General features: G+C 36.3%; 5 protein-coding genes and 2 non-coding genes across 17 annotated transcripts; 4 read left to right on the plus strand and 3 right to left on the minus strand.

Annotated features, from left to right (window-relative positions):
- Positions 1-1,128: 1,128 nt before the first annotated feature.
- On the plus strand, positions 1,129-6,537 carry MAG2 (RINT-1 / TIP-1 family). 5 transcript variants are annotated; one of them, XR_015223310.1, is made up of 6 exons: positions 1,129-1,561; positions 1,664-1,771; positions 3,828-3,931; positions 4,039-6,006; positions 6,218-6,314; positions 6,500-6,537. XR_015223310.1 is itself a non-coding variant. In XM_086633955.1 (4 exons), exons 1-4 carry the CDS (start codon positions 1,141-1,143, stop codon positions 5,920-5,922), a joined length of 2,517 nt encoding a protein of 838 aa, XP_086490081.1. In that variant the 5' UTR covers positions 1,129-1,140; the 3' UTR covers positions 5,923-6,105. The 5 variants fall into 5 exon arrangements, 2 of the variants coding, with proteins under 2 accessions (XP_086490081.1, XP_086490082.1); XR_015223309.1 differs by having other exon boundaries at positions 6,218-6,537; XR_015223311.1 differs by having other exon boundaries at positions 1,676-1,771; positions 6,218-6,537.
- A 10,487-nt stretch (positions 6,538-17,024) lies between these two features.
- LOC147543014 (uncharacterized) lies at positions 17,025-17,946 on the plus strand. The gene has a single exon (XM_086638381.1). The coding sequence runs from the start codon at positions 17,172-17,174 to the stop codon at positions 17,691-17,693; it is 522 nt and encodes a 173-aa protein (XP_086494507.1). The 5' UTR covers positions 17,025-17,171; the 3' UTR covers positions 17,694-17,946.
- A 10,159-nt stretch (positions 17,947-28,105) lies between these two features.
- LOC147543015 (small ribosomal subunit protein uS4y-like) lies at positions 28,106-30,537 on the minus strand. Its single transcript, XM_086634373.1, has 3 exons — positions 30,431-30,537; positions 29,704-30,085; positions 28,106-28,480 (listed from the first exon to the last, which is right to left on the minus strand). The coding sequence occupies exons 1-3, from the start codon at positions 30,456-30,458 to the stop codon at positions 28,297-28,299; spliced, it is 594 nt and encodes a 197-aa protein (XP_086490499.1). The 5' UTR covers positions 30,459-30,537; the 3' UTR covers positions 28,106-28,296.
- Positions 30,538-46,634: 16,097 nt separating this feature from the next.
- Positions 46,635-49,968, plus strand: LOC147543016 (AP2-like ethylene-responsive transcription factor BBM2). 7 transcript variants are annotated; one of them, XM_086636684.1, is made up of 9 exons: positions 46,636-46,851; positions 47,315-47,378; positions 47,476-47,953; positions 48,023-48,105; positions 48,654-48,748; positions 48,908-48,981; positions 49,064-49,111; positions 49,240-49,313; positions 49,433-49,968. In XM_086636684.1, the coding sequence occupies exons 3-9, from the start codon at positions 47,511-47,513 to the stop codon at positions 49,675-49,677; spliced, it is 1,062 nt and encodes a 353-aa protein (XP_086492810.1). In that variant the 5' UTR covers positions 46,636-46,851; positions 47,315-47,378; positions 47,476-47,510; the 3' UTR covers positions 49,678-49,968. The 7 variants fall into 7 exon arrangements, with proteins under 7 accessions (XP_086492807.1, XP_086492810.1, XP_086492808.1 ...); XM_086636683.1 differs by having other exon boundaries at positions 46,643-46,851; positions 47,287-47,378; XM_086636681.1 differs by having other exon boundaries at positions 46,635-46,851; positions 47,287-47,953.
- Positions 49,969-50,141: 173 nt separating this feature from the next.
- On the minus strand, positions 50,142-50,338 carry LOC147543017 (U2 spliceosomal RNA). The gene has a single exon (XR_015224471.1). It is a non-coding gene; the product is annotated as a U2 spliceosomal RNA (small nuclear RNA).
- Positions 50,339-50,778: 440 nt separating this feature from the next.
- Positions 50,779-50,938, minus strand: LOC147543018 (U1 spliceosomal RNA). Its single transcript, XR_015224448.1, has one exon. It is a non-coding gene; the product is annotated as a U1 spliceosomal RNA (small nuclear RNA).
- A 2,492-nt stretch (positions 50,939-53,430) lies between these two features.
- On the plus strand, positions 53,431-57,373 carry LOC147543019 (uncharacterized). Its single transcript, XM_086637911.1, has 2 exons — positions 53,431-57,093; positions 57,181-57,373. The coding sequence occupies exons 1-2, from the start codon at positions 56,262-56,264 to the stop codon at positions 57,195-57,197; spliced, it is 849 nt and encodes a 282-aa protein (XP_086494037.1). The 5' UTR covers positions 53,431-56,261; the 3' UTR covers positions 57,198-57,373.
- Positions 57,374-60,948: the final 3,575 nt, after the last annotated feature.

Genomic DNA, 60,948 nt, shown 5'->3' on the forward strand with positions numbered 1-60,948 from the left:
GACCCGTTCGACCGAGATAAAAAGTGCCCATGGACACCCGATGGTCATCACGGTCAGTGTCCGACCGGCCCGAAAGAATTGGCGGACGATCACGGTCAAAATTCTATGTCGAAGGACCGACCGCTAACCGACCGACTAATATAGACCGTCCAAATAACCGACCGGTACGAGTGACCGAATAGGTTGACCGACTAAACTGTTCTCACTTTTAGAAGCTGACCGTTGAATTTTATAGACATATGAATATATGATGGTCGTTGGCTATAGTCATACAGTCCTCTAGAAGACCAAACATTAGTACATGGCTTAATTATATCTTGTCAAATGATGATCAACTGTGTTTTTTCTTTTTTCTTTTTATTTTTGATTTCTTGGTTAAACATCTTCATTTGTAAGTAATTTTGTTTGTGGTAATAAAAATAAAGTTCTGAATTTAAGTAAATTTTATTGGAAAACCCGGACCGAGACCGTCCGGTGTCCGACTGGCCCGGTAAAATAAACGGTCTTGGACAGTCAATGGACAAAGAATTCTTGAGAGTGACCGTCCGAGTCCGCCTGAGTAAATAGGTGGTCACCAACGGTTTAGGTCCGAGTCGACCGGTTCGATGAAGTTAGAGTCCGGTACCGACCGGTCCGGACCGATTCCCACCCCTAGAGTAGACCGATTAAGGAATGACGTGTACGACATGACTCGTGACGTATTTCTACGGGGTTGTGTTGGGCCACTTTTTATGCGATAGTCACACAACCACCACACAAATTTCGTACATTCCTACATGTTACCATTTATCACCCAAAGCGAGCTTCGCACTTTATTATATATTAGATTTTTGTCTGAAAAATATTATTTGGTCTGAAATCTGAGGCTTGCCATATGCCAAAAGTTGATTTCGCCAACTTCTACTTTTGAGGGTATTTCTCCTCCATATGGCCCGATCAATAGGAGTCGACCACGCCTGCCATCAGCCTTTGGTTGGGGCTTGGCCCAAATCTTGGGTCAAGTAACATTTTTCATTAGTAAGTTTTATAGACCTTTGTGTTATTGCTAGAAGCGCTCCTTTTATCAACCCTTTTGGCTTCGTAAGGGTGTCTATAACAATAATATGGGGCGCTTATAGAACTACCCTTTTTATTTCATCAATGACCCGAGAGCGCGGTAATCGTATTTCAGAATTCAGGATCGGGAAATCCATCAGGAAACCCCATTTGCCTGACTTTCTCTCTCTAGGATTGAACTCCCGCTCTCTCCTCTGTGATGAATTGAAGATGAAATCACAAAATCATCTTCCTCAACTCTCAGAAATTCCTCCTCAATTACTCGCTTTTCTAGGTCACAAATTTCAGAAGAGAGAAGATTTGTTCAAAGCTTCGGATCTCGTCTCAGAATTGCAGAATCAATGCTTCACTTTGGATCAGAACCTCACTGACCTAAATCACTCACTCAAAAGAAGTATAATCAATTACTCTTCACATTCTGAACGATTAGGAGGTCTCTTTGATGTAATTAATTCCAAATTAACTGATCTTAGTTCTTCTACTTCCGTTTCTGGACATTCTAGAGGTAAATATTCATTAATTCTCTCTTTCTCTCTTTCTATGTGTGTGTATTTCATTTTTCACTTTCATGTTTTGATTAGAATGTTTTTACAAAATTTTGTTTTAGATGAAAATACAGGAGAAGATTTGGGAGGAGTGAAGCAAATTTTAGGGGAGGAGCTGCCGGCCCTGGCAAAAGAAGTGGCTAGGGTTGAGACTGTCCGCATTTATGCTGGTGAGTTTCAGAAATTAGCAGAATTTGTTAATAGATTTGATTATGGAGAAAGTTTTATTGTTAGGTTTTAATTCAGCTAGTCTCTTACACAGAACTATTACTAATAGTTTCCGATGCAAATTTGGCAATACTTTCTTTGCAAGCTGGTTTTCAATGAGACTTAGGCCCAGGTAACAGTAAGAACAATGATATGTTTGTTGGAATTTGGGACCTGAGCTACTTCGGCGCTGTTTGGTCATTATCCAAAAGCTTGATTTCAAAATTTATATTACTTAAGATAAGTTATGAACATAGTAAAACTTAATCCTTTCTTTGGTTACTTCTAGAAACATATGAAGGACCTCTAACATGTTCATAGAAGATATTTTGTATGTTAATTTAGGTTTTGAGAATGAAGTTTTCAATCCCTAACCAAGCAATACTTTCGGCATCATGCTTTGGATATTTTCTTTCTTGTTTATCTAGTCATTACTCGCGGCTGTAACGCTATGGGTGTAGCCATGCTGTCGACCATGTAACCCATGAGCATGCTAGTGACTGTTTCTAGATTAGTTGCTGCCACATCTTTACATCTAACCTGCGGTTCTATGCCATATAACGATGGTGTCCTGAATAAACTGTACTCTCTCTAGATTGATAGAGTTGAAGTATGGAGAAGTCAATTAGTCGACGAGAAACAAACTAAAGCTAAGTACTTTGACTCAAAATAAGAAACAAAACTAACTTGTATTTTACAATCAAACAATAAACATCTGTAGATATGGTATTATTGTGTAGGTAGATTATTCTATTGAAAAGTAACAAAGAGAATATTACAGAGAGAAAGAATGAATACAATTTGTAAAAGAAGCTTAGCACATTTGCAGAAAACGGTCGTGTGACTTCTCATGAATCATGATTAATATTTTTGTAACCAAATAGAATTCTGACCCATTTGAGAACAGTATCAATACCAAATATCAGTTTAGCGTATAGGAAAATTCCAATGGTTTGCATCCTCCTCTTAGGTCCCAGAGGTGAAGGGTTCGAGTCTTGGTGGAGGTGGAATATCCCCAAAATTTATCCCATGTAATTATAGGGCAACAAATTAAGTAAAGGTAGTTTAGATGGCCTTTAAGGCTGCTAAGGATGCCCTTTAAGGCTAAAAGCCTAAAAGTGTCAATTATGGTGGTGTGTGTACTCATCCAATCCTTATGTGTATTTCAATATAGTATCTTCGTGATGTAATCAATGTCATGTAATGAATGCAATGACTCTTGAAAAAAAAAAGGAGAAAAGCTAGTGTAGGAGAAAAAGAATGATATGATTTATGGGGAAATTTTTGAAGAATGGAGTAACTCAGTTAGATGGGAAATGAAGCATGTGAGTGAACAATTTCGATATTGGACCTCACTGCTCATACAACATACTAGTGAATCTTGCTTGCTATTGGCTTAAAACAACTTACTAAACACCTGTTTCAGCATCCCCCTCCCCATGCGTTACCACAGTTTTACCTAGAAATGATACAATCTTGGTAAGAGATAATTGTCTTCTTCCCTAAAGAAACTCAGGTTCTATTTCCTAATGTTATTTCTGAGGCGTAGGTTGCTTTTTGTACCAAATCTTTAGTATAGTTGTTCATGAGGCCATTCAACCGAGCACCTGTTCACTATATTTTTTGGAAATATTAAGGTACCTATTGAAACAACAAGTGCACCTAATTTTAAATAGCATTTTTATGGAGGTTATTGGACCAAAAGGTTGCATTAATGGGCCATTGTGTTAGATTTACTACTCCAAATTTATCTGTTGCATATGGTTCATGTCATCTACTCCAATTGGGTTAATGTTTCACATAGGATTATGAGACATATATTCTATCAAACACCCTCCTCACATAGATTTCGAACTAGTGCTCCATCAGTCCATGTCATCTGGTAGAGGTACTGTGTCATCGTCTGTGTCTATCGTTCAGAGTCTGATATCATGCACCTCCCTTCAAACTTTATTTTGGCATGAGTTTTCTGGGACATGAATATTTCTTATTGATGATTTGTCTATTTATGATTAACAGAGACAGCATTGAAACTAGATACTCTAGTGGGGGACATTGAAGATGCAGTGGCTTCTACTATGACAGGGAAACTAAAGAAGTTGCCGTCGGGGGCCAATTCAGAAGTGAGATGCTTTGAGTGATTAAGTATTAATTATTTTGCAAGCTCTACTTTCACACACAAAAGGGTTAGTCGTTAGATGTTTTCTCACTTTATCAACATTCACCGCAGGAAACTCGACTTCTTGCTATTAGGTCTCTTAAACTCACAGAGGACATACTAACTTCAATTGCAAAGTCACGGCCTCAGTGGATACGTCTCGTCTCAGCAGTTGACCACAGAGTAGATCGAGCCTTAGCAGTTTTGAGGCCACAGGCAATAGCAGATCACAGAATCCTTCTAGCCTCTCTTGGGTGGCCACCAACTCTTTCCAATTTCAATTCCAAAAATATAAATACAGGGAAATCAAGTGTGGCCATAAACCCCCTTTTCACAATGCAAGGTGATCTGAAAAACCAGTACTGCGAGAACTTTCTCGCTTTGTGCAGTCTGCAGGAATTACAGAGTCGGAGAAAATCACGGCAACTTGAGGGGCATTACCATCAAGTTGCCATGCGTCAACCACTTTGGGCTATTGAAGAGCTAGTCAATCCAATTTCATTGGCATCTGAACGACATTTCAAGAAGTGGGTAGAGAAGCCGGAATTTATTTTTGCTCTTGTATACAAGATAACAAGGGATTTTGTTGATTCCATGGACGAGCTGTTACAACCATTGGTTGATCAGGCAAGGGCTGTGGGTTATAGTTGCAGAGAAGAATGGATTTCTTCGATGGTGACCTCTTTGTTGATGTACTTGGCGAAAGAAATATTCCCTGTATATGTTGGTAAGCTGGAAGAGGAGAGTGTCAGTGGGGTACCATCACAGGCTCGAGTCTCATGGCTCAATCTTATTGATTTAATGATTTCTTTTGATAAGCGAGTTCATTCCCTGGTAGCAGACTCGGGAATCTTGAATTCGATAAGGGATGATGAGAGTTTTAGGAGGATCTCTTCTATGTCCATCTTTTGTGATCGTCCTGACTGGCTTGAGTTATGGGCCGAGATAGAGCTTGGTGACACATTTAGTAAATTGAAACCTGAGCTGGAGGACGACAGAAATTGGAAACTGAAAGTTCAGGGAGCTTTACTTGTGTCCGGGTCTGAGGGTTACAAATCTCCCGCAATTACTGGTGCTGTTCTTCGGCATTTATCAGCCATGGTCGAACGATGTAGGTCAGTACCAACTGTTGCTCTGAGAGCAGAATTTATTAGATTGGCAGGGGCACCCATTCTAAGGGAGTTTCTCGATTGCTTGCTTCACAAATGCCAAGAAGCGGAGGGGCTAACTGCCTTAGCAGATGATGATGCCCTAATCAAGGTCACAAATTCCATTAACACAGCTCGTTATAGTGAATCGGTTCTGAAGGATTGGTGTGAAGACTTGTTCTTTCTAGAGATGACATTAGATCAAGATAATGACGCGACCATGGGAGCTGATACAGGTGGAATTTTTTCTGACGAAATTGAAAAGTTTGAAGAGTTCCGAAAAGAATGGTCAGAAAAGATATCTACGGTTGTATTAAGAGGATTTGATGCAAGGTGTAGAGACTACATGAAGAACAAAAAACAATGGCAAGGAAAGGGAGAAGAAGGTTGGAACGTGTCTAAGTTATTTGTTGGAGCTCTAGATTATCTGCAAGCAAAGATATCAAAGATGGAAGAGGGTTTGAATGAGATTGATTTTGTTATTGTCTGGAGAAGTTTGGCATCTGGAGTTGATTCTTTGGTCTTCTCTGGTATATTGATGAGCAATTCCAAGTTCCATGATGGTGGGGTTGAAAGATTTGGGGGTGATTTGGAAGTCCTATTTGGGGTGTTTCGAGCTTGGTGTTTGAGACCCGAAGGCTTTTTCCCGAAGCTGAGTGAAGGATTGAAGCTGTTGAAAATGACAGAGGATCAGCTGAACGATGGAAGCAAAGGAGGAATAGAGAGATGGCTGAAAGAGAAAAATATAAGAAACTTGAGTGTATCAGAAGCGGATAAGATTGTGAGAAATAGAGTTTTTACGAGTTAGATTTCACCAATAAACCTTTTAGATAAGAATGCAGTAGTTGTTCTGAACATTCTTAACCAAGGCAGGTTCAGCGGTAAAAATGAGGTACTTAAGATACAGATCTTGTCGATCTTGATTTTCTCTGTAACTCTCTAAATTGATCTATATTGGTAAAAAGGAAATATAGATGTTAGTATTTTCTCATTTCATTCTCCTTATTACTCGAGTTCTGCTAATAAATTGATTTCTAGAATTATGATTTCATATCGATGAATGCCGACCTCTCTCTAACCTTGGACTGGATATTTTTCTGCAGGAAATAATCCTTCCCGAAGAAAGATATGGCTCAAGAATCGTCAAATGTATCTTCTTTGACATGGATGCTTATCTTATATGCTGGATCTTTAATTTTGGTAAATTTCATATATATATATTTTTTTTTATGAGAGAAATTTCATATATATTATAACATGGATGTTCCAAATTATTCGAGCTACTAAATGAGTCGTTTAGGTGGCCATTAGTAAATTATGGAGTTAGTGTTCATGAACATCATTCAAAAATTCAATTTAAACTCTTTGAATTTCTTTTGTTGCAGAACTTGTGAAAATTTTATAAATGGTAGACAATTCTGTACTGGTGATGTTCCTCTTCATCTTCAACAAAACTAAAGGGTTTCGACTTTCGACCTTAGGTGACCCTAGTGAGACCTTCTTCTACCCTTGGTTTCATTCAAACTCGGTAGCGTTTCAAACCCCTCTTATGTCTTTCATTCCATCTTCATCCTCATCCTCCAATTTTGTCTCGTCCATCTTTTCTCTTTTGAAATTTCGGGGCAACGACTTGATCCTAGTGGACTATATAGTTTCTCGGGAAATTTTATATACACTTACCATTTCTATCTGCCACGCTCATATCTTGTTTGACTTGAACAAAAGGTACTTCTGATGTGAGTGTATATTACGAAAATGGTTAGGGCATTTAAAATTTCCCTAACTTCACTACCTAATAAAATGCTAGGCCTATAATGATATCTCCTGATATTGTTGTTAAAGAAGCACAGACAAAGACACGAGGAAGAAACGAATATCAAGGAAGGATTCATCCGTTGAGAATTAGAAACATTAACAAGATATCACATGTTATAATGCTTATTAAGACTCAATTATCATTTCCTTTAAACTATTCGTTTTGCCTCGTATCAACTAAACAACTATTCAATGAAGCTGGCACTACGAGTCATCTATCTGAATTTGATTTATTTTAATGTTCGCTATGATCAACCCAACTTGGTTTTATTTAGTATTTAGTTGTATAAACTAATCGAAGATCGGATCTCAAAATCAAAATCGATCCGAACGGACAGATACTAATCTTGTATTTCTTTTGAATTTTTAAAGTTCAAGTTGTGGGTGTAATGTGAATTAAAGGTTCTTGATAAACCTAATTAAATTTGTGAAATCCTTTGGGAACCCTAAGTTGCTTTTCTTTTCTTTCTTTTGTTCAGTTGCAAGAATTGTTGAATAAAAAAGTACCCCCACCCCTTGTTTGCAATTAGGTTTATAATTCATATCATGAACATGAAACCAACCAATGAGGAGCCATGTGCATAGCAATTGGTCTATGATACTTTGTACTCAATTTTTGTTTGTTTTTCAAGTAAAACAACTATTTACCTTCACTTTTAATCTTTTACTTTTTTTAAACTTACGATTTCAATAATGAAGAAGTTAGCTCAGGTAGGTCATCTACTATCTCAAACATATCTTGTAAGTGATATTTTTCTCTGTCCTCAATCATTTCCAACCTTTATTGGTTAGGGACAAGAGGGTTTCCATCTACTTCTACAACTTTAAAACATGTGTAATTTACTAATTTAGGAGTGAAACTAACTGGCTTCTAGTAGTATTTACATTTTGTAGCAATATTTATAAAATGTACGTCTCAGGATTAACAATTTTCGAATGCTTTCCGATCATTACAACTTCATTTTAAAATGAAAATCCATTCGATTGTTACAGAAGTCATTTTTGTAAATGTCTTTACCAACCATCACATATAACAAAAAAAAAACTATTCATGCAATCCGGTTACAAAAATATACAACAAGATTTTTCTCTTGTAGATAGACTTATTTTGTAGTAATACAACAAAGATATAAACCTTACTCTTGTTTTTTGAAATACGATATAAACATTGCCTATATTTTGTTAAAATTATATGTATAAAGCCAAATCAAACATTTAGACTTGCTCGACATTATATTATATTTAAATAAATGAAAAGGTACTTTACATCTACATGAATGTGATTTTATTAGACCTATACCTAAATTCCCACATATCACATGGGTGGGTCTAAATGGTGGTTGTGATAAAAATTTGCACGAGAGTCTTGAATTTATTCCCCAATATGTAAGTCAATTGCAACAAAAAAAAAGTGGTTGATTTAATTCTCTTGTTTGCTTAGATGGGTGGATTCTTTCTTTACATTGATGCTCTTTAAAGAAATATCTTTTTACGAGGCTATTCGTTGTTGACCCAATTAAAAAGAGACGTTTGGCATAAACGATGTGGCATAGGTACACGGATAATACTTTTAGGTGTGACCTGGACCAAACAATCATTTTCATAGGTCAATTTGACTAAATTTAAAAGCAATTTTAAGTTACCATATGTGATCAATATCTTATGAATAAAGTAAACCTAAAATGCATATGTTATTAGGAAACTAATAATACCACTACAAAGCATAATTTATCAAAATCTAACCTAATTCCTCCTTTGAGAAGTGCATTTTTTGAGAGAGAAAGAGGGGTGGTGGTGGTGGTGGTCCATAAACAGGTCAGAGGCATAATGTCTAATGCCAGCTTGAGTTTTAGTGATGGAATTAGGATTGATATTCCCATTATGTTGAATAGGACACCTGATCAAAAGAAACAAAAGTTGATATCCTCTCTCTCTCTCTCTCTAGTTTGCATCATTTTATGTATTGTCTCCTTGCACCATCATCACCCAACACAATATGATAATATGATAAATTGTTTAATGAGGAGATCTAATCATCTCTCTTCCATTAACAAACACTGATGAACCCTTAACCTCACTACAAACATATTTCTTTTTATCCCCACTCCCTTAAATTTGAGCCCTCAAATTGCAAACATAATTATTTCTTATCAAGTTAACTTAAACATTAAAAAACTAATCACTAATGAAATTAGAACTCCATAATTTTATATTCTTAATCATAAGACTTTTTTTTGTGGTATTCTCGTGTGCTCTTTTAGATGTGATTGTCTGTGAACCAAAAACAAATATTGTTATTGGGTGACTTGGGTGACGTAGAACACGTACAAGAATTAGCCCATTCATATGTCGGATACTACTCAAAATAACTCTGAGCGAGGAAACCATCAACGAGTAGGCTTTACTTTTTTGCTACAAATAAATAACTAAATACAATGAATAATTTAAATTCAATTTTGAGTAGTTGAAACAAATTAAAATTTAGATTTCATACTTCAAATTAAAAAGTGTATGTGTCATTGTCTATTTTTGTGTGGGGTTGCTAATAAAATTGAAGATCACTTTAGATAAGAATATACATTTCAAATAGCAAACAACCCTTTCATTTTCCATTGAAGTTCTTCCATTATGCTCACAAAAGTACCTTGTCCAAATCTTATAAGATATGGCTTTTAGAGAGATATTTGATTGTAACTCCATTATAAACAGCTTACTTCCATTAACCTTAAAATATTGCTTAATTGCTTAACATTAACTTTTGGAACCTAATTATGTGTTGCTAGGTCAGATAATCATGTAGATTTGTAAATAATTACTTTAATAATGAAGCATCTAATCACAGGGCATCAAAGAAGCTAATCGGTCAAGTACTCTCAAGTCAACGAGAGAAAACAATGCAATGCCTGATTTAATCGAACAATTTGACTTTTAACCATTGTGTTCAAGTCTAAACACATATCCAAGTGATCTTTTTACACGAGTGCTAACTGATAAATATAATTCAATAAATTATATATTTGACACCATATGAATTAAATGCATAGAGTGTTGTCTTAACGGTTAAAAACAACTGGTGGTGATACCTAACACTTAGAATGTCAACGGAAATTTATAGAGTAAGGATTGAAATATAACTTTTCGAAAAAAAAATAATAAAACAATTTCTAGATAATCAGATAACGGGCTAAGAGGGGGCGTGTACCTTATATAATGCGCATAACTTGCAGCATGTGCTCTACAGACATAAGGACATATCGTTGAGTTCGTTAGACCGTTTGTGAAGAGAAATAACTTGATTGTATCTTATAAGTTCAATGATTATATCAAAATGTTATCTCGTTATTTTTTGTTATTTGTGTTAACCTATTTCTACACTAACTCCGTGTTCGCCAAACATCATGCTAAAAAGAAAAATGTTTTGTGAATTATATACAATGAGTAAATACTAAGTGAGATTGTCTTTCTTCAACAGAGAAAAAAAAAAGGTGAGATTGTCTCTGAAATAATGAATTGAGACTAGGTGGAGGAAAACCATGTTATTGACAGGCTACAATGCCTTGTTGTTGAGGCACACCAACCATGATACAAAACTTACAACTTAATTTCCCTTGCTTCTCCTACAACCATATCTCAATAAACATCCAACTTGTCCCTTTATAATAATATGTCTCAATTATATTTTGCCATGTCAATATTTCTGCCCACATCATATGTACTTTGATAGGACAGTGGGTTCACAATTTGTCATCTACATATATTGGGTTGCAAATTAGGTACAAGCACCATGTGCCCCCAGAATCACCAAATTTTGGAGTATAAAATAACACTCAACCAACATGTGCTTGTGCTATGCTTTTACAACACATTTGGTACCTTCCACATGGCCACTCCCATAGATATGATTCTCACAATTAGGGTCCATTTAGAAGAAAAGTGTAACAAATAAAAAAGTAGAGTTCATGTATGTACTTAAATACTAGAATTCATATATATATATATATATGACTCCTTGAGGACAACTACTCAATCACCTAGAAGATTCATATTATTAAGACATCAATATCATTGTAGTCCATTGTACTACTCATGTAGGAATGGGGTACTTGATTTTTTACATTGGCACGAAAATAAAGTAAATATAATAAATAAGAATAGTTGGAAATATACTTCAAAATTGTGATCTCCTCTTATACATAATTTGTTTTTTTACTATATATTAATAATGGTGAAGGCATTTGAGTAGATCTTAAAGTTCATAAATGATCTTGAAGTAACAATATTAATTTATTTAGTTTATGATAAAGACACAAGAAATTAAAATTTAAAAATATCTTTCACATATATTCCACTCTATCTCTCCCTAAAATTTTATCATAAACCAAAATGTACAGTAGTGCACGATGAAAACCAGAACCGTGATTAAAGCCTGCTAAAACGTGTTAAAGATAATCAATATTCCTTGAAATATGGGTTATGTTGTCAGACATGAACTCATCCTGATTAAGAATTATAAAGATTAATTAATACTAAATCAAACCATTGAAATGTTGTTAATCTATTCAATTTCTTGCTTCAAATGTGCTAATGTTCTTCCCAAGGAGAAGAAGAATAAGAAACATTTCCGTCTTTGACCAACCCACTAATACCATTAGTTTTTGTCTTAATAATATACAAAGATCTGAGTCATCCCTATGGATTATTCTATAGTCTAAGAACTTCCTTATGAAGTACATTAAAAATTAAAGCATCTAGTACTTATGTTTGCTTGTTCCAATCTACTAAATATACATATTTAATGGAAAATTTTATAGTATAAAACTTTCTTTTTGTATGAAGGATACTTTATTTCCTTACATTGTTTATTATTGATGTTGATGATTTCTAGAGACATGTCGAAAGAACCTACTCAGGTGCAGAGTAGAGGAAAATTTCGTATATTTTTCAGTTTCATATCCGCAAAAAAGGGAAGCATTATTTATGCATTACGTGCAAATCATATCGAGGATAATTAAACTAAATTATCGAGTTGAACTAGATCTTATGCCCTCTTATTATTTGAATTTTTTTTTTAATTGGGGAGGTTTTAATTAGAGTATCAAATAATTTTTCCTTCCTCTATGTGTGCTAAACTTTTATGTTGTGAGCTGGTAGCCTGGTACAGACGATTCAGCGAAGTTGTGGTTTGACCGTCTCTCTCCCCGACATACTATACCTTATAGATACTAATAAAGTAATGCAAGTGAGGTACTTTCGTGGGTCTTAGCCTAACGAATCTGTCACAAGTAAAATTACTTAGTCATTAACTACGTCGCCCTAATCCAAGAACATTGACATGTGACTTTTCTTGTGTTTTTTTTTTTTGTTGAAATTGTGACTTTTCTTGTTAGTGAAATGAATACATCAAATAACTAAATTTGATGACAAAAAATATTACACATTTCAAACGTATCTAAGGGTGGAGATTACATGATCAATTTTATCTTCAAGGATTGAGATTAAAACTATCAAATTTATCTTCAATGTCTAAGTTTACACCTTCCAAACTTATCTTCTAAAAGTTGAGATTATAGAAGTGTATGTGCTAACTGAACACAGGTTATATCCTCGTCCATTTATATGAGGAAAGGATTACCCAAATACCTCATATATGTTTCCTAACATGTCCATTTCGCCTATTAAAAGAAAGAAGCAGTCGACTATTTTTGTGCAGTGGCTGGATACCGACTCAAGAATTTAGAGATACCATGTTTAAAAAGAAAAATTATTAGTAGTAGGCATGTGAATAGGACGGAACTAGGGTACCTATGGGCCCTTAAGACTCCAAATCAGGCATTCCAGACTCCAAACTACTACAAACAATAGACCATCGTGACCTCTAGCTAGACAAAATTGAAAATATTGTACACAAAATCAACTATGGACACTAGTAAGGTAAGAAAGTACTTATGGAAAAATAATCTAATCAGGTAAGATGTTTTGGATTAAAAAAGAATTGAATAATAGAAAAGATAATTTGTCTATCTTTTCATATACCATTTTTATGTAACCTATAAGATGATTTATAAATAACAAAACCTTGAACTATTTCTAAGCAAACCCTCGACGAAGATATCAGAAAGGTGAGTCCGACAAATCCTTGTTGCATGAGCCTTAGCATGGGAAGTCAACATGAGTTTCCTGTGTACCTTGAACTTTGGTTTGGCCCAAACAAAAGCGAAAAGGTGAATTGAAACCAACTCGAGTAAGAGTTCTACTTTGGTCTCGAGGCAGTAAAGATAGCTCGACAACCTTAAGCCCTGCACTTCTCAGGACAAGGGGAGGGTATATCTATCCGAGTTAAGCTTCACAACTGGAGTACTGCTCTGGTTAAAGACTCAAGGTAGGGAGATCAATTAGAGTAAACGCGGTCCCTCGAGCTCAGAGCTTCTGAACAGAACAACAATGAAGCGGAAAATCAAACAGAGTCAAGACCCATTTTCCATACGCAAACTGTTATGTGTCAAAGGATATGTCAGTGTCAGAAAATACGAATTTATAAGATATTAACCTCCAAACGGCTATACACACGTACTATCATCAAGACTGGTGTCTTACCGCCGCAATATTCCAAGCGTGCTCTGTCGCGGTCATCCAAACCTATATAAGCATACAATGTTTGCACAAAAAGGAATCAAATGTCATCTTCAATACCAAGACTATCGAATTATTTTCTTACATTGCAAAAGATACCCCATCGATTTGGACGTCAAGTATCTTGTTCATATTCTGCGGGCTTTGCCCCACCTGAATTTCATCTGTAACACCTGAATTTCATCTGTAACTCAGGGAGAGTTCATCATCTGATGGGAAGTCTGGATCATAAGAATAATATCTGGAAAAACAACTTTCTGACATCTTCAGCTTAAGTGGTTTTGTGTTTAAGTCTCCCCCGGTTTAACGGGGTCAAGGTAACTCATGAGACAATATCATGAATATCAAACCTAGTTTTTACAAGACCTTGTCAAATCCCTCTAATTGGTCAGGCTTATAGAAAACCCATCAAATTTTGCGTGTCTAGATTGCTCATTTTCATAGTAGTTTGGGCCTTTTGGATCGCATACTAGACTCTCTGGCTAACTTTTCACCTCTAGTTAAAAGGTTGGAAATAAAATGCAATTTATTTGTACAAGAATAGTTAAAATAGTGATAATGTTAGAAAGTGGCTTCCTGATATCAAGGAAAAAGTAACCTTCGTAGTCTTGATTGATTCAATGTTTGTGCGTATGTGCAAAACTGACGCGTACTACTACGATCTACTTGTTAAGATCTTCACATGATCAAAGTTCATCAAGTATTGGCTCAACAAGTATTACAGAATGCAATTTCCATCTACATTTTGTATAGAGAATAATTTAACATTTTTTGCACAAATGGACATTTTTTCTATACAAACGACAAAAAATTTTTAAATTTGGGTTACAATCTGTACACCACATTTTAGAGATATATGTGACGATATACATTAGACACCTAAACTAATACAAATGTGAGTGAAGTTTTTAATTTTTGATCCACAAATTTACTTTTTGTGCCTAAATCTAAATTTTCGTCCCCCAACCATAATTTTTGTTAGCATGTCTTACTTTTGGACTTGTTCTTTTAACATGGCAAGGAGTTGTCACATTATTTGCTTGTTCTCTTCTTACTTTTTGTCTTCATGGGGGCATTTGTACTCTAACCTCAAAATACACATATTTTTGTCTCCATGACTTAACACTTTTTCAGCTTTTGTTTCTCAAAAGTCTAAACCCCCCATCCCCCTTATATCTATCTCTTTCTTTATTAGAAACTAGGGTTTGTATTTCTACTCTCTCATTATATAATCCATTAGAACAAAAACAGATTTTTGGAACTTGAACAAAATCAATACACGACGTGGCCTAAAGAACTACGTGTCCCACGTGTATAATCCATTAGAAAACTGACACTTGTCAAAATTGCTCACGTGTCCGGTATCGGAAGCTTAAAATCATGAAGCGGTCCAGCGGTGGATTTAAAGATTCGTACACAATTTTCAACCAATAAAAAATGAAGAAGTTAAGCTACGTGTAATAATACCTAGCGTTTGCCGACCGTCCTTATATTTTAAGTTACTTTAAATTTACTCCCTATTATTAACTTTTTCCTATGTTGACCCCATTTATAAACCAAAAACTCTACCCAGCCCGTCACTTTTAAACCCCCACTTGAACCGTCTAGAGAGAACTCTTGTTTCTCTCTCCAAGTGACGTTGTAGGTGAGAGGAGAGAGAAACAAGAGATTCTCTCTAGACGGTTCAAGTGGGGGTTTAAAAGTGGCGGGCTGGGTAGTCTTATTGTTTATAAACTCTCTTCCACCTCTGATTTGGCAGCCAACTAGGCTTACGTATATCGCCAAGGGATGTTCATGTGATCTTGGGTTCGATTTTTGTCTTGTACTTCAAATTCAAGAGGACTACTATATTATAAGAACTAATTTTCCTTTCAACAAAAAAAAAAAAAAAGGAACTAATTTTCGAAAAAATTAATATTTTTTGTTTGGTACCTAAGTTTTTTGCATTCTTTATTGTTATATTTGTCCAAGGCTTTCCAATATGCTAAAATTCTCATGCCACAGTAAATTATGTAATTCTGCAATTCAGAAGTGAATCATTTAATTATAGGGTTGTGGCTAAAAGTTTATTGGTTGATCGAGTATTATAATTTCGTTGGTGTCTTTTTTAACGAATTAAAAGATTCTTTTTACACAGGAAGTAATAAATAAAAAATTGAAGTAACAAAATAAGAAGAAATAGTAAATTATTTACGAATCCAAGTCTAACAAATGACGTTGCTATATAATCTGCTTAACTTTTTTCTAAGTAAAACTTGTAATTTATAGAAACTTTTCTTTTTTCTAAGTAAATTTCTAAGATAAAGATTTAATATTTAGATTTTTTGCTTCTATGAAAATAACTAGATAGAGATACTTTTTCCATCAAATTTCTTTTTTATGAGATATGAAAATGTCACTGGCTAGCAAGAAGATTCAACTCTAACATTCTTCATGTGCGGTATCGAAAATTAGGATTTTGAAAAGTGACTGCGAAAGTCATAAGGGGTTTAAACTCTACCTAACAACTTCATTTTAAACTCGAATCCAATAAATCTTGGATTTTCAATTTTAGAAGGTTGAACTTGGTGTCCATCTACAAAGCCAAACGGTGGTGGACGTGTACCCCTCGTTTATTTATTCTTTTGAAAAGTGACTGCGAAAGTCATTATAATTGCATTAATACATAAATGAGATGTGATAAACACGATAACTGAAAAATTTAAACTCTAACAGAAGCAGACTTATTTGTACCTTTTAAACCCAACTAAATAACGACCTAAAGCCAACTGAAACTATGAGTCTATAGTCTAATCAAATAACTTTATTTATACTTTTTATAACTCAAGTTTAATAAATCTTTATTCCACCTCCTCGAAAAATGGAACATTAGACCGCTAGAGTTTCTGGATTTATGTCAGCACTATCGACCATTTGGGCAAGCAATTTCACATGTAAGGAGCTGTGCTTTATTATTCAACTGTTTTGAAAGATGTATACCTTGCATGTAGATTACTATAATACCCCCACACATGCAGAGAAAGCTGTTTCTGAAAGCCCTAAAGATTTAAAAATAGGATAGGTGTGGCAGCAAGCGGCATGCCTGGGTCAGCCGAGTCAGCCGTCTGTCTCATATCATATATACTCCACTTCTCGACAACATATCCGTTTACTTCCACCCACTATAATCGAAAATTTTGAGATCTGTGTCATTAATAAACGGCTCAGATTACAAATCAAGAAAAAGAACAACATCTTAACCGTTAACGAAAATAACACGAGAAAACCAATTTACCAATATCTCGCGATAAATATACTTGTCGTAAATCTAATACTACAAAAAAAAAAAAAAAAAAAGATAAGCAAGCCACTTGGAAAACGCACGTCAAGGTTTTGGCTCCACGTCTTTTATTTTTCGCCTGTCTTTTCGGTCTCTCCATCTTATTTTTAACTTTTTCTCTCTCTACTTTCTCTCTCTAGATTACTGATTTTGACCACTACTTCATATCTTCCTCCATCCTCCTATATAATACCCTTCTCATCCAACTCTCTTTCCTCAAACCCTTTCATTCATCCTACCACTACAACTACAAACAAACACAAATCTCTCTTACTTTCTCTCTCTAACTAGAAATGGCTGATTCAACACTTAAACGTTTAAGAGATGAAACCCAAGTTCAAGAACAACAACAAGAAGATATGAAAAGATACAAATCTTCTTCATCTTCTTCTTCATATAATCAGATTCTCAATTTTCTTGAATCTGAAGAGGAAGAACCCATTGAAGATATATCTTCTTTAATCTTAAGTCTTCAACAAGAAATTTCCTATTCCGAACCTAGTTCCGACCCACTTACCCAACCTATTTCTGATGATAATAACCCTTCTTCCATCAACAATCTTGAAGAAACAACTTCATCTTCTTCTTCATCTTCATCTAATGAAGAAGAAGATAAAGAAAGGGTTATGAGATATCTTCTTGAAGCTTCTGATGATGAACTTGGAATTCCTGAAATTAAATTTGATTTAACAGAACAAGAAGAAGAATATGAATATGAAGGAAGAAGTGGGTTAAATGTTTATGATGGGTTATGGGAGTTAGAAGATGAAGCTGCTAATTACTATACATTATTACAGTCTGAACTCTTCTTGTAAGGAACAAAAAAAAAACCCTTTTCAAAGATGATTAGGGTGTTAAAAGGCAAGAAATTTTAATAGTAGGGACTGAAGTGAAAATATGACATTGAAGGAGGATTTTCTTTTAGATTTTTCAATTTTGGGATGACTTCGAAGAAAATGAACTCTCAATTCGTTGTGGCTATTGTAATTATAAATCTAGGGACCTCTATTAGTTTTAAATGAAAAATGGAAAGGAATCTTATATATTTGTGAAGTTTTTCTTCTTATACTCCTAATAGCCTTTTATTACTTTTTAGTCCCTGCATAATTTATTGGTTTCTATTTCCCCCCAACGCCAAGCTTCAACAATAGATCCGCAATTGACAAGTAACAACATGCAAGCAAAGCATTTTCTTTTTGCCCCTAGATACGACCGAATTACCATTTTGACTCCTTTTTGAACTACTTATTGTTTTGTGAATGTTTTTAGCGCCTTTCAAAAAAAATTCAGTCCCAGTTCGGCCCCAACTTCAGCCTCTCTTTAGGCTTGAAATTGTGCACGTGAGAAATGCTTGTGTGGAAATTTTTGTGGAGGTACATAAACGTGTATGATCGTGTGTATATACGAAACACGTGTGTTTGAATTATTTTCGAATAATAGTTTTTCTCCAAATTGAGAAATTATCCAGAGACAGACATATCAGTGGGTGTATTTTCATTATTAATTTTGTGAGTTTTTGTTAGAGTTAAAAAAAAACAAATTAAAATTTAGAAAAAAAATTGAAAGTAAACGCATTTAAAAAGTGGAGATCTAGTCGTAGGATTTTCTCCGTTAGAGATGATCTCCAACGGTCATGTTGGGGATCTTCAACCGACTCTAAACCCTGGATCAGCTAGTTGGATCTTCCTAGCTGAGGATGAAGTTACTTGCAAGATAAGGGCAACTGTCGGAACTAGTCCGGAACTCCTATGACTAAAACTAATAGGGGTAGGGAGACTCTGTTGGCGGAGATTTGAGTTGCTCTTAGTCTGGACAAGAACCATTTTGAAAACTAAAATGTGTACTGATTTTGTATCAGAATTGAGCTTTTCATCACCCTTACACGTTCAATGCCTTTTATTAATTACTACTAAACTTTTTTTCTTGATTGACTCGTATCTTAAACCTCCCTTTGGGACTACAAAAATACTTTGCCAGTGTTTTGGGTCTTGGAGAACAATGTGGTGTAGTCAAATCAAAATATCATTACAAACGGACCACTCTAAGTCTCTAACTAGTGGTTGCAACATAAAAGAAATGTTACTTAAAAAACAAAACATAAAAAAATATTATCCTGTTTTGAAAGGTGGTGTTTACTGTGTAGTTGTTATCTCCTTTAGAGGTAAAATATCCAAAGACTAGCATTTAAAATGCTTAATTGGAAAATTCTTCTTTGCCCTAATTGCAATTTTTATAAAAGCCTTATTTTTCAAATTTTATGCTTAGTTTTTAGGCAAATTCTAACTCTTTGTAATGTAATAGTGTATTTTTTTTTAATATGATACATTGTAAACCCAAACATTTTTCTCTCAATAAAAAAAAAAAAAAAATCAAGGTTAGAATCTTACTATTATGAGAAAAGCAAAATCAGGCCAATTTTCTACCCTATTGATGAAAGCTATAGATTAAGATTTTAGCATCACCTCTGATGTCCCATCACCACATAATGTTATTAAAATGGAACACTAGTTAAGTTACCCAAGTGAGTCATTCCAAAAATTTTGTCGGTCGAAAATAAACAAATCAAGGAATTGACATCACCCGGAGGGGTGAAGGAAGGAAGATATTATTTCTAAAAGAGAGAGAGAGAGTTAGGGATTTTAGCCGTGAGTCCCGTGACAGATGGGGAGTTACACATCAATTCATAGGTCCCTGGCGTATTGGACATGCCCAACTCTTTCTTCCTAAATTCAACATCACATTTGTTATATTTATGATAAATTTACACCATTAAAAGTGAAGCCCAATGTGAAGCTTATCTAGTGGGGTAATAGCATATGATTTTGTTCCAAGGTATATTGTTTTTTTTTTTGCCCTACACATAATAAATTCAGATGGCCAGCTTTCAAAATGTTTTTACAAATTTCTCTCCTTCAATGGTTAGTTTTTTTTTTTTCTTTGATGAGAAGTTCAATGGTTAGTTAACTTTCGTTAAAATAATAAAAATAGTTAGTTAACTTTAATGGAGTAGTATACTATTATATTTACTAGGTTTCCTCCCCGTCCTACGGACGGGGAAGATCCCTCTTGGCTAACGCCTGAGAAAATAAATAAATTTAGATTACAACATTCTTGGAAAGAGAATAAAGAAGATAATGGAGAATAAATAGGGAGAGATATTAACCAACAGTTGTAAATCTGACTGAAAATGGTGAGGGAGAGAAATACGTGGGAAGTTAAATGGGAGAGAAATACGTGTGAAGTTAAATGGTGAGGGAGAGAAATACGTGGATAGTTATGTAGGGATATCCTAACCACTTTTGGTCGTTTTATACTATTACCCGATTTTATAACAGCCATTAGATGTGATCTTTATGAAAATCCCAATAAAAATAGACGGTCAGACTTATCCCATGGATAACCGACTGAGCTGTTTTAATATAATAGATAAGTACTTTTCTTTTTAGTCATTCACTTTTTTTTAGCGAGAGTATGGTCGTTGATAGACACCCAATCGACAATTTTTTTTTTTTAACGAAGGTTGTGTTGTAGGTGATTGGCTGACTGCCTACCGCTGACCGTACTCCATAAAAGAAGAAATTTTGAACGGTATTTTGTAAACTCGAAAATATTTATGACAAAAGCCACATTATCTCTTGGGAGTAACGGTTATTTTCATCTGTGCCGCCTCGAAATCGTCACAATCAGTTGAAAAAACAATACTTCAGTCTCTAGGGCTTTCTGGCGTTTGATCATAATAGATTAGGCGCCTAGAACAATCAGATAACCCTAACTCATAACTGAATCGGGGTTTTGATTCCCATTTTGAAACCTGTTGGCTTTTAACGTCACGTTCGATCCAAATCTAACACCCATTAGCTACCTATTGAGATATGGAAGATATATTAATTGTGCTAACTATTAATATAAAAGATAAGGAAGATATTGAAAATATAAAAGATATGAGATGGATCGAGATGAAGAGATCTGACGATCAAGAAGAGTCCAAGATAAGTGAAGATCCAAAAATATTTAGTTTCGTGTATTTAGGATATTTTGTGATTATCTTTAGTCAAAGATTATATTCTTTCCTATATATTATTTCCATTACATAGTTAAAAAAATATCTTCATCTCGAGCCATCTCATATACTGATATAAGAAATTCTATCTTCTATGCTTTCTAATATTCTGGATTAGTCTTGATCGTCAGATCTTCACCTTCTCAATCTGTCTCATGTATCATGCATCTAAACACTACTTACTCTATACCATAAAAAATTTTTTGATCCATATCTCACTTTTTTTTAATTAGAATTGAAGAAACTTTGACTCTAAATTCAAAGAGCTCCACAGTAAGAACGCGTAGACCTCCCGATTTGACGAGTAAGACCCTTTTGGAATTTGCAAAAAAAGTTTAACCGCTCAAACATCATTTTTAGAACATTACTGAAGAGGAGTACCAATTTTTCGACCGAGACTAACACAATTTCGTACATAAAACAGTTCCATTAGGCTATGGGCATGATATCATTTTGGTAACGAGAAGACCAATCCTCAAAATACTTTAAGTAGTACTCTTTTTTTTTTGAACTACTTTAACTAGTACTCTAACATAGGGGTGGGAAACGGGCCGGGCTCGGGTACCCGTGGGTACCTCTATCTCGGGTTCGGGCGGTCCGGGTACCCACACTTATGGGCTATATAGCTTAACGAGCGGGCTCGGGCCGGGTAGATTTAAATATTTTCTGCACAAAGCCCGCCATGGACACTAGCCCGCTAGTTCGCTGACGGGTTTCGGGCGGGCCGGGCTCGGGCACAATCACTAGAAAAAAAAAAGAGTTAATTCCTATATGGCCCCCTACTTTGTGACCAGCTTCCTTTATGGCCCCCTTTTTTTCGTAAATTCAAATATGACCCCCTATTTTCAAGTAAATGTCATTACTACCCTTCTTAATTTTAAATTTAAAACATTTAAAAAACATTATTTCCACCTCACCCCTCTCTCTCTCTCTCCACCTCATCTCTCTCTACAACTCACCCATCTCTCTCTCTCCAATTCACCTCTCTATCTTTCCAAGTCACCTCTCTCTCTTCCAAGTCACCTCTCTCTCTCCCTCCAACTCACCTTCATCTTCCCCGTTTAAGGTCGCCGGCCGGAAAATTTTCCGGCCGTCGACCTCCAAAAAAAAAAAAAAAAAAAAAAATTTCCTCTCATCTCTCTCTCTCTAAAAACTCCGGCGAAGGGGGTTTCCCTTCGCCGGAGCTCGTGAACAGACCAGATCTGCTTGTGAAAGGTCTGACCTTGAAAGATCTGCTCGTGAAAGGTCTGCTTGTGAACAGACCAGATCTGGTCTGTTCACGAGCTCCGGCGAAGGGAAACCCCCTTCGCCGGAGTTTTTAGAGAGAGAGAGATGAGAGGAAATTTTTTTTTTTTTTTTTTTTTTGGAGGTCGCCGGCCGGAAAATTTTCCGGCTGGCGACCTTAAACGGGGAAGATGAAGGTGAGTTGGAGGGAGAGAGAGAGGTGACTTGGAAGAGAGAGAGGTGAGTTGGAAAGATAGAGAGGTGAATTGGAGAGAGAGATGGGTGAGTTGTAGAGAGAGATGAGGTGGAGAGAGAGAGTGGGGTGAGGTGGAAATAATGTTTTTTAAATGTTTTAAATTTAAAATTAAGAAGGGTAGTAATGACATTTACTTGAAAATAGGGGGTCATATTTGAATTTACGAAAAAAAGGGGGCCATAAAGGAAGCTGGTCACAAAGTAGGGGGCCATATAGGAATTAACTCAAAAAAAAATCAAGTACAAAAACAGAAACACAAAAATCAAGAACTTTGGTTAAGATCTAAACCAAACTAAATATGTAAAGAGAGAAAGACAGATCTAGCAAGATCATGAAACTAAGAAACTAAAAAAGAAAACAATCTAATAAAACAGAGAAAATATCTATACAATCCTAAGCCATAATGGTTTAAAATTATAGCTTTAATTCATGAACGGAAAAGATCTCTAACATCTAAAACAAAAATGTTAAAAATCATAACTTATGCACAATTTTTCTTCACCATTTTTATGGATCATCATCAACTCCTATCATAGATAGAGGGTGAGATAGATACAAATAGAAAAATACAGAAAACTATACACAAAATTACATAGAGAGAGCGAGAGAAGTTACAGATCTTAAACGAAACTAAAGACAAACAAGAAACATATATTATCATCATCACATGAGATGAGAAGTTACATATCTGAAAAATACATAGATTACCCTTTAAGAAAGACGAAATAGACGAAGAACAAACAAGAAAAAGATCGTTACAGATCTAAAAAAACTACCTTCATTTACACATCTAAAACGAAACAAAACTAAAAACACCACCATCATTTCTTAAACCTTGTTTCTTAATCAGCAACTATCTCTCTTCATTGTGATTTCTTTAACCTTGTTTCTTCATCACCGTCTCTCTCTTGGCTGTAAAAGCTATCTCTGATTTTGGGTGGTAAGAAAATGGCTAGGGTTAAAAAAATGGGAAATGATAGAGTGCCCAGCAATTTTGCCCATTAAATTGCCCAACTTTCCTTATTTAGAAATAAAAGCGGTCCCCACCGTAGTCAAACTTTGAAAAACCCTTGTCTTTTAGTGATTCCACATCAGCTGGGCAAATTAATGGGCTAAAAACTGGGCACTCTAGCATCTCCCTAAAAAAATAAGCCTTTTATAATGTAAAACCCTACAATAGTGGTGCCTATAGATCGTGAAAGATGGGTCTTATGAGTCGGGTAGTTATAGCGGGTCTAATGCTCGGGTAATATGATCGGGTAAGGGTTTTTTCGCGTGAAGCCCAAGCCCGCCCATTATCTAGAGGCGGGCCGGGCGGGCACTACCCACGTCAGGCTTCGGGCGGGTTTTTTTCCCATCAAACTCGGGCGTTCCGGGCCGGGTTTCGGGCTACCGGGCTAAATTCCCAGCCTTACTCTAACATACTAGTTCAAGATTTTTGACTGACCTAAATATATTTTTTTATAATGCACAATCCATTTTACACGTAAAAGATCGCCACCAAGTTACATTATTATATTTGAACCGTTGTATACTCTAGAATTGCAAAGACTTGTGAATGCACTAAGGTCATGTTTGGTGCGCGGGAATGGAATGTGATTCTTGGGAATCACATCCTCGTAACGTGATTTTTGGGAATCACATCCCCGTAACGTGATTCTTGGGAATCACATCCCCGTAACGTGATTCTTGGGAATCACATCCCCGTAACGTGATATCTGGGAATCACATCCCCGTAACATGATTCCTGGGAATCAGATTACTGTAGTTTGATGTTTGGTTTGACCAGGAATGAGAATTTGATTCCTGATATATTCCTAATTAAGTGTTTGGTTAGTATAGGAATAAGAATGTAAATATTTGTAAAATATCGCTTTTACCCTTACTTAAACTACATAAAATACACATCAACTTTGTTGTATATTAAAATAAGTATTATTTATTCAAATTCGTAGATTTGAAATAATAACACGATACGCCAAAGGGTTAGAATTTAAAGATAATAAATAAAAGTCTAAATAAAAATTTATCTAAAATAAAATTATGTTCGTAAACCTAAATAGAAATTTATTTAAAATTAATTTTTGTTCATAAACCTAAATAGTACTTATTAATAGCAAATCCCACAAGACCTTACTTCTATTAGAGCTCTGACCGGAAGAGAGAGAGAGAACGAGAGAGAAGTCGTGTGGTGGTTTGGGTTTAAAACCCTAGTTTAATCATGATTTATATATCACACGGTAATTTAAAAATTGGTAATTCAATATTTTGTTAAAGATATATTTGTCAATAAATATTAGTATATGTGATTCCGGGGGAATGGAATCACAAACCCACCTCCCCCTGAGTTTGCCATTACCCCTTTTTGAGGTAATCACATTCCCAGGCCACGCCATTCCCACAAGCCAAACAATGATCTGGAATGTGATTTCCGAGAATCACATTTCCAGGCCACGCCATTCCCACAAGCCAAACAATGATCTGGAATGTGATTTCCGAGAATCACATTCCATTCCCATGCTATTCCCGTGCGCCAAACACAGCGTAAAGAGTTTTCCTTAGTGGCGACCCACTCGGTCATAATCCATCTCTAGTCTTGCATCTCAATTTCTTTATGTCATGGACATATGTGAATATATTATCTATCTCTAGAATCCACTTTTTATCTTCTTGGTGAAGTGACCTTTTGATTTCTCACCATTAAGTCATTCACCACATCTGCCTCAGACTTTGCCCACATCTCAATCTAAATTTTGGAGCACGCGGTTGTAAGCCTAATTTAGAATGCATAGAGATAAGGAGATTGATAAAAGACCAAAATGTTATTTGGTCAAAATTTACGAACGGAAGGTTAAAAACTGATGTGATTGGCTTCCATCAGCCATATAAGAGAAAAAGTCCGGAACAGTACAAACAAATGATATCAACCTCGGGCATGTAGTGGACCCCCAATCTCAGATCAGATATCATTTTCGTATTGAGAAGACCAATCCTCCAAGTATATAAACTAGTCTAATATAATAGTACAAGATTTTTGACTGACTTAAAAAGAAAAGTTTAATGCACAATCCATTTTACATATAAAAAGGACCATCACAAAGTTTGATTATTATATCTGAACCATTTCATACTCTGGAGTTGTAAAAACTTGTGAATGCACTAAAGAGTTTTTCTTAGTGTCGGCCCACACGGTCATGGTCCATCTCCAATCTTGCATCTCAATTTCATTTATGTCATGCGCATATGCGAATTTATTATCTATCTCTAGAATCCCCCTTTTTATCTTCTTCGCCAGGTGACCTTTTGATTTCTCGCCATTCACCACATATGCCTCCGACTTCGCTCACATCTTAGTCTAAATTTTGGAACAGGTAGGCCGAATTTTGAATGCATAAAGATAGGAGACAGAACAAAGACGAAAATGTTATTTAGTAGAAAATTTAGGTCGATGAAAGGTTGAAAACTGATGTGATTGACTTTCATCGCTGGAGCCGTATAAGAGAAAGAAAACCCTCCAAATAGTACAAATATATGATATTAGCCTTGGGCATGTAGTGGACCCCCAATCTCGGATGAGATAGCATTTGTCTAGAAGGAAAGAAATGTTTGAGATGTGTACAATGGGGGAAGAAAAGTGGGTCCGGCCCATTGATGTGAAGTCACGGGTGGAAGCAGGCAAACACGCAGTATACGTGATGACAACTTTAATCATTTTGCTCCGCACTATTACTTTGGGGGTTTTCTAGGGTTTCTCTCTTTCTTTCTTATTCAAACTCGTGACTTTTTATCTGCAACCAAATCTATACTAGTCAGTAAAATCTCTTTAAATTTTCAGGAAGTGATATAGGTACTACACTAAATTACAAACCCAACCCTCATTTCTTGGACTTTGTCCTTTGATTTTTTATCAAAAGAAAATGATTTTTTTTTTTTGTTGACAGAATCAAAAGAAAATGAAGTAGTAGTAAGGAACTGACTAAGACCAATTTGCCCGAACCAAAAAATATTAGACTAGACTGGCTTAAAAACTAATCAAACGAACCGAACCAAATCGGTTGAGTAGGTTCGACTTCGACTGTTTGACTTTGACTAAATGAAAATTAAGTAGCAAGAAGGGTGGTTATATTGAGAGGACGATAAAGAGGGCGGTGAGATACTGAGGGAAGGTGGGTGACCGAGGAGCAGAGAGAGAACATTGATAAAAGACTGAATCCGTCAGGAAAAACTATTTTGAAAACACTTGTCAAAAATACTATTTTCGTGTCCACCACTAGAATGGTGATTTGACCAGCTCCAATTAGTTGTCCTATGAAATGGATTGACCAATTGGAACTAGGGAAATCAGCAATTGTCCCGTAGTTAGTCCAAATTTTCGAATTAAATAGCATTTCTTAGATTACACACCATGGTGTGGCATAAACTTTATCTGGATTGAGTGTCGTTACGATGTGAATAACAAAAAAGCGAAGTCCATATAAAATTCCCAACCATTTTTCATTTTCATTTCCAACTCAATAAAATAGTTTTGTTGTAGAAATGAAGCCCAGTAAGGAGCATGCATACATTTGTAGAGGGAAGTTATATGAGCACTGCTTATTGTTACAAAGCCCAATCCCTATACAAGGCTAATAAGGATACTCCATCAAAATCCAAAGCTTCTAAGGCCAACCCAAATTTGCCAATGGTTTAATTTATCTTTACAATAGTGAATGAGCTTATTTATATAGGCTTTTGAATTCGTAATATTCAGTAAATGTAGTAAATATACTGTAGTCAACATCAATTTAATTTTTCAAGTCATCGTCACACATCAATTTATCGGTAAAACTCCTAGGCATGAATCTAGTCAAAAGATAAAAATATCATTTTATGAAGACTTAGATGTGTGTTTGACACGCATAAGTTCCTTGTTAGTAAAACCCTGATGGGAAAATCTAGTGGAAAAAAAGTAGTACAACTGCGTAGAAGTCCAATAACACCAATTATTTTTTTATAATATTCTACTCGGACCAAGTTCTCCCGTTGATTACTTCATGTTTAGATTCAAAACATCTTGCTATTAACCGCTAGACTATGTTTGTCGCATTCTGATCTCATACACCTATTTTCAAAAATAGTAGTCAACAAAAATTTAGTAAACAGAGTGTAGTTCTCATGTGATTGTATCTTTTGGATGTTAATCTTGCTGAGTTTCTTCGCTTTCAGTACATGATACTTTAATCTAAACAATGCATCATGCGTGCAACATTGTCTTCGTAGATGATTAGGTGTGTTTGTGACTGGAGAGAGATCAGATGAATGTCATATATATTACGAATGTCCTGCCACCACTATTATTTTTAAGATCGAAAGAACCTCTATCTATAGGCTTTTGAATTCAATTTGTTGAAGACTTGGTCCAAGTTTAATGGACCAAGAAAGGCTTTTCCTGGTTTTTTTCATCCTAGGCATTAAGGGAAAGCTTCTAAGCCCAACCATGGCTCCAGGTTGGTGTCTCCGAGTCAACCAAGTTCTTAGCCCCAAGTGCAAAACCCCAAGACAGTTGAAACCTGAGAGGAAGAGAAACTTAAAAACAGGGAGCTCAAGTCAAGAGAGGGTTGAGCTATAGACAGAGATATAGAGTGTAAAGAACGAACAATCAACAATATGCCAGAGATTATCTACGATAAAACCTAAAAACAACAAACTTAGCAACAAGTTATATTACGATAATGTCAATATTGTATAATAAAGATATAATTCAAACAAAACAACTTCTGACATTTAAAAGAAAAGAAAGGTTCAAAAACTACGAAAACAAAGGACTTAGAATCATAACCAAGTGAAAGACTACGACAATTCCCTACCACGACTGGTGTTGAAGATCTTAATGAAGAACTCAATCCTCATCCTCCTCATCGTCATCTCCACCACCAGCCTTCTTAGAAGCTGCCCTTAGGTTCCTTCGCTTCACTCTACCAGCGCGTCCACCTCCGAGGGGACTTGTGAGTGAGAAGTCGATGTGCTTCTGAGAGTCGACTCTCACCATGAACGATGGAATGTTTACTACCTGCCTCCCAACCCTGTCAAGACAAGCACCGACTTTTTACATTTGGAAAATTTCAGTATAATAATAATCAACATGTCCTTCAAGAAATCTTGGAGCATGATTATATAAACAAACCAAAACTAACTAGTTCTGTCTGAGAGTTTCAAGATGGGGGATGTTGGGGGAAGGGCTATACCTAAAGTTACTAGAAGATTGGTTTCAAGTGGGAGTGGTCTTAGCGACTGGGTAAAGTAAGACTCTACTGTTATCTCAGTTGATTTAAGAAATCTAGACAAACTAAATGATCGTTCCTGATAAGGTAGAGTGTCTAAGAAATGCATCAAATAAGCATACCATAGTGATTAGTGACTACTTGAGCAAGCCTGCTTTTCAACTACCCAGCCACACGATCACATTTCAACAAAGACAGAGTAAATCATTTGCAGAAATGAAGGATATTTCGAAGATATCATATCTAAAACCTAAATAGGTAATCTAAGTGTATAAAATTTGTATATATACCATATACAAGCTTATAGTTAAAGATAAATGCAAGAGGCAGGTCATTGACATGTCGGACATTGCAGATAGGTTCAAGTTTCAAACTACTGTAAAGTAACCTACTTTACCCAGAAAGGGAAAAAATTGCAAAATTTGCTTCAACCGAATTTTCACCATGTATCACGATAGTAATGTTTTAAAATACGTTTTTGCTCCTCAAAGCGGTTTTCTCTCACAAGACGAGGCGGTGCCTCAAGGCGTACCCTTAATGCGTAAAAGGGGTAAACTATTTTTTTGTTAGGAAAATGATATCAATTATGTAAGAACATAAAATGATTTTCTACTTTACTACCATAATTTAAAGTCCCAAGTGTTTAATATACAACAATACTAATAATTTTGCGTTGCCTAACAACTCAGGAAAAACGTGTGACTTCAGATGCACGCGTTTTATTCTCGAGTTCAAAATTCAAATACCTACGCCTCAAGGCATCAGGTGGCCGCCTCGCCTTGAGGCATACATCTCGAAAGTTAACATTGCATGATAGAATGTAAGAAACGGTATAAAGCAAAGGATCATAGGGTCTATGAATATACTGTTACGAAAAGAAAGTTGGCATCCAGTTACTTATCTACGAAAGATCATTTATCGCGTTTTAACCAACTCTAACAGTTGCAAAAGAAACAGCAGAATCAGGTAAAATTAAATTTGGCTTCTACAGAATCGTAGTTGTATGATAAAAACAAGATCAATACCTGATATGCCTCTGTCTAATGAGGACACGAGCATGGTGGATCGATTTTGCCATACCCGACTTGAACACGAGAGTCTGCAGACGACGCTCTAGGAAGTTCTCAACAGTTAGAGCCAACACGTAATCGAGCTTGTTCTGGCTCTCGTCCAAAAGCCCATATCGATTCATCCTTCTAAGAAGAGCTTCACCTTCAAAAATCCTTCGTGGGTTTTTCTCATCAAGGGTAAGAAGCATTCTAGCCGCATTACGGATACGACTTAGAGCATACTGAACCCTCCAGAGTTCCCTCTTACATCGTAGCCCGTACTCTCCAACTAGCTTCAGCTCAGCATCAAGACGCTCTTTCTCATATGGACGACGGGGCTTTTTGAAAGTCTTTCCATCTGGAACAAGACATCATTAGGATTTAGGCTCATTTCCAAAATTCAGTATCCAAAGAGAAAATATTAAACCTAGGGTTTCAGGTAGTGATGGAATAAGGTTGATCAGAGAAATACCCTTAATGTTTAGCTTGACCTAAACAATATTGCAGATAACAAATTATAATCAAACAAATTCTGGGTTCTAATTGATTGAATCAAGATCAGTATCAATCAAAACAAATGAAATAAGGTATGATCTAGAGCTGAAAAAGAATACAAATAATACAACAGGAATTATATGACCCAAGTGAAACCTAGATAGAAAACTAGGGTGAGAAATGTATGAGAGAGAGAGAGAGAGCTTACAATTCCTGTAGAAGTTAACGTGAACCATGGCTTCCTCCTGCTAGACTTGAAACAAGAGATCCCAGGAAAAAAATGTTTCAACTTCTTATACAGAAACCATAAACCCTAATCTTTCTGAATATAAACCTAGAATTTAGAAATGGGCCGGGTTGGCATTTGACTTTTAGGCCCATGACTAAAGTGTTAAAGACGCCTCCCTTGCAGCAAATTTTAGGGATTTTATTTCGAGCCCAGGCCAGGCTCCCTTGACTTATTAGTCCCACTCACTTTTTTGTTGTTGAAGAATAAGTCCATTTACTTGAGAGTTGAGACATAAGTTTTTGCCAAACCCAACCCACATAAGTTAAAAAACGACTACGATTCCCTCTTCATCATGCCACTATCGCCTCTCACAACCACCATCCACAATGTTCTGTCACCACCCGCGAGCAAACACTTGCTTTGTGACAAAGGGACGTAAACCCCTTCATATTTTAGTGTTTTGGTAAGAAAGAGGGTGAGAGGAAATGGTGGTGTGAAGATGACTATCTTTTTTTTTTTGTTTTTCTTTTAAGAAATTTAGGGATTGTACAAGAGGTTTCCGTTGAACGTCAATTTTATTTTTTTTTGTAAAAACATATTTCATTCAAATATAAAAAGTTCAATACAAACGGGTGGATTTTTCTGTAGTCCAAAATCGTGATACATCGCGACTTAGACTATAACAAGCGAGTGAATGTGTTATTGTGTTACACAAACCATTATTTACCAAATAAGGTATTCTTTTTAATGTTGGTAAGGAAGGTGGATTTGAAGGATTGCGATTTGTGTTTGTCTATCAAACAGCCTCTAATAACACCATATTCCACTGGTTATTGTTAAATGTTTAAAGGGTTTACATGATTAAGATAGGCTTCTCCAAAGGAGTGACAACTTAAAGAAATATGTGTCGACTGAACCCATGTCCACTAGGAACGAGTGACAACTTAATGAAATATGTGTCAACTGGACCTAAAGATGAGGTTGATAATTCTTGTTTTCATTAAACCTCTCTATTGTGCCTTAAAGACACAATACGTAGGGGAAGGTTTAAAGGCGTCCTCTATAAGTGTTGAAGGTGTCAAGGTGCCTCTCTCAATGCACATTTGAAGAAGGGGAGTTTGTGAGGGAAGGAGACGCCTTTACCACTTGTCGGGAACGCCGATAAAACTTTCCACACGATAAAATTGTCTTTCACATCTGACTTAGTGGAAGAAAACATTAGAGAATAAAAAAGAAAAAGAAAATGAGCTCATATCTTACATATTTGTCCTCAATTGTTCAGAGAGTAGTGGATACCCGTCCCACAATATGTCATCTATATCATTGCTCAGTGAACTAATACAAGCGAATAGTACTTGAAGAATATCTAGTTCTTCAACTTTGGCGATGTTGGATTATTATATCATTGCCCAAAAAGTAGGCGTGCTCATATTTGCACATACTTTAATCCATATAAATCCCATAGTTATCGAACCCCTTTCTATATTGTGCACTTAGATCATTGCTTAAGTAAATGACGAGTACAACTACACGGCTATGACTCAATGAGAATTACAATGTCACAAAGAAATCATCGGTTTCGGCAATAAAAAGAAAAATTAAAGTAAAAGTGAAAAACTAAACTATGTCTATTTTTCTAGGAAGATTTCATGGCGACACAGAGTCGACTTTCCATTTATATGGTGGGAAATTAGGACAAAAGAGAAAACATGGCAAAAGGAGAGATTGAGAAAGGAATCATTAACATGGAAAGATTATAGTTCGGTTTGATGTATTCAGTTGCTTTTAAAATCGTTTATTTATTCGACTACTTCACCCTAATATGTGTTAGGTTAACGGCACCTAAAGAAATATGTTTGGTCGCCCTGATCTTCCTCTCAGCTAAACCATGCCCCCTACTAGAAATGTAGCCTAGTTGTTGCCATGTTTTGAACTATCCCAGTAGGAATGAATGACAACTTAAAGAAATATATGCCGACTGGGGCCTGGACCTAAAGAAATGACGCCTTCATAAACCGTTAAAGAGTATTATAAACCATAGCCTTTAACGTCTGACCTAGTAAAAAAGAAAGACAATAGAGAATGACAATCTTTAAAAGATAATGAGCTCATATCATACATACTGGTCCTGAGCTGATAAGAGAGTCATGGGAACCCGTCCCACAATATGTCATCTATATCATTGCTCTGTGAACTATGATAAACAAACAGTAATTAAACAAAATTTAGTTCTACAATTTTGGCAATGTCGGATTATTGTATCATTGCCCAAAAATGTAGTTGACTTTTTATTTGCATATACTTGAATCTTTATAGATTAGTACCTCTTTTCATATTGTGTGCACTGTGATGATTGTTCATGGCCAAAAAAAAGTACAATTTAAAAGGCAATTTATCTTATCTCAGTTGGCAATGTGGGACTATAAAGTAATTGGGGCCATTAGAAAAAATCATTTGTTTTGGGCCATGTCCAAGTGGAAACAGAAGCCTTTAAAGAACTGTTTATGTGCTCCTTTGCCCTTTAAGTTTTGAGCTCAAGATATTCATTTTTCTTTGTAAAAAATGGTCATTCAAATTTTCTGGTCTCCAGGACTCTATGACATTCTCATCTTTTATGAAAAGGTAGTATTACGTTGAATCTTAAATTGAAATAATCATTCCTCTTTGTAACCTAGGACGGCGTGTTTCTTCACAAAACTATTCTTGAACGATTTGGTAGAAATCTCACTATTTCTCAGCTCGCAGTTCGTCATTAGTCAAGCATGATCCATCAAGCATCACAAAATGCATCAAATTCAAATGTGGAGTCTTGGTCATCCACGATCCATCAAGCATCACAAAATACTGAAAGCAATAAAATTAGGGTGAGCAAATATTCAATTGGACAAAGGGTATTCTAAACATTACAAAATGGATCAAATTCAAATATGGAGACTAAAGAGTATCTTGAAAAGTTTAGTAATGCCCAAAAGCAACAACATTTCAATGTCTGGTTAACAAAGAAAAAAGCAAGAAATTGGGCAGTAAAAAAAATGAGCTCATGTCATACATATGTTTCCTCAGTAATTCAGGAAGTCATGGGAACCCTTCCCACAATATGTGATTTATATCATTGCTCAATGATCTAGGAGAAGCTACTCTTAGTTAAAGAATACTTAGTTATCTTATTTCAATGGTGTGGGATGATTAAGAGCATCTCTAATGCAAAACTCAAAAAAATCTCTATTCATCTTATGTGTCAAGTTCCAATTGAGTTTAAAGTAACTTCCAATGTTTCCTAAAAATAAAAAGAACATAACTTTACAAAGACCTAACTACTAAAAACAAACATAATAATATAGAGTGATATATTATATGTGGAAGCGAAGGTTGTTCAGTAGTCGCTTTTTTTATTATTATCTTTTTCTTCTTTTTTTGTTGAGAGGTTGGTCACTTGTTTGTTGTCGAACTGGATAAATGCTCTGCACGATTATTGAAGACTCACACCAATAAGGAAACATGAAAAACTTTTTTTGGGATTTATTCCTTGGGTTGGTGATACTACCGTATTCATTCCACTTCTTCTCTTTTCTGTCATAAATATATAAACCGAAACATTTTTCACTATAGTCTTTATCTCTTGGCGAGCTTGTTCTTCATGTTATCATTAACTTGTTTGTTCCTCCAATTGATTTAAAACCATATGCATTATTTGTCACCTGGCAAGGCAACTCCAATGGCTCTTCAATCCACCTATTCTCTTTCCCATCCTCAATATATATCCACATCTTCAGCTCTATATCGGGTTCATCGTAACAATATTGTTCTATTGATGCTAAATGTCCGTCAACTTCCAATAAATTTTTCTCGTAATATGCACCAGGAAGACTACTCTTGAAAATATCGTGAGGATACTTTATCACTTTAAGTTTCTCTTTTCCAACATCAAACGCAAGTACGGTAGTAACATATTTATTTTCTCGAGAAAACGACGTATCCAACCAATATAAAGAACCATTCGAATAAATTGCTCCTCCGTGGACATTTTTTATAGGTGTGTCCGTTTCAATGACTCTCCAAGTATTTTCTGTAGAAATTTCATGATTCATAGTTATGTTTTATTTTCTCATGAATCAACAGGATCTTGCACTAGAAGAAGTCCATACATATGATTGAATAAAATAACATTAATAATTACATAGGATCACATACCTCTTTCTCCTTGCAAATAGGTAAATAAGAATAGAATAAGAAGAAGATAAATCCAATAGCCCTTCCTTCATAGTAGACACAAAAACAATAGTAGTCAAGGTAGTCTTCACCTCTCTCCCTTTGTTAGCAATTGAAAAATGGGTTTCACAATTTTGTTTGCTTGCTTAGTGAGAGGTGGGACTCCCTTACCTTTATAAAGAAAAACTAAATCTCCCAAATCCCTGCCCATTATGGGAAATGGAGAATAGAGGGGATGCACCAACCAATAGTGTACTGCCAACTCACCAAGCAGTTAAACTTAATCATGTAACCAAATATATACTTGGTAAAACTTTTATCTCATTCCACTTTTGCAACAACAAAAATCCAGCCAATAAAATATTGATTGTATATGACCAAATATAGTTTATTTAAATAGGGAGAAAATATAAAACTAATTTGGTTACTATTTAAATAAAATATCTTACATTCTCCCACTTGGTCAATACAAACATAGTTAGTTTTAGAAAACGACTGGATTTCCAGATTTAAAAAACGGGTGGCCACCCTGAAGTTAAAAAATAACAATTTGTTGCATTAGCGTTTTCTGAGATCATTCCTGAAGACCTTCACCCAAATCGAATAATACCACTAGCAACGGATCATGAAGACACAACACATTCATTTTGATGCAAGGGTCGTTCCATGGTCTCAATGTTAGTACCATCAATCTTTTCGAGCCATCCTCATACTTTACGGTGGTTATTAATATGGTGCATTTTGGGCAACACAACTTATTAATGTGTTCCCATATCGTCCAAACTTCATGCAACAACATGTGCATGTCATCTTGATATTTTACAGCGTCCGCTATGTGAATAACCATCACCAACTATCCAAGATGAAGGCTTTTGAAACATGGTGCCCTATCATGTTCAGCCTAAGTTACATCTAGAGCTTGTATGAAGCTCATTGGGCTACAACTTTATGTTTGTAATGCACGTGCAAAAATTTATTCATAATGCATTCATGTAATTGTGTCAGAAGGATAACATTTTATTTGAATCATAATCAAATTATAACTACTCCTACAAATAAACTCAAATAAATGACTCTACAACTCCCATGAGTGATACTAGCTCCTTATAAATCTTAGGTGGAAGCCCTTTAGTTAATGGGTCTGCAACCATAAGTTGAGTAGAGATGTGGGGAATGACAATGAGACCTTCTCGAGCCTTATCTCTAACATAGAGATATTTGATCATGATGTACTTGCTTCTCTTAGACAGATTATCGTTCTCCACAAATCTCACAACAGCAACATTATCGCAAAAAATCTTCATCGGCTTGTGAATTGAGTCTACTGATGTGAAATCTAGTGAACCTAAATAATAGACTAACTAGATCAAATTAAACTCGCAAGTGCACGAACCGTATGTAAATATGGAAAGTAAAACGAGGTCGATCCCACGAAGATTTGTTTGGAATTAAATCTAAACCTAAGATTAATTAATAAACTAGGAAAGTAGATAATTGATTTTTAGGATAATTTTAGAAACTAAGAATTAAAATTTAGAAAACAAAATAAAGTTGTAGTGAAAAACTATGAGTTGGTAATCTAGGATATTGGAATTCACCACTAACAATTATATTCAAACCTAATATCTAATTCAAATTATTATCTCTTTTATAACTCAAAAATTGTTAGAACTCAATCTTCAATTTTCGGAAGATAAAACGATAAAGAACCTTTTTATAATTAACTAAACCCATAACCCACTTCACTTAAAATATCATGCAATTAGGAACCAAGTTGTTAGTTTCTTAGGCTAACCGAAGTACGGCTAATTCAAACATTAAAGCACATGAGAAAAGATAATAAAATAAATACGATATTAAAATTTAAATACTCAAGTTAGGGTTTCATCCGTTATCCTAGTGGGAGAGTTAGAAACCCATGAATATCAAAGACATGGTTGGATTAATGATAAGAGAAAAAGAATCGGATAGAAAACACCTTTTTTCGCCTTTTTTTCCTTCTGTGCAGCCAAACAGAACCGTAGGGAAAATTATTTTCTCGTCTTCCCGGAAACGATTTCCAGGTGAGAAAATAATTTTCCTTCTCTGGTTTTTCTCTTCCTTCTCTGTTTTCTCTTTATTTCTCTTTCCAAACTTCTCTCTTTCTCTCTCTAAACAAACCAGAAACACTCTCTTTCTCTCTCTAACAGTAATGATAAAGAAAGAAGAAGAAAAAGATGAGATTAATGGAGGTTTTTAAATTATTCAATCTCTTTCTCTCTCTACAAACAATGGCTTTCTCTCTCTCTTATTTCAATATAAACCTCTCTCTGTCACTAAGAGAAGAATAAAGAAGAAGAAGAAACAGAAAAGACTTCCAAACTCTCTCTCTCTCTCTCTACCTCGGATTTGATCGTTTAATGGAGGATGATTTCTCCTCTCGGCTTCTTCTCCTTATATAGCTTTAATTAGTCGGTTTCCTCCTTCTTCTATCTTTCCTTTTCTTCTCCTTCTTTCCTTTTTCTTCTTTTGAATCGTTGAAGTCGGTTTTTGATGGAGTCGGCTAAGAAAAAATGGAAACTCCCAAAAAATGGGAAGTCTCGGTTTTAAGCTGAATAATTGGTGATGAAGGTGTTGATGCTGACGTCATGATGACGTCAGCAGAGGCTTTGACTCATGGTCCACCTATTTTGACTTGCTCTAATTTGCTCATCCGGACTCCGATTTGACTTTCGTTTTCGCCTACGGGTTCGTCTTGGTCTCTACTTTCCATCCGAGCACTAATCGCGATCATGAAATCAGAATCAACAAATGACCAAAATACCCCTCGTCTGCGTTTTTCCAACTTTTATCCGTTTTGCACATATAACTCTGAAAAAGGTACCTGAGTAGAAAAAGAGGTAATCCATGAGAGTAACTTGCCCTAGATAGACTAACTTGTCCAAATTAAGAGACTAAGATGGGACATTTTCATGTCTCATCATCTACTATAGACAATTCACTAATAAAGTTCTTCAACCATATGGCATGTTGAGTAGCCTCAAAACAAGCAACATATTCTGCTTCCATAGTTGATGATGTAATCAGTGATTGTTTCGCACTCCTCCAAGATATTGCTCCTCTAGCGAGCATGAAAATATAACCTGAAGTAGATTTCAGACTATCTTTACAACCTGCAAAATCTGAATCAGAATATCCATAAGCCTCCAAGTCACCAGAATTTCTATACACGAGCATGTAGTCCTTTGTTCTTTGCAGGTACCTAAGAACCTTCTTAACTGCCTTCCAGTGTATTACTCCAGGATTCTTTTGAAATCTTCCAAGCATTCCAACTATAAAACCAATATCGGGTCTAGTGCAAATTATCAAATACATCAAACTGCCAACAGCTGACGCATATTCGGTGGGGTCAACTTGGCGTCTTTCAATCTCATTTTTGGGACATTGTTGTTGGCTGAAAACATCTCCCTTCACAACTGGTACATCTCCAGGTGCACAATTCTGCATTCCAAATCTATTTAGAATTTTATCAATGTAAGCTCTTTGAGACAAACCTAGTACACCAGCATTTCTATCCCTTTGAATTTTAATTCCAAGAACGTATGAAGCATTCCCCAAATCTTTCATATCAAAACTTTTTGACAAAAAATGTTTGGTATCGTGTAACAAGTGGATGTCATTGCTGGCTAAGAGAATGTCATCTACGTATAACACTAGTAAGATGAATCGACTCCCACTGATCTTAAGGTATATACACCTATCCATAGGATTTTCCTTAAAACCAAAAGCTGTCACTACTTGATCAAACTTCAAGTACCATTGCCGAGAGGCTTGCTTTAACCCATATATCGACTTCTTCAACTTACAGGCTAACTGATCTTTACCTTTTTCTTGAAATCCATCAGCTTGCTCCATGTAAATATCTTCGTTTAGATCTCCATTTAGAAAAGCAGTTTTGACGTCCATTTGATGGAGTTCTAGATTGGAATGTGCTACCAAGGCCAATATAATTCTTAGAGAATCTTTCTTCGAGACCGGAGAGAATGTTTCTGAGTAATCAATTCCCTCTCTTTGGTTGTATCCTTTGGCAACCAGCCTAGCCTTGTACCTTTCCACATTTCCGTCTGCGTCACGTTTCGTCTTGAACACCCATTTGCATCCGACCATCTTAGCACCATTTGGTAATGGTCGAAGTTCCCAGACATCATTCCGGTTCATAGATTCAAATTCTTCTTTCATAGCTTGCATCCACTCTTTCGAATGGTTACCATTCATAGCTTCTGAAAAGTTTGATGGATCATCTACATCAAGAATATCTCCTGTAGTCATATAGGTTTGATAATCATCAGATATTGCTGATCTTCTTTCCCTATTGGATCTCCTTAACGGCATAGGCTCATTGACAGGTGCAGCTACTGGTTCTGGTGTAACTACAGGTTCCAGCTCAGGTGCAACAACTTCAGGCGCAATAACTTCAGGTGCAATAACTTGAGGTGCAACGACTGTAATCGGTGTATCTTCAACGACTCGGGGAAGATCAACTAAGATAGTAGGTAAAACTGCACGTGATTCCACCACAGTTTCTTCAAAATTTGATCTTCTATGGTTTGGGCTCCCACTGTTTTGCTCAAACTCTAAAAATTTGGCATTATTCGACTCTACAATCTGGGTAGTCCTTGTAGGACAATAAAATCTAAAACCCTTGGATCTTTCTGGATATCCTACAAAACGACATGTTATGGTACGCGGATCTAACTTTCGAATGTCCGGATTATAAAGTCTCGCTTCTGCTGGACAACCCCAAACTCGTAGATGATTCAGACTTGGTTTCCTTCCAGTCCAAAGTTCAAATGGGGTTTTTGGCACAGCTTTACTGGGAACTCTATTAAGTATGTAAACAGCTGTTTTCAATGCCTCACCCCAGAAACTCTCTGGTGAATCGGAATGACTCATCATACTTCGAACCATGTTCTGATATGTCTTGTTCCTCCTTTCTGCAACCCCATTTTGCTCTGGTGTACCCGGAGTTGTATACTGAGGAACAATACCTTGTTCACGAAGGTATTCGATGAAATTCCCGTGATTCACACCATCTTGATCTGCTCTCCCATAATACTCTCCGCCACGGTCAGAACGAACAACCTTGATCTTGCGATCTAATTGTTTTTCTACCTCCACGTGATAGAGCTTAAAGGTTTTCAAAGCCTCATGTTTATGATGAATAAGGTACACATACGCGTACCTAGAAAAATCATCAATGAATGAGATAAAGTAACGCTGGCCACCACGAGAGGGAGTTGGAAAAGGTCCACATATATCTGTGTGAATAAGTTCCAAAAGACCACAACTCCTAGTTGCAGTAAGTTTTCTATGTTTTGTCAATTTCCCTTTGATGCACTCAATACAAGTATGAAAGTCACTAAAGTCCAATGCACCAAGTACTCCTTCAACAACTAACTTTTGAAGACGTTCTTTAGATATATGACCTAATCGTTTATGCCATAACATAGAAGAATTTTCTTTAAGGAATGGTCTTTTAATACCAAAAGATGAAGAAGCAGCAGAATCTACTGATAAACATAATGATGAAGCAAAACAGGCATCTAGAGATAGTTTATATAAACGATCAACCATAGTACCAAAACCAATATTTTTCTTATTCAGTCTAATAGAAATTGTATCATCTTCAAACAAAAAACCAAAACCAGCTGAGTCTAACTTGGAAACAGAAATTAAATTCCGCCTTATTGTAGGCACAAAAAATGTGTCCTTTAATTCTAAAATAAAACCTCCATCTAAAACTAGTCGATAAGTTCCAACTGCTTCTACTCTTGCAGGTTTAGCGCCCGAGTCTGCCAGCCATACTTTTTCCTCATCCCTGGCTTCCCGCTTGCTGATGAACCCCTGCAATGAATTCGTAATATGAACAGAAGAACCAGAATCAACCCACCAAGTATTTGAAGGAACATCAACTAAATTTGCTTCAAAACAAACAAGTGCTAGGTTACTACCTCCTTTCTTATTCAACCATGCTTTGTATTTGTAGCAATTCTTTTTCATATGCCCTTTCTTATGGCAGAAAAAACATTCTATCTCTTCTAGTTTTTGATTATTTGCTTTAGCCTGTGGTGTAGAGTTAGAACTCTGACCTGTTTCCAGTTTTTTTTGAGTTATTTTCTTGGTGTTTTTCTTCTTAAAAAATCTTTTACCCTTACCGTGCATAGCTAAGTTTGCATGTTCAACCCTTCCTTGCTTAAGTCGTTCTTCTTCCACAACACAGTGGGCAATCAACTCACTCACATCCCATTTACGATCTTGTGCATTATAATTCACTTTGAAAGTATCAAATGAGCGGGGAAGAGAAGCAATAGCCAAATGCACAAGAAAATCATCTTCAAGAGGCATCCCCAACTCTCTAAGAGAAAGAACAATGTTGGAAAATTTCAGAATATGTTCACGAATATTACCCTGGCCATCATATTTGATAGAAGTCAATTTAGTCAGATAACTATACTGTAGTGCCTTAGTAGACCCAACAAACTGTTTTTCAATTTCTGTCATCAGTTCTTTTGCAGTATTCTTAGTCGGAATACCACCTCGAATGGCATCTCCTAAGGAGGACTTGATAATCATGATTGCCATCCTGTTAGCTCTTTCCCATTTTGAGTGTTTCAACTTAACAGAATCCGGAGAATCATCCGTGGGAACCTCAGGCATATCCTGAGTAAGAGCGAGATCATACTCCATCACACCCAAAACAATGTCAAGCTGTGACTTCCATGTGGTGAAATTCGAGCCATTGAGTGGCTCAATACCAGTCAAATGACGTTGAATGATTGACCCATCCATAACTATTTTACCAAATAATTAAATACAACATTAGTCTAACATGCATAATATAAAATATCATATCACATGCTTAAACTTAATATTTAACCATTAATAATTTATTTCGGTCTTAGGGTTAAGCCGAATTAATCAGATCACAGATACCTGTATAATAATTTATTACTCTGCAGGACAGCAAATACATCTTTAGAGTACACCTTTGGGCGGTACTTATTAATTGCTAATTGCTTCCCTAATCGTGACAATAATCACAAGTAGAACTAGACTTATACACTTTGAGTTAATACAGATACTTCGACACCTTTAGGCAGAGGGTTATCCATATTTTGTCAAAATATATAACTATTCTACTCCATCCAGTCCACACGAAAATCTAGACACCTTTGGGCAAGACTATGAAATTAATGTTTATGGATGCAAACTTGTGATCTTAATAGTTAAAAGAAAAAACCATAATCAGAAAAATTACAATTTTAATAAGTCAGTCACCTTTGGGCAAGACCGTTACTTATTTAAGTCGTAATTCTTATGACGACCACTTTAGTTGTCCTTCCTAAACCCTAATAGGATAGACTTGTTTTACATATATAGAAGAGAAAAAACAAGTTACTGTTTTGAAAAAGTTTCTCAACTATTAAATATTTGATTGTCTTTATTTATCAAATGAATGATTTATTTCCTGTTGTTATAAAAGTTGGTTTTTTCAAATATTATTTCTTGGGCCAGAGGTGCCTCTAGTTTATTTTATACCTTCTAAATAAGTTATGAATTAAAAGGTGCCTCTAGTTGATCTTGTACTTCCTAAATAAGTTATGAATTAAAAGGTGCCTTAAATAAGTTATGAATCAAAATGTGTCTTTAGTTGACTTATTTGGCTATTGCAACCTTTACCGTGTTCATCTCTTAGCTGCTTTACTTTTCTAGCATTTTTTCAAAATAAGTAAAATTATAAAATAGGAAACATTAAGTTATTCTTCCATAAATAGTGTTCTGTTATTTTGTCATTATTTATTATTATACTAACTGGATAAAATTATAAAAGAAACTAATATCCATGGTAAAATATAAAAATCTAAATCTCTTAATCAAAAATTATTTCAAAAATTATTTAGTTGGTTATAACCAATAAAATAAAAAAAACATAATCTAAAACATAATCTTGATCTAGTGCGGTTCACAATACAAAATCTGACTTTAATTATTTAGTCCTCTGGATTTACGTAATGGACTTAGATTTGTTAACATTGATTTGGAAAAGTTTGACATGAATTAATAAAACATGTTCTAACAGAACCTTGGTGACTCAATTTAGTCAAACAGAAGTTCCGTCACATGATTAATAGGTAGTGACTATTTTATTTATATTTAATCCAAATCTAATTTAATTATAAAATGAACTTAAACTAGGGCAAAACTCAAGCTCTTGATACCACTGTAGAAATTTCATGATTCATAGTTATGTTTTATTTTCTCATGAATCAACAGGATCTTGCACTAGAAGAAGTCCATACATATGATTGAATAAAATAACATTAATAATTACATAGGATCACATACCTCTTTCTCCTTGCAAATAGGTAAATAAGAATAGAATAAGAAGAAGATAAATCCAATATCCCTTCCTTCAGAGTAGACACAAAAACAATAGTAGTCAAGGTAGTCTTCACCTCTCTCCCTTTGTTAGCAATTGAAAAATGGGTTTCACAATTTTGTTTGCTTGCTTAGTGAGAGGTGGGACTCCCCTACCTTTATAAAGAAAAACTAAATCTCCCAAATCCCTGCCCATTATGGGAAATGGAGAATAGAGGGGATGCACCAACCAATAGTGTACTGCCAACTCACCAAGCAGTTAAACTTAATCAGGTAACCAAATATATACTTGGTAAAACTTTTATCTCATTCCACTTTTGCAACAACAAAAATCCAGCCAATAAAATATTGATTGTATATGACCAAATATAGTTTATTTAAATAGGGAGAAAATATAAAACTAATTTGGTTACTATTTAAATAAAATATCTTACATTTTCACCAACAGTCAATACCTCGCAAAGAGGCACTTTTTCAAAATCTTCAGACCAATAGTTCCACGGTTTACTCCAGATGAATACTACTTTATGTTTTTGAGTAATTGGGTCAAATCCAAACCCACAAGTAGGAATACTGTAACCAAAATAATCTTTTCCTATTTTTGATCTGATCCATGGTGATCTGTCTCTAATACAATTATTGTAGATTCTAACGGAATACTTGTGGTAGTCCACATAACAAACTAAACCATAAGCAGATACTAATATGTTGCGTTGCCGCCAGTGAGTACCTTTCTCCCATTCACCTGAATATCTTTTGACATACTCCTTGTTAGGTTGAAGAAAATCTAGGGTGAAAAAAATAGTTCCACAACTTTCATCTGAACAAGTAATGAGAAGTTGTTGTTGTGATTTTAATAATTGACAAGTGTGTAATGACATAAAGTATGTATCTTCTTGGATCAAATGCAACCAACTCTTACTTACACACTTAAACCGCATAAGTAACTTTCCCGGAAGTCTGCTAAGTATTTCTAACATTAATTCGTCATTCACATAAGAAAGTCCATCAAAACTAGTAGTATTTTTCTTAATTGTATTTTGACTTGTTTGTTCTCTTCTCTCTTGACTCCTCAATCTCTTAAGACCCATTAAGTTTCTCTTGAACCAGAAAGTATATTTTCCCTCTCTCTCTTAAACCCCAGTAAGTTTCTCTCTAACCAGCCAGCCAGCCCCTTTTAACCTATAGCTTAGCCGACCCCAAAAAATTGGAAATTTTTTTTTTAGAAAGTTTCACTTGGTGAGCTAAACTATAGTTGGGTCTATTTGTGGATTCTTAAAAGTCTGTTTCAAAATCACTACTTTTAAGGTTAGAAACACTTAAATCAATTAAGAAATATCCAAATATCAATACTTATCCCCCCCTACGGCCCTACCTATAGGAAGTCGGTTATCACATTGAACAAATTTTCTTTTTTTTCGCCAAAACAGTTATCACATGCCCGGCCCAATTTCAGGGACCTCCAACCTCTACGTGGTTAACAAGGAATTTTTATGGGTGCCTTTAAAAAAGATCACTATAAAAAGAAGTATGCTCCAAATACAAGTTAAATCCAATGAAAGTGAAAGTGGGCCCATCCCAACACGTAAAGCCACCGAATATAGAAGAACCCTGGCATTGCAGTATCTGACAATATAAGTAAGATACTAAGTACTGTTAATCGGACTTGTGTGATATGTGAGTCCGAGAATGAGACTGTTATTCATCTATTTGGGGACTGTCGAGGTTTTCAAACCCTTCTCACATACTTAGATCAGGACTTTAGAAGTCACATAAATTTAAACCCAATCACCACTATCAGATACTTACTTAATAACGATTGTCTTTTGAATGATTACTGGTATAAGTATACTTATCTTGTTTGGCATTGGTGGAAGGCAAGAAATGAGCTCCTTTTCCAGAATAAACCGATTAACTATCAACTTATCTTCAACAAATCGAAGAAGGATCACAGGTTAGCATCTCCCTCATCTTCCCTCTCTACTAATACCTGTTCTTCGCAGCCTATTGAATGGATCCCTCCAGATCCGGGAGTTATTAAAATCAATGTTGATGGTACATGCACCTCCACCAAAGCTTCGGCGGCAGCCATAGCCAAAAATCATGAAAAAACTATTGTGGGAACCAGAACAAAGATCTTCAACCCAAAATCTGCCTTACATAGTGAACTAATGGCGGTGGAAGCAGGATTAGATTTGGCTGAAGAATTAGAGGTGCCTCCTTTATAGTGGAATCTGACTCCAAAACCCTAGTTTCTTTCTTATCGGATGACAATCAAGAGGTCCCTTGGAGAATAGCCAACGAAATCCACCATACACGTGGAAGACTCCGTCCCACTCACGTTACAATCCAATTTGCGGGTCGAGAATGTAACACAGCAGCGCATGACGTAGCGCATTCTATTTTAAGTCCATAATTTCGGCTACTTTGAGTTTAGCCCCTTTCTGTTAAAGTTTCAGTTGTTTAGTCCTCTTTGTATTGTACTTGGACGCACTGTTTTATTCAATGAAAGGATTTCAAAAAAAAAGAAGAACCCTGGCTAGCTAGCTTATTATCTCCTCCTTTAACATACACCACTTTTAGACCCCCCTTATTGTCTCCTCTTTTTAATCTTTTTCTTCTAAAAAGACACCATTTAAGTTTGACTAATTTGTCTTTCCTAAATTTTAGTATGAGAGAAAAACATATAACTGACTGGTTCTGATTGAAATACCTATCCTCTTGTGAAATCTCATAAGTTTCCTCCATTGGAAATTATATTTTTTGACACATAAGAAAAGTTATCCTCAATTTTCTTTTGTCTCCAATGCAAAACTCTAAACTCATGTTAGTATTTTTGTGGATGTTTTTTTCGGTCATAAGAGCATCTCCAGCCCCAGCTGGGCAGAAGCCATAAATTCAAATTTATGGGCTCCGCCCGGTGCTCCAAGCCCAGCAGCTTGGAGGCGAGGCTGGAGCCTCTAGCTCAGTCGCCCCTAACATTAGGGGCGACTGAAGCTAGGCCCCAAGTGACCGTTGGGGCCCCAACGGTCACTTGGGGACAGATCTTGGCCGTTGGTTTATCCAACGGCCAGATCTACCTCTTTCTTTCTTTTTTTTTGTATAATAAAAAATACAAAAAAATTAAATACAAAATTAAAAATAACTAAAATAATTAAAAATAACTTAAAAATCAAAACCAACATTAAATGTAAATAATATTTTTGTAATTTTAATTAGTTTTAATTTTTTTTAAAATTCTAGAAAAACTTAAATATTAATAATTAAAATACATCCACCAAATGTCGGTCCCTGAATAATTTTTTTTCGAAAAATAGTTCAAACACGTGTTTTATATATACATAAAATCACACACGTTTTTCGGCCTCAAAAGAGACTGGGGCTAGAACTGAATTTTAGAGGCTGAACTGAGGCCAATAATTTTAAGTGAAAAAGTGATTTTTTCGACCTAAGACAGTATGTACTAAACATTGTAACTTTATCGGTGATAGTAAGGTTTCACTCAAAAAAAAAAAAAAAAAAAAAAAACTTAAAAAAAGAAAGTAACTTTTTACCCTGTGGATTGGGTAATTAGTTCCTTGTGTTTCTGTCTATTGGAAGACATTCGGAACCCATCTCACTCTCTCTCCCAAATTTCCTTCTTACACATTCTCTCTCTAAGATTTCCCTGCAATAAACCCTTCCTACTGTAATAATCACCAAAGCATAAAAGAAGAGTAAGATTAGAGATTACAACAGAGGAGGAGCTAATTTAGGTTAATTTTGATTATCAGGTCCCGATTCTTCTTTCTTGTTTATTACTATTTGTTCAAAATTTTACAAGATCCCAATTTTGCCCTCTCTAATAGACTAACAATTCCATATTCACAATGAAGATTTAGTATTTGAATATTGAACCTTTTATGGCGCCTTTTCTCATTTTGGGTTTGATGATCTAATGGATTTGGTTGATATTTAACCAATTTAGTTAATTAATTGAAGAAAATTACGGGTATCTACCATTTGATCTGATTAGGTCATTTTAAAGCTGTATCATTCTAATTTTGTAGTTTAAGCAGTTGTATAATTCTGATTATTAGACCTTTCTGTTTAGATTAAATTCTCTGTTATTTTGAATGAGCATCTTTCTGCTTATTAGTTTCTAGTTCTTGATAAGCATGTATATAAATGCCATTTGATATGTTTATTTATACTACTTGTTCAAACAGAAACTGAATGTTGAGTTGAATGATTTAGTTTTCGGTGTCGTGTTCTACGTTGTATCATGGACTCTTCATTTCGAGTTAACGAGCATCTTCGGGCACGTGATTTATCGATAACCCAAAGTTTGATAGAGGAAAAACATGAAAGTTTGTGTACTAATGATGGTCGGTGGTCGTCTCTTCCTTCTGTCTTAGTGAATGAGCAAGCTTCAAGTTGCGAGACATCACATATGAACGAGGTTGTGGGTAGGGATTGTGATGGTGGTGCACCTTCAGATGATACTCATCATTCTAAACCTCTTTATAGCTCGGAAAATGAAAGAAGCATTGAGCATGTAGATAGGCCATTTGTGGAGGAGGAAATTTGTGGGGCTACCTTTTCAGATAATAACGAGTTAATATCTGTTTGTGGATCGGGGGATGATCAATTCGTAGAGAATGTGACTTCTCCTGAAACCAAGTCTCCTGTTGAGGAAACTTTGGATTCAGGGAAGAGTCAGCCTACACTGGTTTCTTGCACAGCAACATGCATAAATTTAGGGATTGACAAAGAGCTTGCTTGCTTTAACAATCAATTGAATCCGAAGGATGAATTTCATATTGCTGGTTGTACTCCTACTAAGTCAATTGAGAAATATGATCAGAGGACTTCGAAATATCACGGAGTTACTAGGTAACTAATTACGATCTTTAGTTTTGGGTCTTGAAGGATACTAAAGAAGCTAATACAGTTACTTTGCAGACACTTTTGGACAGGAAAATTTGAAGCACACCTTTGGGATAACAGTTACATTCGAGAAGGCCATAGACGTAAAGGAAAACAAGGTATGCTACTATAAATCACATCTTATTAACAATTTTTTTTTTTTTGTGCTTGTTGTTATACCGCCGATCGTGGCTCACTCATTGAAAATAAAGTTCAATAAATAGATCATAAGAACAAAGCAAAGTTTTGGTGTGGACGGTTTCTAACTGTTGAATAAACGATGTTCTTTTATCGAAGAATACTCGATTCATTAGATTGTTTCGGTTGTAAAACCAATGGTATGGATCACATTATTCTATCTGCAATTGTATTCTCTAATATAAGTGACTACTTGCATAGCACTGCAGTCTCAATAGTTTCTACCTTTTCCGTTTTGTATCTAACTGCAAATCATTTAAATATGAATTCATATTTAAATGGCTAATAAACTTGTAGTTATTCTTTGTTGCTTGTGTCTTCTGAATTCAATTGGGACTTCTTTTTTTGCCGCAACTCCTCTTCAGTATTTCTTGGTAAGTGATTTTGATTCGTTGTGTGGTTCGTTATGCCTTTGATCATTCATAAATGGGTGTATTTCTTATGATCGCTCAAATCAAAACGTATACAGGACAATATGATAATGAGGAAAAGGCAGCTCAAGCTTATGACCTTGTAGCTCTCAAACTCTGGGGTTCTAATGCAATTAACAAATTGAACTTTCCTGTAAGATAACTTCTTCGAATACATTTGTTCGTTACTTAATGATGACTTTCGAGCATCCAACACTTAATGTACTTGAATACTCATTTGTGCTTATGATTTGAAATGCTAATGTGAAATTCAACCTTCATTCTAATGATGGTAATGTTGTGTAATATGCAGGCCTCCATTTACGAGAAAGAACTTGATGAGATGAACCATATGTCCAAAGAAGAGTTTGTCATGTATATTAGAAGGTAAATAGAGGACCATTTCCCGATTGTACTTTTCTGTATATAAGTTTGTAAGTTAACTTTTTTTCTCCGTTTCACTTTGCAGGAAAAGTTGCTTTAAGAAAGGTTCATCCATTTATAGAGGAGTGACAAGGTCCTCATCCATTTCAGCTCTCTAGAATTGCTTACTTCCCTTTCAACTAATAAACAATTCATGCATTTCTTTCGTGGTTTTCTCTTAGAAATTCAAAGTACATTGTTTTAATCTCACGTATTCAGCAGGCATGGGGATGGACGTTGGCAAGCTCGAATAAGTGGAATTCCTGGCAGAAAGGGACTTCATCTCGGCACTTTTAGTGAGTACATCCAGCTCATGAACTCTACTTCTTAGTTATAATAAAACCAATACACTGCAAATTTGAACAAAAAACAGACCTTCAACTTGTCTTGTGTTATAACTTTGAACTATAACCAGGTACTGAGGAAGAAGCAGCAAGAGCATATGACATCGCTTCTATCAAATATCGAGGTTTAAAGGCCTTCACAAACTTCGACGCCAGTAACTATTCTGAGCTGGACTCAGTAAGATTGGAGGGACAACCTGAACCTAAAAAGCTAAAGAACAATGCAAAACTTACGTCCTCAACAATAATTATTGTCAAGTCAGGTCCTTACTCAGATGTTAGAACTCAGCCAGATACGATGGTTAATAATGAATAACCAGACTCGAACTTCATGATCCTTGTTGTGTTACTATACCAGTTTTTTGGAATAAGCTTCTTATTTTTCGAGTTTCGAGCATGGCCACAAAACGCATGGAGAAATAATGAGAAAAGAAAAGAAACACTTGTGTAACTGTAGATATACTAATTTCTAGATTGTCTCGACAAGACAGAATGCTTTTCTGTAGTTACGGGGTAAACAGGAGTTGTTTATGGTTCTTAAAGTATTTGTGATGTGAGCGAAGGAGGATTGGATTTCGATATTCTGCTAATGTATATTTAGAATCAAGTTAGCTGTGTGTGTGCTCATCTTGTTCATGTGACTTCCTGAACTCTTTATGACTGTGCTAGTTGACCCAACAGCAAGTGATCTGAATGGTCCGACAAGACAAATTTCCCATTTAAGATAATTCCATAGAAGCTGAAATATATGCTTGAAGCTCTTTCGCATTTTAGATTTGGAAGGGGTGCGCCTGGCCCGTGCAATAGTGCAACACACAGGCGACGCTTGAGGACCCCAATGGCAAGCCATTGTGATGGGACCTCCCCCAAAGAAAAATTAATTTAATATCGTGTGAACCGATGGTTCACATATCAGATATTAAACTGATAAGAACAGATACTACACTTGATCTTAGCCAAAAGGCCGAGAAAGGTATGCTTTCTCCACTCTCTTCTGTGTGTTTTTGTAGTAGTTTTTCACTTGCTTGCTTAAACCCATCTATGTGGGACTATATTTCAATCCACCGTCTAGGTATGCTTATTGATAGATTCGATTAATTTCCAAAACGATTTTCATCTAGAGACTATTGTTCTTAATCTGGAGGGTATAGATAGACCGCTAAAACTAAACAAATTACATCAATTCAGTTCGTTAGATTCATGAAGGACAACCATACAAATAGATTGCAATTGTTGTTAAAACACGAAAGGAAGATACTGAGTTTGTTCCATCAGAGTGATTGCAATTGTTGCAAGAACACAAAAAGATGATAGGGAGTTAGTTCCATCAGAGCTATTGCAATTGTTGTCAAAACACAAAAGTAGATATGATTGTATAAACTTCAAACACTAGCACAAACATTAAACATAAAATTGGCAGGGGCCGCGCGTACGCGTACCCCCTCTATCACAAATTATGACGTAGACTCCACCACTTGGGTAGATCTTAGGCGAGTGCCCCTCCTAAGTGCAATGGAGATCACTAACCTAGGCCATGGTCCTTATTGATCAACCATTGACCCCGTCCAGGTAAGTATGTTTTAAAGTTACTCGTTCACCTTGTCTTGTACAACTACTCTATATAGTTTTCTCTTTCACTTGTGGATGTGGGACTATAAGTTCTGGAAATAGCACAACAACTTAATCAATTTTCACTTACTAGAAACTCAAGGCTAGCCCTAGTAGCTTGAAGTGTAGCACCATAACAACCCAGAATAACTAATACATATATCCCAAATGCAAAAACAAATGAGTTTAGCAAAATCCTCAAGCATACATTCTCATGATTTCAATGCCTATCAACATCGAGCACCAGATTTCATCTTCTACGATATCAATCAAAACTATTGTAAAAGCGTGCACAATGCATAGTTTGATCACAGAAGTTAGTAGTTTGTAAGTTACATTGTTGTGTGGTTTTTGCAAAAGATGGTTATATCTATACCTCTCATCAAATGCATCATAAAGAAGACCGCGAGGATGCCATAAACCTGTCCAAAACTTGGTATCATGACCATCCCCTAGAGAAGTGCAAATGAGTCGTTGGGTCGTTGGTCTGCTAGCTAGAATCTGACGCCAACACCAGGAACTATTACTCGGAGTCGATAAAGTTCAGTAATGCTTATCTTTGATGAGGTTATGTCTCACCAAATCAGCCCACAAGGTTGTTTTGCCACTAACCAAGTCCCAAATATGGCGAAGATTCGACGCCTCAAAAAGTGCCTCAACATTACGAAAACCGAGCCCCCCCTTCATCAGTAGGTAACATAGATTTTCTTAGCCAATGGGAGCTCTCTTACACCCCATATCCACACCAGACCAAAGGAACTTACTAAAGATGGAATTAACATCATTTATAACTCTTTTGAGAATAACAAACACCGTCGTCCAATATAATAACACACTATTCAAAACCACCTTTATGAGAAGAACGCGTCCCGCGAATGGTAAAATTCGACTCTTCCAAGATTGGATTCGCCCATTGATTTTATCAATCAGTGGGATGCAGTGGCTATAGGTAAGACAAGGAGATATAAGTTGTAAACCGAAGTATCGAATAGGCAGGGAACCAATACCGAATTCCAAGATGTTAGTGATATCACTCTGATCTTGAGCTGAAAGACCAGCAAAGAAGACAGTGCTCTTATGTACGTTGGCCTCCAACCCGGACGCCCGATGAAAACCAGTTAACACACATTTTAAAGATTGAGCCAAACCCGTGTCTCCTCGAAAGAAGACCATAAAATCGTCTGCGAAACTAAGGTGAGTAACTTTCGAAGCTAGACACTTAGGGTGTAGCAGAAACCGACCTGCTCTTTCCTCTCGATCAATAAGAACCGTGAATACCTCCATCATTAAGACGAACAAATATGGAGATATCGGACAACCCTGCCGTAAACCCCACTTCCCATTAAATTAACCACGGGCCTCACCATTGACCATAATAGAGAACTTAAACGTATTAACACAAACCCGTATCCGTTCTATTAATATCCTCGGAAAAAAAAAATTACCAAGGACTGATAATAGTGAAGACCAACGTACTGTGTCGTATGCCTTCTTCAGGTCAATCTTAACCGTACACCGAGCTGAACCAGTGGGTCGATGGTAATTCCGAACAATCTCATGGCTAGCATGATATTGTCCTGAATGGTACGACCAGAAATAAAAGCTGATTGATTCGGACTAATCATCGAATAAAAAAAACTCCCTTCAGCCGTAAAGTAAGTATCTTGGTAATGCATTTATACAATACATTACAACAAGATATAGATCTAAAGTCCGTCACTGAAGTAGCATTATCGATTTTGAGAATAAGAGTCACAAAAGTAGAATTTACCTCTTTGAGGAGCTTTCCAGAGCTGAAGAAATTCTGAACAGTCTCCACAAAATCGTCTCCCACTATCAACCGACATGCCTTAAAAAAAATGGGAAGAGAACCCTGAAGGAGTTGAAGGAGATGTCCTTCGACCAAGGTGACAATGCGAACAATTTGTCGGATAGGACAATTGATGTGGAAGATCATCAAGTCCGATTGATTTAGGGATCGTAGAGTTGTAGCTAGAGACCAACTACGATCGTCGAATTACGAAGTAATTCGCGGCTAACTTCGATCGGATCCTACAACGGGTTACACATAAGAGTGACAAATTGATCTAGGATATGACTAGTGGGAGTGAGATATAATCATGGGAGTGTCCCATAAACATATCTCATAGGCCTAAAAAGGAATTGGGCAAAGATAGTACAAAAAGGCCAAAAACAGGGTTTTTGGGCCTAGACCGGTTCGGGTACTTCTAGGACTCGGATTGGGCTGAATTTTGGAGGGTTAGTTGCTGATATAATAAACATTATATCTGCCAATTTTCGTGGTGTTTGGGCACCTCCTCCTTAGGGAATTGAGAAAATACCAATAGTTGCTATTTTCGACTATTTCCCTAAATCTTATTCTAAAGGGTGTTTTAGGAAACCTAAAAGGAGGTGGATTCTTATTAGGGTTCTAAATAAACACTCTTAGGGCAGAGAATAAGGTGTGGAATTTCTCTCTAAGCTTTCTTACTCTACCACATCAAGTAGAGAGGAGAAAGTGAGCTAATTCCCATTACTATCAATCTAGTCAAAGAAGAAGGTGTTCTTCTTTTCCAACCACCATTGGTGTGCTAGCTATACAACAAGGTGGGAGATCAAATTGATTGCTCGTGTCCCAAGTAGAGGAGCTACACTTGAAGCTCTTGGTCTTCTTCAATCAATTCAACTAGTTCGAGGGAAAAGCGATTAAGGTAATCTACTATCTCCATTAGATTAATTACTAGTTTTGCATGTGATCCTGGGAATACTAGTGTAGACATTAGATGTCATATTTCCGCTATAAACACTAGTAGAAGGGTGTAAATCCCTACAGTGGCGTCAGAGCCTCTTGCTATTAACTAGTTTTTGCTAAGAATCGAACTAATTTATATGCTTGATAGTTTGAAAATTGAGTTTATAAAAGTATTTTAAAAGGTGTTTTAAAAGGTATTTTTAACTCATAATTTGATAGGATTCAATAAATTTTCAAATTGAGAATCACATTGATGATTAAAAGTGTTTTAAAAGACTCAATTTGATTGAATTTCAAACTAATCCATGCTTGATTAAATTGATAGTTATGTTTAAAAAGATTTTAAAACATAAAATTTGATTAATTTTGAATTGGATTCAAAGATTTTTCAAAATTGATTTCAAAATTGTTCTTTGAAAAATTTCAAAAACCTAGATTTTGATCCAAAATTGGTTTGATTAAGAGTTGTTTTTAAGTTTTGGAAACTTTTGAAAAAACAAAATTTTGGAATTTTAGAATTTTAGAAGTGTTCTAAAAGGAGTAGTTTTGACTTTAGGAAGCTCTCAAAACAAATTTGGAAAAATTTAAAAGTTTCTAAAAGTTTTAAATTTTTTTTAGAAGTGTTCTAAAAGGAATTTCAAAAATTTAAGAAAAGTTTTAAAAATTGGAAAATAGCAACTTAGAGTTGCATAAGAAAAAAAAAAAAAAAAAAAATTTTTTTTTTCTTTTTGGAAACTAGGGTTTTGAAAAACCCTAGTGTCCGGCCAGGAGGGTTCCTGGCCGGACCAGAAGCTCCTGGATGCGTCCTCTGGACGCATCCAGAGCAGCTGCTGAGACGCGTCTTGAAGACGCGACCAGCAGCTGCGACAGAAGCTTCTGGACGCGTCTTTGAGACGCGTCCAGAGCAGCTACTAAGGACGCGTCTTGAAGACGCGTCCAGGTCGCGTCTAAGACGCGACCAGCAGCTGCGAAGGAGCTTCCTGGACGCGTCTAGGACGCGTCCAGAGCACTCGACCAGACGCGTCTTGGAGACGCGTCTGGGAGGTTCTGGGTGTCTCGGACTAGTCCGAGACACCTAGTGCTGGTCCGGTCCAGTACCAGACACGTCTAGGACGCGTCTGGTACATGGACTAGCGTCCTGGCTCCGGCCAGGACGAGACCAGGCCTTGATAGGCCTCGGCCAGGACATGCCGGCCCTATGGGCCGTGCTATGTCCGGACCTTGTCCGAGCCCTTTTTGGGCTTGGGCCGGGACTTGTCTAGGACTTGTCCCGGGCTTTTTCGAGGCTTTTCGGACCACGTAAAGGGACCATCATTCGAGTGGGAGTTTTTGCCAAAAAATTTTCCGATTCCAACCAAATAATTCCAAAATCAATCCGGGCCATCCAATAGCCCAAAACGGATTTCTCTTTAAATTGATTTATGAAATCATTAAGAATCGAACCAATATTTTTTCCGAAATTGACCCGGGCTTTCTCGAGCCCAAAACGGAGTTTTTCTTAAAGATGAGTTTAGAAATCATAAAAGATAAAACCGGAAAGCACCATTAGTAGAATTCTTCGAATTTGGACTTAAGGTCCGTAATGTGACATGTGATGTCAACAAAAGTATCTCCCAAGATAATCATGCATATGTAATTCTTAGCCTTGATATATTATATGATTACATGTGATGTGAATGCGGGAAACTAGTATGGCCATAGATTTATTTCTTTATTCTTGTTTTAAGCACGGATAGGTGCATGCTTTGTAATTAACTTTAATTTCAAGTTTATACGATCTGCGAATCGTTAGAGTCTTGTAATTAGAGTTTAGGGTCTATGAGTCCATTGAAGAAACTCGAGGATGAAATCCAAAGGCGAGTGGGAGAAATCAATGGAGGTTCAAAGATGGCGATCTAAGACGAACCAAAAGGCGAAACAAGAAGAAAACCAAGGGTGATTAGATCTTCTAGGTTAGGGGCCATACTAGGATCCATGTCTGCTTGATTTACTTTCTCGCGCGCATTTACTTACTTATTTATGCTTTATGTCGTGGATGTTAGTTAGGCTAAATAGTTCACTATAACAAACGCCAGACTAGCGTAAAAGCCCCCAAAAGTAATCTTGAGTAATCGCCTATCCAGATTAAGACACTCGTTGCGCCCTTGTTCGAGGAAGGTGGGTCGGCCTTCGCAGAGTACCTCCTCTACCTTGGGACAATGCGGGTAGGTCTATAGAAGAGGCCTACACGTCTAAATGGTTATACTCAACGAGATCAGCAAGAGAGTCTTGGATACTCGAGGCAAAAGGATAGATTAGTCATTCATTAATGAAATCTATCAACCAAGAGTCATAAGGTATGATCAGTGAAGTAGTTCGCTCACCCGGAACGACGGAGTCAAAGGGTAGGGCCTTCGTCCGCTTTACTTCGAAGAACTGGGGTCTTGGAATCACTTATTCAATCGGGGACAATTTTATATTGAATAATGTGGGAAAACTAATGTTTTTCAAAAACGATAACGAGTTTTAAAACTTTGCCATTTCTTTTATGTAGTTCAAAGATGACAAAAGATATTTTCAACTTCCGCTCACTTCTCGACAAGGAGAAGCTGAATGAGCACAACTTCCTTGACTGGGAAAGGAACCTAGGAATAGTTCTCAGGATGGAAGGAAAGCAACATGTACTAGAAACTCCAATTCCTGTATTGGATGATAATTCGACTAAAGAAGAGATAGATGAAGAAAGGAGTGTGCGGAAAAAGGCAGAGCCCGTAACTTGCTTAATGCTAGCAACCATGGAACCGACTCTGCAAGAGCAGTTCATAGACATGGATGCTTACTCCATGATGCGACAACTTCGGGAAATGTTCCAGAAACAGTCGAGATTGGAGAGGTTTGAAACCTCTAAAGCGATTATGGACATGCGCCTTGAAAAGGGAAAACCAGTTGGGCCTCATGTTCGTCAAATGATCAGGCTCATAGGCAAACTGGCTAAACTAGGTTTCCCTTATAGCCAACAGACAGCTACCGACACTATCCTTCACTCCCTCCATAGTGGTTTTAATCAGTTTAAGATGAACTACAACATGAATGGATGGGATAAAACGTTGGAGGAACTTCATTCTATGCTTCTAACAGCCGAAAAGGACGTCGCTATAGTGGAAACTAAGAAGGACGTTCTTATGGTACAAAAGGACAAAGGGTTCAAGAAAGGTGGAAAACAGAAGAAGAAAACCACGTCAAAAGGTAAAAGCAAACGAGTTGCCAAACCTAAAGACAAAGGTCCTCCTCCTGACACCAAATGTTTCTACTGTGATGGCAAGGGCCACTGGAAAAGAAACTGCCCTAAGTTCTTGGAGGACAAAAAGAATGGAACAGTGGCTTCCAATTCAGGTATAAACAGTTAACTTATCAAATACTGAAAATTCCCAAACCTTGGTATATGATACCTAAAATTGCCCTTTCATTATGAATGTACAGGCGCAGCTGGGAACTGAGTATTTGGCTAAGGAAGACAAGATCCAAGAGGGAGCAGAAGCCTCGACTGCTAAGGATGCTGAAAGGGATCGAAGTCTACTTTAGGCACTATTCTAGATTAATCGTTTTTCTAGTTTTTTAACATCATCTCTGTACTAAGTATTATGGAGAATCAATAAAGAATTTTATTTCTAAATTGAGATGTTAATAAGTGCTAAGTTTAACAAACTATACCAAAAGATTCTAAACTTGGTCAAAAACCTATAAGATAGGTTCATCCCAATCGAAAGGGATGAGGACAACAAGTCCACTATAACCAAAACATGAATCAAACTGACAAGAAAGAAAGCCTTGAGTCAAAAACAGAGATTGATCTTCAAACGTACTTCTAACCTATCCATATTTGGAGTGTCCAAAAGGATTAAGATGAAGAACACGAATCAAACTCTATCTTCCAAAATCCATTTAGTCTAGACATAGCTTCTCACAAAACTACCAAAATTCCGTCTAACAGCTAAGCTTGTAAAAGCATTACAAAAACTAGCTAATATCTGACGCAATTTCTTTTGAAAGAAATTTGGGCTTCTTCCACAACCAATCAAGAGAACAAAGTGTTTGTTGCTCATGATAGTATTCTTCTAATAATTAGCACACCTGGTCGTCTGGGAGAAAAACACTAATTATTACAAGAATAAGTGGGAGAAAAGTACAAGTCGATTTAATTCGATCATGAGAAAAATCATGGAGGGTCATGAAGAACAATCATGAAACTTGTACAAGACGATTAAAGTCGACCAAGAGCAACAAACTGCGGCTCCTCGGAAAAGGAAAGGTTAAAGACATGATCTTATAAACCCACCGCACAAAAGCGAATGTCATTCGCCGGAGAACTCTCAAAACAAGTGAAAGTGTCTCTAAAGAAATATCTTAAAGTAATTGAGAAAATTCCAAATTGTTGTTCAAAAGCCCTAAAAGGTCAAATCTCAAAGACACAGAAAATAAAGGTTATTTCTGAAGAGATAAAAGACCTGCGCAGAAACGGAAACTGACTCTAGATTTTGGCTAGAAGCCAAAATCATCGTGGAATCCATATCTCGTCAAGACATGAAGCTTGATAATTTAAGTCAACAAAAGACCTAAATTGGTTTTCCAAAATAGAAAACTGAGAAGGATGGAAACATTCGTGTTTCCCGAAATGAGACAAGAAGAATAAAGATTCTTCCAATCAAGTTATGTCCACAAGCATGCTTCAGAAATCTATCGACGGATTAAAAGCACGCAAGAGTTAGAATCTTCGATTCAAAAGGCAATCAGAGAAATTTGATTCCTGGAGAATGAAGAAAATCTTGAATCACGAGTTTCAAGAAGGTAAGTGGGAGTAAACAAACCTTCCGGGTCCGTATGCAGAGTACATACAAAAGATTGAGTACGACATAAGGTGTTGTATAACAGTAACGAACTGACTCAATAAAGGACCACACACAAAAGGATAAAATGCCATTTTGGGCATCTGAAGATCTATAAGCATAGATCAAAAGGATGATAGGATTAGAGAGACTCAGTACGCTGAGATGCTTGAAATCCGGAACAGAAAATCTAAGACTCGGAAAGTCTAAAAGAATTTCGACCCAAAAACTCATGACAGAGGGCGTTGCAAAACTCGGAGTCTAAAAGACACCGATGAGCTAGCACGCATGAGAGGGACATTTATGTTCGAAAACATAAAGTCAATCATGTTGGACATGATTAGCATTTAAACATCCGAATTCGGATTGGAAAACCGAAACACTACTTAGTACATCCTAGAAGGCTAAAGGATGAAGTAGTACAAAGTTGAACATGTCATCGTAGCAAACTTCCAGACATGGAAGGAAAGTAGGCTAAAAGTGTTTTAAGCCGGGAACTGTTGCAAATACTACACAAAGAATTAAAGGCCTTAACTCTAGTAAAGATTACTAGATATTATCAAGGTTGAAGATAGTAATCTTCAAATTAATTGATAATAAGCAAAGTTTAAAACCGACTACCACGGTAGTCAAACTAAACTGTCACCTAAGACATAGTATGAGATTCATACACAGTCTAAGGCATGAGGTGTAATTTTAAACCTCGACAAGTAAAACTGAGTGGGCAAAAGGAGTTTTACGGAAGAGGCTCAGATTTACAACTCTCGTTATCAGAAATAATAAGAATTATTTCACCAGTCGTCTAAACTTGGTTTAGTGTTTAAACGACAGTCCATAGATAATAAAACGTTCCGAATAGGTTTGTCAGATACGTGATCTGATGAATGAAACTAGGGGTGAACATCGGTTGGATAACCGACTTTTTCGGCCAATCCAAAGTCCAAACCGAAGGGTTCGGTTTTTTCAAATCTAAATCCGAACCAATCCGCTCATGGTTTGGTTCGGTTACCGATGTGAACCATGCATGAACGGTTTGGATCGGTTGGATAACCGAACCACCTGTGATATTTTACCATATATAAAATTTCGCACTTTCGACTTAAAAACATGGAACTAACGTAACTATTGAATTAAGCTACAACTCTCCACGCCATTTACTTCTGTTACACATGCATTAAGCTATGATATTAACAAACATGGAACTAACTTAACTATTAAATCTCAACCGTTCATCATTCCTATCATTTATATTTATATATATAATATATAAAAAGTAACAATAAATGGTTTGGTTCGGTTTGTTCGGTTATCCGTCAACAAAATCCATAAACCGATCCAAACCACTCGGTTTTGCCATTTTAACATCCGAACCAATCCGGAATACTATTGGATCGGTATCCAAACCGTTGAAATCTGTTTGGATCGGATTGGATCGGTCGGTTTGGATACTAAATGAACACCCCTAAATGAAACCCTATTAAGTGAACTTGGAATATTTATTATCAAAAATCCCTGGTCCAGGTCATTGCATGGACAACAATGACTCACGAAGACTAGCACGGGAGTCGATGGGTTAGCGCAGTTTCATGGGCTATAGGAATAGTATATTCTATTCGACTACGTGGGTGTATAAAAGGTTTATACACTGGATAACCCTCAAATGAGAAGTACATCATTCGTGATGAACGTCAATACTTCTCATAAAGACAATTGGAGAGATTCCTCAAAACATGAGTGCTCCACTCATCTTATGTAAGGAATGCCCGACTTTGGTTCCGTTAAACGCCGCGCCATAAAAGGAGGTTATAAAGACGGATACTGGGAAGGACAGGATAGACATGAAGTTAAGTGGGAGCGCAAGAATGGATTGTGTCACCCTAATCACATTAGGTACAAAGTGTCTCAAGGCCACTTGATGAGTAGCAACTGAAAATGCGTGGCCGCGCTCAAACGGATTAAAAGTTAATCGTTTGTCTTTTACAGTTGTACTCGGATATCAAGAAAGTCTGAATGATGTGACGTATCAGATGGGATACTAAATTGACACGGGAATCGAGGCATTGCACTTGTTCTAAGTCCAAGTGGGAGTCTGAAGGAGTTGAAGGAGATGTCCTTCGACCAAGGTGACAATGCGAACAATTTGTCGGATAAGACAATTGATGTGGAAGATCATCAAGTCCGATTGATTTAGGGATCGTAGAGTTGTAGCTAGAGACCAACTACGATCGTCGAATTACGAAGTAATTCGCGGCTAACTTCGATCGGATCCTACAACGGGTTACACATAAGAGTGACAAATTGATCTAGGATATGACTAGTGGGAGTGAGATATAATCATGGGAGTGTCCCATAAACATATCTCATA

Source organism: Eschscholzia californica, unplaced genomic scaffold (genome assembly GCF_041429995.1).
Source record: "Eschscholzia californica isolate CP2 unplaced genomic scaffold, dmEscCali1.0.p SCAF_4, whole genome shotgun sequence".
NCBI classification, from domain to species: domain Eukaryota; kingdom Viridiplantae; phylum Streptophyta; class Magnoliopsida; order Ranunculales; family Papaveraceae; genus Eschscholzia; species Eschscholzia californica.

Excerpts from the sequence above, each read along its gene's own strand:
- MAG2 (XM_086633955.1), top strand. The coding sequence starts at position 1,141 with ATGACCCGAGAGCGCGGTAATCGTATTTCAGAATTCAGGATCGGGAAA. Across the intron at positions 1,562-1,663 it reads CGTTTCTGGACATTCTAGAG|ATGAAAATACAGGAGAAGAT; the intron begins GTAAATATTCAT and ends ATTTTGTTTTAG. Across the intron at positions 1,772-3,827 it reads GACTGTCCGCATTTATGCTG|AGACAGCATTGAAACTAGAT; the intron begins GTGAGTTTCAGA and ends TATGATTAACAG.
- LOC147543014 (XM_086638381.1), top strand. The coding sequence starts at position 17,172 with ATGGCTGATTCAACACTTAAACGTTTAAGAGATGAAACCCAAGTTCAA.
- LOC147543015 (XM_086634373.1), bottom strand. The coding sequence starts at position 30,458 with ATGGTTCACGTTAACTTCTACAGGAATT. Across the intron at positions 30,086-30,430 it reads CGTTAACTTCTACAGGAATT|ATGGAAAGACTTTCAAAAAG; the intron begins GTAAGCTCTCTC and ends GTCTTGTTCCAG. Across the intron at positions 28,481-29,703 it reads ATTAGACAGAGGCATATCAG|GGTTGGGAGGCAGGTAGTAA; the intron begins GTATTGATCTTG and ends TTGTCTTGACAG.
- LOC147543016 (XM_086636681.1), top strand. The coding sequence starts at position 47,343 with ATGGACTCTTCATTTCGAGTTAACGAGCATCTTCGGGCACGTGATTTA. Across the intron at positions 48,749-48,907 it reads TTAACAAATTGAACTTTCCT|GCCTCCATTTACGAGAAAGA; the intron begins GTAAGATAACTT and ends TGTAATATGCAG. Across the intron at positions 49,112-49,239 it reads ATTTATAGAGGAGTGACAAG|GCATGGGGATGGACGTTGGC; the intron begins GTCCTCATCCAT and ends CGTATTCAGCAG.
- LOC147543019 (XM_086637911.1), top strand. The coding sequence starts at position 56,262 with ATGACAAAAGATATTTTCAACTTCCGCTCACTTCTCGACAAGGAGAAG.